The 60,948-nt window shown below is 39.7% G+C and overlaps 2 protein-coding genes across 4 annotated transcripts in view; one reads left to right on the top strand and one right to left on the bottom strand.

The window, feature by feature from the left end:
* Window positions 1-1,189: 1,189 nt before the first annotated feature.
* PSIP1 (PC4 and SRSF1 interacting protein 1) lies at window positions 1,190-34,132 on the bottom strand. 3 transcript variants are annotated; one of them, XM_070742541.1, is made up of 17 exons: window positions 34,032-34,132; window positions 33,200-33,391; window positions 27,821-27,897; window positions 24,693-24,831; window positions 22,464-22,586; window positions 17,823-17,924; window positions 17,319-17,381; window positions 15,175-15,277; window positions 14,232-14,307; window positions 11,766-11,994; window positions 10,322-10,437; window positions 8,749-8,804; window positions 7,956-8,026; window positions 5,866-5,967; window positions 5,441-5,660; window positions 4,713-4,821; window positions 1,190-1,771 (listed from the first exon to the last, which is right to left on the bottom strand). In XM_070742541.1, exons 2-17 carry the CDS (start codon window positions 33,269-33,271, stop codon window positions 1,711-1,713), a joined length of 1,719 nt encoding a protein of 572 aa, XP_070598642.1. In that variant the 5' UTR covers window positions 33,272-33,391; window positions 34,032-34,132; the 3' UTR covers window positions 1,190-1,710. The 3 variants fall into 3 exon arrangements, with proteins under 3 accessions (XP_070598642.1, XP_070598641.1, XP_070598643.1); XM_070742540.1 differs by lacking the exon at window positions 34,032-34,132 and adding an exon at window positions 33,804-33,910; XM_070742542.1 differs by lacking the exon at window positions 34,032-34,132 and adding an exon at window positions 33,804-33,894 and having other exon boundaries at window positions 10,322-10,434.
* An 8,399-nt stretch (window positions 34,133-42,531) lies between these two features.
* Window positions 42,532-60,948, top strand: part of CCDC171 (coiled-coil domain containing 171) — a 222,465-nt gene continuing 204,048 nt past the window's right edge. Inside the window, 5 exon segments of the mRNA XM_070736888.1 lie at window positions 42,532-42,730; window positions 44,752-44,910; window positions 48,142-48,268; window positions 54,011-54,185; window positions 58,216-58,406. Of these exon segments, the coding sequence (XP_070592989.1) occupies window positions 44,870-44,910; window positions 48,142-48,268; window positions 54,011-54,185; window positions 58,216-58,406 (534 nt within the window). The 5' untranslated portion in view covers window positions 42,532-42,730; window positions 44,752-44,869.

The following is a 60,948-nucleotide window of genomic DNA, read 5'->3' as shown; positions in this document are numbered from 1 at the left end:
GCATACAATAATCTTGTTGCACTTATTATTTCTGACTTCTCCTATTCTATTAATCTGGGCAAAGTTCTGCTTGTTGTTTATGTGGCTCATATTGTTATTTTATTCTAGACAAAAGTACATGGATTCTTAACAGTGTCTCCAAGGTTAAATTTAAAGCTTGAATGTGTTTATGCGAAGGCTAACCATATTCCCACTTCCGCATTGGATGTCCTTAAATACTGTAGCATCAAAAAGAGCTTTATGATATACATATATTACAATTATTTTAAATGCAATAGTGCCACCTGCTGTCCTTGTAACAACATTGTTAGAATTAGTCAGAAGAATGAAAAAGTGAAAAAAGAGAGGTTTGAAATAGAATGCAATTTTTGCCTCAAGAAATACAGATCTGTCCATGTGACTATCAAGCTCAAGTTCCCCAGGTCAACCTATATTGCAATAAACTCAATTAAAATAAAAGGAAAATATTGGATTATATCTATAAAATGAGCATATTCACTTTGGCATTATTTTTAGTGGGCAGGTTGTGTTTTTCTGGCATAGATGTATACACACAGCTGTGTTTTGCAGTACACATATGGTGGCCTTTGATTACATGTGCATCCCTCACACAGAAGAAGTCAAATACATTTTAGGTAAAGTACACTAAGTTTGTTAAATACCCTTAACTGTCAAGCACAATACAAATACTTCAGTGTTTTATTTACTTCATGAAAATGAACACTACAAGAGTACTTAAACACCTGTCCAGAGACATGTCCATATTTGCTGTGAAGCAAAATATATGATCTTAGTCACTATAATTTGGTCTTTTGTTACAACATACTAACTTGGTAAGGAACAACAAGAATCAAAATGGAGTGGAATGTGAGAGATAGTTGCCTAGTTTTGTTGACTCATTTGAGAAGTGTTCTGTGTTTACTTCAGATTGTACAGTTTTACTAGTCCTTAAATGTTACAGCGAGACCCAATTTGTTAAAATAAATTTTAAGATTTGATATAGCAAAAGTCAGGCTGGAATCAACTCAAAATGTATGTTTTTTTTCTCTATAACTTTAATTAAAAAATGATTTTAAGACAACATGTTGTGACCAATGTGCATCAATGCCAACTGAGATGAACATCTTTAGTATGGTATCAAGAGTACAGAAAGCAGGAAGTCAAAGCATATTAAATTGGCACAATTACCTCCAAAGAACAAAACTAGCTTCTTTTTTTAATAAACCGAATGAATATACTCATACATTACTTCTCCAACGCTACAAAATTTGCTCAGCTTCTTACAAAACACAGTAAACCAACACTTTGGCAAACAATAACTCTGAAAACTATACACAAAAAAAGATGGATAAAGTAGTTTATACAAGTAGAGCCTTTTGGCATTTCAAAAGAAAAGTTACTTTTCTTATCATTAATCAAAATGGAAAACATACAGTAGTCAGTAAAGTTACTATAGAACTAATCCTGAAACATATAAACACTTTTCAATCTCTAAAATAATATGTTTTTTTCGTCTGAACATTTTCAATTGTTAATACTGAGCCAAATGCTATCAGGATGTTTAAATACTTCAAAATACTCTCCATATCCCTCACAAATTGTACCCATTAAAATATTATGCCTATAAAATTATTCAAAAGTTATAGCATTCTCCAGCAACCAACCCTTAAGTCCTCTTTAATATGTACTTTATAAAAAATCATGTTTCGTTCATTCATTTTCAGTGGTGGGACACTTTGTCTTTTCTTGTTCTCTTCCATCACCACATATCCTATAGAAGAAACACAGCACCAATTATGAAAAACATCACTTTGAATAATTTGTGGACAGAAAATATTTTGTATCTTTCTAAAATATATAACCTGACTTGTTTATAAAAGTGTGTTTGATCTATAAAACATTTATGGTAAATATAGTATTTATAAGAAAATAATTGAGTTAAAAATACAGTGGTACCTCTACTTAAGAACACCACTACTTAAGAACTTTTCTACCGTGTTTCCCCGATAGTAAGGCAGTGTCTTACTATCTTTTTACCCCCAAAAGCCCCACTGTGTCTTACTTTGGGGGTATGTGTTATATTGTCCCGGGCACCGGGGCCGGCTCATCTTCGGGCTTCGGCCCGGGCGAGGCCTCTTCTCCTCGGGGCGGGCGGCGTTAGGCGGTGTTGCGCGAGAGGCGCGGCTGTCCGTCGGGCCCGGCCTCCATCCCTCCTGCGCCGCGGCGGGGCCGGTCCGCGATGCGCATCCTGGGGGCGCCCGGCTGGCCGGCTCCGGAGGCTGCGGCTCCTCCCACTGCTGCCCAACGCCGAGGATGCCCCGCGCCCAGCCCGGCTACAGCAGCAGGCAGGCAGGCAGCCCCAGGCGTGGCGGGGAGAGCAAAGGCGGCTTCGGCCCGGGCGAGGCCTCTTCTCCTCCGGGCGGGCGGCGTTAGGCAGCTGCCCGGAGGAGAAGAGGCCTCGCCCGGGCCGAAGCCGCCTTTGGTCTCCCCGCCGCGCCTGGGGCTGCCTGCTCTCCCCGCCGCGCCGGGCCGAAGCTGCCTTTGGTCTCCCCGCCGCGCCTGGGGCTGCCTGCTCTCCCCGCCGCGCCGGGCCGAAGCCGCCTTTGGTCTCCCTGCCGCGCCTGGGGCTGCCTGCCTGCCTGCTGCCCAACGCCGAGGATGCCCCGCGCCCAGCCCGGCTACGGCAGCAGGCAGGCAGGCAGCCCCAGGCGCGGCGGGGAGAGCAAAGGCGGCTTCGGCCCGGCGCGGCGGGGAGAGCAGGCAGCCCCAGGCGCGGCGGGGAGAGCAAAGGCGGCTTCGGCCCGGGCGAGGCCTCTTCTCCTCCGGGCAGCCGCGCCTGCCGCGCAACGCCGCCTAACGCCACCCGCCCGGAGGAGAAGAGGCCTCGCCCGGGCCGAAGCCGCCTTTGCTCTCCCCGCCACGCCTGGGGCTGCCTGCCTGCCTGCTGCCGTAGCCGGGCTGGGCGCGGGGCATCCTCGGCGTTGGGCAGCAGGCAGGCAGGCAGCCCCAGGCGCGGCGGGGAGAGCAAAGGCGGCTTCGGCCCGGGCGAGGCCTCTTCTCCTCCAGGCGGGCGGCGTTAGGCGGCGTTGCGCGGCAGGCGCGGCTGCCCGTCGGGCCCGGCCTCCATCCCTCCTGCGCCGCGGCGGGGCCGGTCTGCGATGCGCGTCCTGGGGGCGCCCGGCTGGCCGCCTCCGGAGGCTGCGGCTCCTCCCGCTGCTGCCCAACACCGAGGATGCCCCGCGCCCAGCCCGGCTACGGCAGCAGGCAGCCCCAGGCGCGGCGGGGAGAGCAAAGGCGGCGGCGGGAGTAGCGGACGCCTCCCTCGCTTTTAGTACCGTGTTTCCCCGAAAGTAAGACATATGTCTTACTTTCGGGGTATGGCTTATATTAGCCGACCCCCCTGAAACCCCCCATATGTCTTACAATCGGGGGGGGTCTTACTATCGGGGAAACACGGTAGATAAAGAACTGGGTTTTTTTGCCTCTTGTTAAGAACCATTTTCTACTTAAGAAGCTGATTCCGGAAAAATTTCCCAGGAAATTTGAGAGTGGCACAAAAGTCCGGCCAGTTTCCTGCCATTCCCCCTTTAATCCCAGCCATCTTGGGCTTTTCTGGGCTGCCAGAGGAGCCTTTCAGTGGCGCTTAAGGAGGCTTTGGCAGTCCAGAGCAAACAAAACATTTTCCTTTCTCTGGGCGCTTGGAGAGGGAATAAACCTCTGTCAGCGCCCAGAGGGAAAAAAAATGCTCCCTTCGCTCTGGGCAGCCAGACAACAAAGGAGTATTTTCCTTTTTCTGGGCACTTGGAGAAGGGGAATAAACCACTTCGCTGTGGCGACTCCCTCGTGCTGCCTCTCACACACCCGGTGCGAGGTTGCCTCCCAGAGCATCTGGGTGTGGAAAGGCAAAAGGGGGTGCTTCACCCCGGCCTAATCAACTTGGCTTCAGCCAAACCAAGGAGTCACCACAGTGAAGGAAAGATGCCGGCTACAAAGCGAGCGAGTGAGAGAGCTTTTACATTGATTCTTATGGGAAAAATTGCTTCTATTTACAAACGTTTCTACTTAAGAACCTGGTCACGGAATGAATTAAGTTCTTAAGTAGAGGTACCACTGTAAAACTTTATAAATAATATAAGCAAGCAAGAAGTTATATAAAACAGAAGAAATGGGCAGAGGTGTGCAAGGCCTGGTTGCAGCTATCAGAAGGTAAGTAGTAGGGAGGCACCACTTTTGTTTCATTTCTGAACTTCTGATTGGCCTATTGGGCCATTTTTCGTGATCCCCAGGTTTCAGGAGGCTTTCCTGAATCCTAGGGAGAATGAAAAACAGGAAGCCTGGAGGCTTCAGTGAGGCCTGTGTGTATGCGGAGGAGGGGGGGGGGAGAGAAGCACAGGGGAAGTTGTGTGCATGCTTGGTGGCAGCGAGTCTCTGTGCACGCATATGTTGGGGAGAGCATTGCATTATGGGTGCAGGCACACAACTGCACAATTATTGCATATTCATGCACCCTTTTGGTACCCAAGCTGAAAAAGCTCCGCCGTCAGTGCCTAGCATTTTCAAATCCAAAGTACTATCACAATCAGTAGCTTTCTAGGTTCTTAAAACACTTTCCTATTCATGAGTTGATCATGTATATTTAATAATTGCCTAAAGATTGCTGAAGTAACACATATTTTCATTATACCTTTTGAGATTAGAAACCTACTACTTACTTTTTCTTATTGCCAGAATCTTGCTTCTCTTTTTTTTCATCTGTGGTGTCCCCATTTTGTGGCTGGTTTGTATCTTGAACTTCAGAAGCACCGTTCAATACCTTTGTCCCTTTAATGTTTTTTTTAAAAAAAAAACGTTATCAGCGTTAAATTATACAAAAAATGAAAATAGGATTAATCTGAGCCTTGATTTATCATTGTTTCACTGAATGAAAGCAGAGAATCATTTTTATTCAATTTTAGATACATTTTATAAATTATATCTCTAAATGCTGTAAAGGCAGATGGAGGGTTATTCTTCCACAGGGAGTTCTTAATTTTTATTTTATAAAAATTTATTTATAAATTTTTAACAAAAAAATTATTTAACAAAAGTAGGAAGTTACAACAGCCTCAGAAAAAAACAACTTGCAACCCACCTAAAATATGATTTGCATAATACCATATATCTATGTGTATGTGTGTGTACATTTCACTATTAAGCCGCCCCGAGTCTGCGGAGAGGGGCGGCATATAAATCTAATAAATAAATAAATAAATAAATGTTTTTTTTAAACATTCAAATGCTTTACGTCTTCTCCAAAATGTAATATAAGAGTGTTTAAATTCTGATCTTTAAAATAAACATTTTTAATACTTAATTCAGAGCTCTGAAACTGACATATAAAAGATTGTATGCATCACAGTTGGGACAATGAACATATACATTTGTAGTGAATAGCACAGACCTGTTTGTTCTTTGTCTTTTTCAGATTTCTTGTTTGATCCTTTCTTCCACTGTTCTTTGGTTTTGTTTGCTTCTTCATGCTGTTTTTGCTCTGCTAATGACTTATTTAGTACTTGTGAAAGAACAGAATCACCTTCCCCAACAAGAAACATAGTCTTGAATTTGTTATAGAGCATAGTTGATTTTTCCATTATAACCTGGCTAACTTTAAACTTTCGTATCTGAAAAGATATTGGGGGTGGGGTGGGTGGAAGTATATATTTATAAATGAGAGTACATGTAAATTGTTCAATGCTGTATTTTGTGAAAATAGTCCATAATGGATAACCAATGGACCAATCATAGTACTAAATTCTAGTTTTATTCATGAAAAATATAATGAAAATTCCTAAAAAGTTATTATTTTTTATTAGCTACTGATCTTACTTTTTTGAGAGTCGAAATCATTTCTGCATGCTTTTGAGCTTGTTGCATTGTTACTTGAAGTGACGCAAGTTCATCCAAAGCCTCAATGCATCTGTTCACATCCTATTATAACAAGATCCGAAAGTTTCATTTCTTAGGAGAAAAAAAACTCACTACTGCTACAAATTTGTCAAGACATAATTAAATATATGCATGAGCTTCATCTAAGTTTACAGAAGAAACAATTACATGATTTCATTATTCACTGAAAATATAATTCCATTTTGCTGCTACTTTAGCATCTGAATCACAGGTCACCAATTGGTGGTCCACGAGAACATTTTGGTAGTCTGGGGGGGAAATCTTTGGAAATGGCATCCTGTCCGGGGAGCAGCTGTAGTTTGCTGTCCAAAGCGGATGCAATGGACACTTGCCTTCCAAGATTCATTTCATTTTATTGGATTTGTATGCCGCCCCTCTCCGTAGACTCGGGGCGGCTAACAACAGTGGTAAAAAACAACATACGACAATCCAATACTAAAGAAGCTAAAAACCCTTATTTTAAAACCAATCATACATACAAACATACCATACATAAATTGTAGAAGCCTAGGGGGAAAGAATATCTTAATTCCCCCATGCCTGTCGACAGAGGTGTTTTAAGAAGCTTACGAAAAGCAAGAAGGGTGGGGGCTATTCTAATCTCTGGGGAGAGTTGGTTCCAGAGGGCCGGGGCCTCCACAGAGAAGGCTCTTCCCCTGGGTCCCGCCAAACAACATTGTTTAGTTGACGGGACCCGGAGAAGGCCCACTCTGTGGGACCTAATTGGTCGCTGGGATTCATGCGGCAGAAGGCGGTCCCGGAGATAACCTGGCCCGGTGCCATGAAGGGCTTTATAGGTCATAACCAACACTGTGGCCCTTGGTGGAGACACAGCTATTGCTGGCTCTGGGGCTGAGAAGGGGGGCGGCAGCAGCGATGGCAGGGCTCCAGAGGTCAAGTGTATGTCCTGGAACTGCACATGCACTCTCAGATCCCCCTTGGAACCAGAGGAATAGCCGCAGCAGCTGCCGCCAGCTTCTCAGAGGCCTTGTGGTGGTGGGCTTAGTTGCAAGCCAGCGTCCCTGCCTGATTCGGCTGCAGGCTTCCCCCACTTCTCTCTCCTTTCTGACACCTTTGTGAGCCTTGCCTCCACCCTGCGCGGCTCCAAGTTCCTGCTGCCTGAGCCCTAAACTGCCTCTCTATGCTTTTCCCGCAGGCTCCTATTCACCTACTTTCCTCACACAGCTCAATTTTCAACCTCTCCTGTGTACTCATTTCCCTCATTTCTCTCTCTCCTTTCTGTCACCAATGTGAGCCTTGCCTCTTCCCCCCACACCTTACAGGTCCAAGGTCCTGCTGCCTGAGCCCTAAGGGGAGAAGGTGGGGAGGAGGGAAGGAACAGAAAGAAGAAGGAAAGGAAAAGAAAGGGAGAGGAAAGAAGGAAAGAAGAGGAAAGAAAAGGGGAGGAAGGGAGTAGAAGGAAGATAAAGGATTACAGTTCTGGAATATGGGACTGACTTTCCTAACAATATCAGCAAACCACCATCAAATAAGCTTCCATTAGTTTTTAATTATTACACTAAGTTTTATAATTTTGTTACAAATAAAACAACCTTTAATGATTTTGTTATGATTAAATAAGCATTTACAATTTTGTTATTAAATAATTAAATAAGCATTTACAATTTTGTTATATTAAATAGGTGCATTTCATATTTATTTATTTATTTTATTTTATTAGATTTGTATGCTGCCCCTCTCCGAAGACTTAATAAAGTGGAAGTTCTCTGATCATTATTTTACAAATGTATTTATTTTTTAAAAAAATATTAATGATCTCCAGCACTTAAAATTATGAATTAGGATCTGTGGGATTTAAAATTATGAATTTGGTGGTCCCTGAGGTTCTAAAGGTTGGGGACTCCTGATCTGAATAGTATCTCAAGTCTATCAGAGTTGTAGTAGTAATAGTTTGTATAAATAACCAAGTTGATCTACAATGGATCAAAAAACATATGAAAAAAGTGAAACAAATTATGTACAAACTGGAGTCAATATAACATACATACAAGATGGTCAATCTGGAGTGAATTCTTTATTTCTGCATGTATCCTTTGGAGCCGAGAATCCATTGACGTCTCTAAATGTTTTTAAAAAAAAGGCAATTAAGGGATAAGTATTTTGAATATTTTAAAAGTAAATGGCAGCATATATATATCAAAAGGGATGAACCAATAAAATTATTTGAATTATACTCAAAATAATTTAGTTAATTTTTTTACGCATATGGCTGAAACATAGAGAATGCTATTTGCTCTTTTACATGGAAAATAAAACTGTTTCAATAAAACCAATTGTTCAAAGCAACACTACTTATGTTGTCTACAGATAGAAGAAAGACAAATAAATAGATAACCAAGCTATATGAGAGGATGACCAAGAGTATAATAATCAAGATCCTGTAATGTTATTTTATAGCCAACATTTTCTTGGGATCTAATGAAGAATATTCTGCATCCTCTTCTTGCAATATTTTCCTACAGCAAGAACTTGGGAAGTAGGTTGTGCTGAAAAATATGGTTCCTAGCAATTTCAGAGCTCAATCTACCAAGCCAGCAGACCCTATACAATATATAAAGAGGAACAGCAAATCTTGACCACTATTGCAGCTTTCATGACAAAAAGCAAATTTTTCATACTAGTTAGGCAGAAATTAAGAAACGGAAATGGCATTTATACATGCATGATGAAAAACGTAGCAAAATGCTTGTATGATTTCATTCAGATTAGTTTGTTATCAGATTAATTAATTAATTACCAAGTACCACTTTAAGAATGGGAAAACAAGCTTTGACCACTGACCTCGTTTTTTCTCTATCTTCTTAATTTCTGGTTTCTTGCCTTCTTCTCTATTCTGCCTATCCAAAATATTCAATTTAAATTAGACTAGATTCAAAGAATAAAATGACTACAATGTCATGCTAATCATTATAGAGTAAATAATTACTTGAATAATGACTGATTTGTTTCAGAAAGAATGGAAGATACAATATTAATCAAATTGGGAGTTGCATATGATTTTTGTATAAAATCTGAAGTATTACATTGACTTGTAAATAGATACTGTACTTTTGCCTTTCTCTGTCCAAGCCAGCTCAGTTATTGTAGGTAAAAACAGGAAAGGGAGCATCACAGATATCGCCTTCAGCTCCTAAATGAAAAGGCACTGTACAAATCTAATAAAAAAGTTCTTTCTCTGGTGCCGCCACTATCTCAGTAAATGTTTCTAACATTGTTCTGATTCAGAATGAGATAATTAATTTAGCATAATAACTGATTTCATAAAGTATATCAGAACTACAGGATATGAAGCCCTTTGTTGCAAACAGCCTTTGAAAGCTTTGGGTTGTATCCAGAAATCTCCCAAAATTATTACTAATTTGCAATTTTTATATCTGAAGAGGGAATTATTAAATAATGAAAAATAGATCAAATAACTTTTAAAAAATTTAATTAAATCAAAATTTAACAATATTAAATCTTAAAAGTGGGACCAAGCTAGTGCTTCCTGACAATGATTTATGTTCCCCACCACTCTTATTACAGAACAAATTCTACATGATAAATTTTGTCACCTGAGTTCCAGTTTTTAACTGGAAATGAATATGAAGCAAAAACATTTTTAAGACCAATCTGAAAAGGCCCATGAACAAGAATTCACTAAAAGGGATGGGTTTTGTATTTCTTTTTAAATTAAAATATATATAGGCACATTGCAAAAATCATGTTCAATTGTTGTATCTATAGTTTGGTATGAATATTTTGAAAATTGATTAATAATAATAATTCTTTTGGAGATTTTGCATGTCCTTATGATAAAATAAAAGGGCTTATTTCATGTTCCTATTGTTTCCTATCATGGAATACCAAGAGGAAATGAAAAACCTTATTTACTTCAAAACAAAATGTTACAACATTTTGGATGCTGTTACAATTCTCTACTAACTAGTCTCATTCAGCTTTCTGGTTGGATTGCTATGTTGTTGTTTTTTTATCAGTTTCATGAGGAAAAAAATGAAATTTGCCCACTGGTGTTTTTCTGTTCATCATTTTCTTCTGATATGGCAGAATGATTATGATGGAGCTAGGCGAATCCTGTGCAAAGCCATCCTCAACTGGGTAGCTTTGGGTTAATCTTTCTCTTTCAGCCCAATAGCTTATAGAATTGTGGCCTGATTCTAATGAAGAGCGTGCTATATCATATTGCCTTGAGAAAGGCAGACAAATAAAAGAAAGAGTTATAAAGCTAGCTAATAAAACACTGAATTTATGCAGTACATGGTTCTTACTGAATTACTGAACTACTAGTGTAGCCTTGGAATGTGAAAAGGCCATTAATCATATGACCATTTAATGTCCATAAAACTATACTCACGATTCTCCTTCCATTTGTTCTTCCTGTTTACGTTTCCTTTCTGTTCCTTCACGTTCATGCTGGCCTTTTAGAATGTTTCTTCTATGAGACCCTTGAACATTTCTTCCTTTTTTCTTCTTTTTCATTTTAATTTGAACAGGAATGGAAAGTTTTAGTTGTTGAAACAACTGCCTATTCTAACATCAGGTGAACGATCCCGAGTAACATTTTTATCATTTTAAAGAAAATACGTAATCCAAATTCCATTGAATTGCTTCTCTGCTGCGTTTTAAAAAATTAATAACCCCTATGAAATCCTATTTTACCAAGGTATTTGAAACTGGGTTAAATTTTCAACAAAATGAAAAGAAACAACTGACAACTGCAGGAACATTTCATGATAATTTGGCTTTCAAAGTGCTACTAGGTGAAGACTCCTATTAACATGGGAACTCTAATACAGGGGTGTCAAAATCAAGGCCCAGGAGTGGGATCTGGTTTGCGTGGTGCTTAGATCTGGCCCACGGAGCTGCCCTGGAAACCGCATAGGATTGGCCCACGGTTCCTCTGCCAGCGAAAAGAAAGCTCATGAGAGCTCTGCATGGCCCTCCTGAGTGCAGTTTTCTTTGGCAGAGGGTTGCAGGAAGCCATCCCAGCTGAAAATAGAGCTCACAAAGGTTGCGTCCCCCGTCCCCCCCCATAAGCTCTGTTGTTGTTGACAGAGGGTTGCAGGAGGCCGTTGCAGCTGAAAATGGACCTCAGGAGACTGTTTTCATTAGCAGAGTGCTTGAGCTACCACAGGCACTCCCCCCCCCCCCCGACATGAGTGACATGCTGGTCACACTCACTCCAGCCATGCCCCTGCCCCCGCCGTCACACACAACCCTGATCAATGAAATCGAGTTTGACACCCTTGCTCTAATAGTAACATCTTACTTTGGAGATGACTACAAGAAATAAACTGGAATCACTCTATAATATGTAAACAGATATATTGCTCTTGGGTTAAGTGGATTATACAAGAAATACCCCCAATTTGGTGGTGGGGAATGTGTGTATGTCGGGGTGGTGGGCACAACTCACAATTCACTACGCACTGTTTTATGTTGTGTGATTTTAAATTGTTAAAAATCAATTTAAAAAATTTAAAAGAAAAAAGGAGATGACTAGGCTGAGCCTGAGTCAAACACATCATCAGTTTGGAATCCCTACCACCACCCTGAAAGAGACCTATGTCCGGCCCCCACTTGAAGTCCACTGATTATCTGCTGCCAATCTGCCTTCACTGTTAGTAGATCAGATTCTTGAAAGCGCTTCATGTAATAAATTCTCAGTGCTTTTGAACTCTAACCTGGCTCCTGGTTTCTTATGCCTGACAGCACTTAATAAACAAATAACTCAAGAAACAGTCCTATGTAATATATAAAGGAAATTTGTCTGTTTCTGAAATGAAAGAAATATATACTTTATTTCCTTCTTGCTCTTCTCCATCGTCCTCACTATCGGAGGCAGATGCTGATCCCACTTTAGCAGTATTTTTCCTTTTCAGGTCAGTGTCTTTTTTATTTTCCTTTTTATCTGGGTCTTTTCTAATTTTGTCTTCTTCTTTTTGACTCTCATCATCTCTTCTCTGCTGTTTTTTGGGTGGCTTCTCTTCAACATTCTTTCTCTTACCCCTATCTTCCTCATTAATACTAAAATATACCAAAACAAAATAAGTATTAGCTTTATTTTCAAATTTAAAAATTACATTAAAAAAACAAATTCACCTGCAGTTCCGAGTCTGCTAAAAAAACCTATTATCTCTTGATATGAAAACATTTACTTACAAGAAAGTTGATATCAAACATTGAAGACATAGTGAAATTTCAATTAATAAACAACTGAATGGAGAATCCAGGTGGTTGAAATAATGTTCTTCAAAATTTCAGAATGATATTTTCTGCATATACTTTACTTTAGGTATTTTAGGTTATCTAGTTTAAAGAAAACTACTGTACTTGTTTAAGAAAGTGAATCTGTTTATATGTAGAGTTAAAAGATATTCTCTTTGCAATTGCACTTATGTCTGGGTCTTCTGGAATGAATTTTCAGATTCTTTACTCTAAAGGTCTACTTGAGAGAGATGAAACCCCCTGAAGTCAGCCATTCACAAAGTAGAAGGAACAGATAATGTGTTTCCCTGAAAATAAGACAGGGCCTTATATTTTTTTGAACCCCGAAATATGGCCTTGGTCTTATTATTGGGGGGGGGGTATTTTGGGGGTGCAGTAGGTGGCAAGTGTGGGACTCGATGTCCCATCGCTGCCTCCCCTCCCTGTTCTTGGCACCGGCCGAGCAACTGCCCTGCTGTCGCCACCGCCTCGTGGAGGACTCTGCAAGGCTTGTTGTGCCACTTCATGGATGAACTGCAGGACTGCCAAGAGTGTCATCATGCAGCACAGCAGGGCTCCTGCTACTGTTTGTGCATGTAACAGCACTAGCCTTGCAGAGTCCTGCTCCACAAGGCAGCAGAGGTAGCATGACGAATCTCACAAAGACTCATTTCTGGCAGGTGGGCCGTGTTGGGCCGTGAGATGCTTGTCCTACCTGACACTTGTAGCTCTGTCACATTCCTCGGCATTGTGTCCAGAGAAGTCCATTGTAAAAGAAAACTTCTCGAGAGTTCAATCAAACTTCTTGAACTTGTGAGCAGCTTTCTTTTACAATGGGTTTCTCTGGACACAACACCAAGGAATGCAATAGAGCTGTATAATTGTCAGGTAGGAAGCACATCTCATGGTGGGGTGCAACTTGGGGGTGGCAGATGAGGTAGGGCGGGGTGGGCCGCGAGACGTGTGCTCTAGTTGGTTCTTGTAGCTCCGTCGTGTTCCTCGGAGAGATAAGGGAGCGAGAGGCAGGTGCGCACACACCCCACGGAACTGGCTCGGCTCCTGAGGTTCTGCCTACAGCAATTTGAAATGCTCTCCTGCCTGTGAGGAAAAGGAGGCAAGCATCGATCCCTGCCTCACCTCCTCCTCCTTGCAGGCAGGAGCTCATTTCAAGCCAGAGGCAGAGTGTCTTACTGGAGTCTGTTTAGTTCCAGTTCCAGACAGCACCATTAGAGTGGGACTAATAAAAAGTGATGGGTCCAGAACCTCAGTAAGAAAAATATTCATAAGGTTTTGACTCATTTCTTTTAGGACCACTACAGTGGCACTTACGGAAGTGTATACATTCAGATTTTTGTGATAAAATATAACATTTTTATTCTTATTTCACTATTCCATTTCGGATTTTATTTTACCATGATAATTTAAGAAATTATGCATTATTTTTAAGATGACTATTTAATTATGTGCTCTTTTTAAAAAATAAAAAGTACAAAAACTCATAATTCTAATGTGGGATTGCTGAAATACAAAGAACTTGCAAAATATACTGGACATAACTGAACTTAGTTAGAAATCTGTTTGCTGTATTAAGTGAGATGGGAATTCCTCAAAAGCAAACCCATGCAAGTATGGCAAAACTCTAATCTAGGTACAAATAAGAACATAGGTAACTAGGCAGATGACACATTGGTTTTAGATTTATCAAGGATCTGTAATACCAGCTTTTGGAAGCAGTCAATTATGAAAGCAGTGATTCAAATTCCTAACCAACAAAGTCTATCCACAATGCTTTTATGCTACTAAAATGTACTGGGAAGTCTAAAAGAATGCTTACAAACACAATCTAAATGAAAATTGCATGGGATTAATTCTCTCTGTGTGAGAAAGAAATAGTGGATAACAATGAATTATCCATCTCTTATAGCAATATGCGTTTCAACCTCATTCCAGCAGTTTAATCTAGATCCAACGCATAAAATTCTATATAATATCCACAATTAAATGTGGTATATTTCTATCTCTATAGAACAAACAGCAACATTTAAAAATAAGCTTACCTGTCACCCTCTGGAGGACAGTGTGGTTTTATCAATTTGGGTCTCCCTCTTGGTTTCGGAACTTTTATTTCAGAAGCTAGTGTAATTTAAAAATGGTTGTTACTATTCTTGTATCACATAAACATTATTATTATTATTATTATTATTATTATTATTATTATTAATTATTAATTAGATTTGTATGCCGCCCCTTTTCGTAGACTCGGGGCAGCATACAAACATAACTATTAATAAACATGAGCAGATAGATTTCATACTAGATATGGAAATAAATTTTGACTCTTCATAGATTTAGGAGTTTGCTTGCAAGAGAAGCTTTCCAAACATTAGTTACAGAAGATGCTTTACTGAAGAGAAAAAGTCATAAGCAAAATATCTGGTTCCTACAAAATCAAGCTTCAAGTTTTAAATTCTAGCCCTTTTCCTCCCATCTGAGTCACATTTTCAGCTTTTACTTCCTGTTCCTGAGAGTTCTCAGCTCAATATTTATGTAATAAACAGACTATATGTTCTTACCCGCACAGATTTAGGTCCAGTGGAATAAAAATACTGTAGAGTTTTTTGAACCAAGGCAGGGATGTGAAACCTGCAGCTCACAGGCCGCACATGGGCCTGGATAGCTAGCAATACAGTCCCATAAGACAACAACCCTCCCAAATAAGGGAAGTTTGTTATTTATATACATTAATTATATTATATATTTTATATGCAGCCCAAGACAATTCATCTTCATTCAATGCAGTCCATTTAATTTAATTCAATTTAATTTAAAAAACCCAGTATGAAAAAGCTTTGTTTGATTTTTTTCCCAATCACGAATATTATTTACTTTGCAAATAAATTCACAAATACTTATTATCAAGCAATACTAGTAAAATACATATATCAAAATTTCTGTTAATTTCTTTCTATTTTAAGAATGTTTTATGTGTTAATAACTCACCAGCTGGCCTTCCTCTTTTAGGGCTAGCTTTTGGAGCTGTAATTGTTGCTGTTGGTCCTGCCATCATCGCTGCTGCTTCTTCCACTTCTGCCTGTTTTTCAGCCTGTATTAAAACAAGTTATTTACGTAAACTTGACCAAATTATACTACTTGTTCCAAATGGGAAATTACTTAAAAGCTAATTACTGTTTTATGATTTTGTGGGGGGGGGGGGGGGAGGAGGGAAATTTTGGAAAGTGCTAGCAAAATTAAATTGCTAATGAAAGGCAAAATACAACAAGGAGGGCTTTTCCAAACGTATCAGTAGATATAAAATGATAATGGAGGAGGTGGGTTCATTGCTTACTTCAGAGCATAGATATTTCATAAATGACCAAGCAACAAACAAAGAATAAAAATTTATCTACATTTGCATCCAAGGGAAGGTACAGTTGTGAGCAACAGAGTTTGGGAATGAACACAATAGGGTACACTTAGATAAATAACGATTTTGTAATGGATTGTTTAGCTAATTCCTTCAAGATTCCAGATTCTAATGAAATACATTCAGGGGTAGATTCTAACTTATCTTGCTTTGCGCATGCATGTTCAGTACCAAAAAAAAATTCAACAACAATAGTAATAGGCAAAAACAAGATGGCAATGCATGCAGTGCCGGAAACTCAGCTTCTGCACTTGCACAGAACAGAAAAAAAGTTTGAAAAAATCCCAAAAAAATCCAAAAAAGGGAAGAAATCAACAGATCGGCGCTGATAGAACCAGTTCCATTACATCATCATGACATCACCAGCGGCTTGCTATCTGTTTGGATGAAACAGGAGGAACCCACCTCTGAATAAATTGTAGAAGAGCTGCCTACTCACTCATGGCGACTGAAGGCAGTTTACAGGAAACAAAAACACAATATAAAAGAAATAAAAATAATAACAAAATAACCCCCACCCTACTCTGGTAACAAGCTACACTCATATCAGCAATTTATTGGGCTCCATCCTGCTCTGGGTTCTCCAGGCCCATTGGCAGAACCACATCTTCAGGGCCTTCCAAAAGAGTGTCAGAGTGGGGGCTAGTCTAATTTGTGGAGGATAAGGTCCCAGGAAGAAGCCACCATGGAAAAGGCCCTTCTGGGTCCCTTCAGATGTATCTTTTTGGGGGAATGGGACCCACATTTCTTGCCTCCATGCTCTTATGAGTCAGATGGACGTGACCAGCAAGAAACAGTTGCTCAGATAACCTTGTCCCAAGCCATGAAGGGCTTTAAATGTGACAACCAGCACCTTGGATTGAACCTGGAAGCAAATTGATAACCAGTAGCTCCCGCAGGAAAGATGACACATAGGCCCACCAAGGTCTGCACAAAACCATGTGAGCCACTGCATTTTGCATCAACTAGAGCTTTCAAATGTTTTTCACGTGCAAACCCTTTCTTCAAGAAACGAAAACATAATTCCAATAATCCTTAGGAAAATGTTGGCACAAGTAATAAAATAAATCACTTGGAAACACACTGAAGACAATGTTATAATTTTAAGAGTCAAAATGATTTTGTCAAAAAATAATCATGTGAGCAACATTTTTTGTCCTTTCAGAAGTTAAATACTCTAATGGACAAAGGATATAATTGATTTAAAAAAAAATCTTTTGATACACTTCTTTGGTTTAAATGAGGTGGCAGCTGGACAGCAGAAAAGCAGAAATTTCTACCCACTAGGAGACCAATAGTGGTCACTTATAGATTTTTTTGAATATAAGTTGAAACAGAATGGAAGGCTTCCAGTGCTTGGGGTGGAGACTAGTTCCCCAAATTTTCTCTTTTGTTTCTGTAATCTGTTCATATGTTTTGAAGGAGGCGAAAAGAAAACTAAAGAGAAAAGAAAAGATTGACTCTCCCCTTATTAGCAGTTGTCTTTGCCAGTTTAAAGATCAGTGCATATTTAAAACCATGTTTGTGAACTGAGTAACTCTTATTTTTCAGGCAAACTATCTTCTCATGCTCCTTATGGAAAAAAAATATTTACTGGATCTGACAAGAGCAATCTTATAGTCTAGCAAAATATTCTGAAACAGTATTCTTTATTTAAACTATGTTTTGTTTGAAATAAAATTGACATTGTAATAAATGTGTATAAATTTTTAAGTATTACCTTTCTTTTTCTCCCCCTTCTAGCAACTTTAGGGACTGACATATCACTTGTTTTACTCATATCCTAAGGATAAGAACATTATTAAAATCATTCTGAATTACTGAATTTTTGAGTTCTTAATAGTCAAACCGCCATTTAATATAAAATAACTGAAATAAAATTTATCTAAAAATCTACACCAAAACAGGTTCATTAATTTAAACCCATTTGTAGTGCTACTATTTGCAGCATATAATATATACTGATTATTAATAGTGTCCAACTGACTCTAATATTCCTACCAAAATAACACTTAGAATTTAAAGAACTAGTGAAATACTTGAAGTACTTGAGGATATTTAAGCAAGTTTGACAACGAGAAGTTTCAGAAGCACTTTGTAGGTCACACTGTTCTATTTACAACTTTTAACCAATTTAGTATTAAGAAAATTTAAGCTATATCTGCTCTAAAATAATTTTAACTAAGCTTCAATGTATCATTTTCCAATAAAATATACAACATACTTCACTGCTCGGTTTTTCTGGAGAATCATCATCTTTTAAAGTTTCCAGCTCTTTTTCTTCAATTTCAGCTTCAGAAGTTTCATTGTCTGGTTTAATAGATCCCTGAGAGCAAGACATCAAAATAATTGTTTATGTTCTTTGTCAAAATAGCTCTTTTTTTTATATTCTATCAATCCATTTTAATTTTCTGAAGGGATAAATAAACATGGCCAAATATATAGGAGTACATGATTTTCATGTTTAAAAAAAACTTTATAAATATATTTTTATATTTATTTGGAACAGGTAAAGATAAAATATTTGTTCTTGAATATTCTCATTTGAACTCATTTGTTCTACAAATAGACTGTTGTTATCAGAGAATGCATCACAGATGTCTGATATGTGATAGATGGAACTAATTGCATTTTATTCCACTAAGTAAATTTATATATAGGCTACCTGCAATTTGTTCGATAAGTTATAGCAAAACTATAGTCTAGGACGAAGTACAAAGCCTTTTTTTCTATATGAAATTGAAATAAATCCATAGTCAGATGATATGTTTACTAATAATAATCAATGGATCATTGACCTTCGGCGAGATAGGAACTTGTCTATCCCGAGCATGTAAAGACAGATTCTGGTGGTCTGAGTGGATGAAACCTACTACAATAGGTGAACGGTTATGAAGGCGGTCTCTGCAAGCGATGTGGTACGCTAGAAGCACAGCAAGACACAAAAGATGCTCTGGTCAATCACTAGGAGAAGGGAAACTCTGACTGAAAATCTCTGCTGCCTTGTGGCTATATCTATCATTGGAAAAGACTTCAGGAGTAAACCTTGAGGCAAAATCTGGAGCCGAAGACCCGGAAGAAGTTTGTGACTATGTACAGCCATATTCTGATAACTCCTGCAACAAAGCTGGAACCAATCGTATTGGCCTTTGCCATTCCATTTGAATATTTCAGAGACATGAAGAGGGGGGATCTGTTGCTTGGGTAACAGTCTATCCTCCATACTAACCTACCCAGGCTTCATGCTCTGGGGAATACAGAGCATGATACCATGGTCTTTCGAGACTGAAGGATGCAAATACACAAAAATCTGCAGCCATATTTTTGAGATTTCAAGAGAAAATATTACCAGGGAAATTTGTACCAGACAGTATACATTTAAAAGTTGAGGTGGTATTAAAATCAAATCCACACATTCAAGTTTCAAGAGCTGGAAGCACAGACAAATTTTTACAAAGTATCAGCATTACTATCCTCTAAACCAGAGGTCCCCAACCTTTTTTGCACCAGGGACCGGCTTTAAGCTAGACCAGTTTTCCATGGCCCGGTGGGGGGGGGGGGGGGAGCTAGCTGTCAGCGGCGCCGTAAAAGGGGCGATCAAGAGAGGAATGGGTGAATGAATGGACGGAGGGTGGGAAGGAAGGAAAGAGGGAAGGGACAGGAACAAAAGAAGGGTGCAAAGGAAGCAAGGAAAGGTGTGAAAGGGGAGAGTAAGAGAGGAAGGAGTGAAAGAAGGGAATGAGGGAGGAAGGAAGGGAGGAAGGAAAAGGAAAGCAAGAAATGGAGGGAGGAAAGGAAGGAAAGAAAGAAAGAAAGAAAGAAAGAAAGGGGGAAGGGACAGGAACAGAGGAAGGAAGCAAGGAAACTTATGAAAGGGGAGAGTAAGGGAAGAAGGTAGGAAGGAGAAAGAAAAGAAGAAATAGAGGAAGGGAAGGTAAAAGAGAGAAAGAAAAAGAGCAAGAAAGAAAGCAAGAAAGAGAAAGAAAGAAAGGCAACTTCAAAGAAAGGCTCACTGAGCATCTCTCACTCTCTCTCTCTTTCTATCCCTCTTTCTTTCTTTCTCTTCCTTTCTCTCTCTCCTCTTCCTTTATCTCCTCTCTCTCTCCCTCTCTCTTTCTCTCCCCCTCTCTCCCCCTTTCCCTCTCTCCCTCTCTTGCTATCTCTCCCCCCCTCTCCCTCTCTCTTTCTCCCTCTCCCTCTCTTTCTCTCTCTCCCCCCTCTCTCTTTCTCTCTCTCTCCCCCTCTTTCTCTCTCTTCTTCTCACTTTCTCTCTCTTGTTTTCTTTCTGTCTCTTTTGCTTTCTCTCTCTCTCACTCTTTCTTGTTTTCTTTCTCACGCTCTTTCTCTCTCTTGTTCTCTCTCTTGCTATCTCTTTCTCTCCCCCCCCTTTCTCACTCTCTCTTTCTCACTTTCTCTCTATCTTGCTGTCTGTTGCTCTCACTCACTCTCGTTCTCTCTCCATTCTTCTCAGCGATGACGCGCGCACGCCCTGCCCGCCTCACCTTTGCGAGAGCACTTTCGCCCCGGGCTCTCAGCAAGGGGGTTTGGAGGAGAGGCGGGGCCGGCGAAGGTGATATTGAATGTCGGGGGAGAACGGGCGGCTGCAAGCGCTCCCTATCCCCCTGCTAGCCCACTCGGAATATTCAAAATAAGAAAAGCCTTCGCCGGCAAAGGTTTTTCTTATTTTGAATATTCCGAGTGGGCTAGCAGGGAGATAGGGAGCGCGTGCAAATACCCGTTCTCCCCCGACATTCAATATCACCTTCGCCGACCTCCGCTGAGGAAAGCCTTTGCCGGCATTTCCTCTCGTTGTCAAGGAGGCGCAGCGGCGGGCGGAGAGAGGGAAGGAGGGGGGGGGCAGCGGCGTCCCTCCTGGCCTTGGCGGGCCGCCCAACCCTCCCCACCTCCTGCAAACGCGGCGGGCGGCGGGGGGGAGAGCGAGGAGCCGGTTCCGGCGGGCGCGGGGCTTGGCTGGCTGGCGGGGGGAGCGCCGCTGGTGATGCGGAAAGGCCGAGGGGGCCCTGGCGCCGCGGACCGGCTGAAAAGCTCCAACGGCCCGGTCCCGGTCCGCGGACCGGCGGTTGGGGACCTCTGCTCTAAACTATACTTTCAAGTTACTCTAATTATTGCACATGTCAAGGGAAAGCTGATGCTTTTGTTGGAGCTTAATTATAGACTCCCTCCCTCAATGGACCACTAGGAAGAACATCATTAAGGATATATTCTGTTTTTTGGCATTTGCTACCTCTTTTGGTTCTTATATTGTTCATTATGGTTTGTATATAATGCTTGTTGTTATACACAAAGCATAATTTTATATAATATGTATTTCTCATCAGAACAAAGATAGTTTATCTGTTATCTCCATATAACAATGTTAGATTTTTTTTTTAAAAAAAATTACAGATTGCTCATACTGGAGTACTTTGAAAAAGGAGTGGAAAAGATAACAAAGGATTCTTACAACATAGTAAACATAAACGGTATTGGCTACTTTTGTACAAGAGAATGATATAAAATGTGTTTACTAGATTATTGTTCAGTGAATGGTTTGAACCGGGGTTGAAATGCTCCCAGTTTGCTTGTGTCTGTCGGTCATTGGAGAGCCGGTCAGGAAGGAAACATGAGGCTCTGCCCACCCGCCATTTGGGTTATTTTATCCTCTGTGCATGCGCAAAGGGAGTGAAAAAGATAACAAAGACTTTCCTGAAAGATACTGACCTGGCTTGTGTATAAATTAAATAACTATTTTGAAGAAGTTATAGTGAATTTGCGTAAGCTAAGGTAAAATGAAACAAGCAATATTGAAGTGTGGGTTTTTAGTATCTATTTTTTGGTTTTAACTACTGCTGTTTGTAAACAACAAGACATAATTTATCATATTGTACAAATCATATTGTACAATATTTATCATATTGTACAATAGTCACTACTTCAAACTGCAACATTCATCCCTAACTTTCCCATAGTTGCAGCACTGATGATGCAAGGTTACATTACAGAAAATATTGAGACAAATTGAAGTGAACCTCCTGCTACTGCCACAACAGATGCAGTAGCAGATGCAAAAGTTTCAGATTAAAAAGCTATGGGGGGAAAAGCAACAAACAAAACTTATAATTAAACTACGCACATAATCCCATTTTGTTACAGGATTATACAATCCTGTAACAAAACCGCACTCAGAAAACAGGTATTTTTCCCCCTAACATAATTTACAACTATCAATTTTTCTTTCTTCCCTTGCGTGGGCTTTCCCTATGATTTATACACTCAGGTGGCTATCTGTAGGCATGGAAAGTTGAGTGGTAGGAAAAAAGGAAAAAAAAATTGTAGTAAGACACACTTTTATCAATTCTTCTCAAATCTGTGCTAACAAGCTTCTAGAGCTCGAAAACTATTGTAAATATCATCCAATCTCTTTAAGATGTACATGTTTATTTTGATGTGCATATATTTATTTCTTGTAGTCTTTTTTTTTTGTTGCCTCATGTTGTATTATAAATTCCTTTCTTTATTGCATAGACTTGACTGTAAGCTGTAAAGCTATTAAGCTATAAAATGATCCATTCACACTTCTTAATTTAACCTTTTACTTAGAGCTATTGGTAGGAAGGTGCTGGCTGCAAGGACAAGACTGTGTCTATGGAGATTCTCAGTCATCCAGGTCATGGTTGTCCCAAAGGTGTTTTCCCCCCAAGAGGTAACTGGACTTTTTGAGGAAGCTTCTTAGATGAGAAGCGACTTCAAAGAAAAATCAGAAAGTCCAATTGCCTCTTGAAAAAACACCTTTGGGACAACCATGACCTGGATGATTGAGAATCTCTATAGACATTCATCTCCTTAAAACTTTAAAATCACTTACTTTAATAAGAACTGTTAATTTTCTTCGCTTGGGACCCATTTTTTGTTCATTTTCTTCTGTAGTGTCTATGCTTTCTTCTTGATCTGTTTCTTTGACAACTGTAGTGTTAACTGATGGCTGAGACTGAAAAAATGCCAATATGTAAACAACTGAGCAACAGATAAGTGCAACAATATTTTCCATTCTAGTCAGTTAAAGGAATTTTCATATAAATATTTTATATTGCCTACTATCTATCTCAGGGGTATCAAACTTGACTTCATTGATGGCTGCATCAGGGTTATGTTTGACATTAGGGGAGCTGGGGGAGGGGGTATGGCCAGCTCGATGTCACTCATATCGGGAGCACCCGTGGTGGCCCTAGTCCTCTACCAGTGAAAATGGGTTTCCGAGCTATGTTTTTGGCTACGACAGCCTCCTGTAATCCCCTGCCAGCGAAAATGTAGTTGCAAGCTCCATTTTCGCTGGCAGAGGCACCATAGGCCAGTTCTTCACTGTTTCCTGGGTGGCCCTGCGGGACAGATCTAAGCACCCTGTGGGCATGATCTGGCCCAAGGGCCTTGAGTTTGACATTCCTGATCTATCATATTTCAGGGCAATATATAAAATATTGTAAACAGAAACATCCAATTTCAGTTAATTTCAATTTGTTGCCTAAGATGTCAATGTGTACTAGTCATTTCATTGTTCACTATGTTAAAGTTTACCATTTTCATACTTTTTAATATCGTCATCTCTAAGTAGCATGCTGAGTACCGTCTCCATCATCTGATACTGTCAGTCATTTTATATATTCATACAGTTTTATTGGTAAAATTAAATGATTTTTCAATTACTTCTCCATACAGATGAAGGTTGCCTTAAAAACTGTCAGTAAAATGACCAATTGCCTCCAGCATCTTTCTATACCATTTTTACCAATTCATGTGTCTGCATACTTTAGCTGTCTAGGCAATATGATCATCAAGCCTTGGATGATTAGGCAATATGATCATCAAGCCTTGGATGATTAGGTAATCTGACCATCAAGCCTTGGATGACTCAGCTTGGAGCCTACATTTTTGATGGTGGTTAATGTGCTGGCCTAGAAACCAGGAGATTTTGAGTTCCAATCCTGCCTTAGGCACAAGAGTCAGCTGGGGCTTTTGGCCAGTCATTCTCTTCCAGCCCAAACAGGATTGTTGTGGGAAAAATAGGAGGAAGGAATATTATGAATGTTTACTGCTTTGAGTTACTTATAAAGTTACAAAGGCAAGATTTAAAAAATCTAATAAATAAACACACAATAAACTTCCTTCTTTTCAACTTGTCCCTCTTAGGAACACCTTCCATAATGAGGGTGGTATAAGAGCATCTCATACACTATTTAAATATAGCTATTTATATATTATATACTATATTTATATAGTAACAATGAACTAAGTTTAATTAGGTAATACTAAATGAATTAATTACCCCTGGGTGTCATTTTAACAATCGGTCCCTGAAAATAGTTAAATTGTTATTTTTTAAAACTGTTGCATCAGAAAAAACTCTAATATTTTCAGGCTTGCAGGATAAATGTTAAGTTCAATGAAATATATAATTCAATTAATTTTAATGACTATTGTACGTGGAAATGATTGACATGTCAATGATATGGCTTTATACTTTTAATGATAGAATACATGGAATCAAGCGTCTCCATTATTCTTTCTATGTGCTACTTTGGTTTCTAAATGATTTCCACAATGTAGAGTGTTTCTAGAATCTTTTGTATACTCCTGGAAATGAGAGATATACATATAATATTTATATCTCTAAATTATTTTGTCAGGGAATAAAGAAAAGAGGGCTTTCATTCTAAAACCTTCAGAAGAACTGCAAAGGGCAGAATATTCTTTCTCTCAAGAATAAGCAGAAACTGGGAACCAATATATATGACTGTGTGAGATGTTAATTATTGGAAATAGCATATAGGTGCTGGAAGTCCTTTCTAACTATTGCTTTCTATTGTTACTTGGAAAACAGTACTAATGGATTTTACAGGAGAATTGGCTTTTGACCATACAATAAGTATTGTAACTCTGGCAAGCTTGGTCTATTCAAATACAATGAGGACGTTTTGAGATTTACTTTTTCTATAATCTAGCCAGTAATTTGGATTATAGCACATTTAGAAACATAGATATTCAGGAAAAATCTTGAAATACAAATTATTAATAGAAATCAAATTATAAGATAACTTACCGGCTGATTAGAAAATTTAACTTTGGGATTGTTCTCAATTTCCCACAATCCTTCATTAAAGCCCTTCCTTTTATTTAGTTTGCCATATTTGTCTTTATTTTCAGCATAGGGAAATATATCTTTTGGTCCCAAAAATGCACTACAAAGGAAATAATTGGGGGGGGGGAATCTGCATAAGAGTATATTTACTCTTTACAAAAACTGTTTACAATATTTTTAAATGCTAGGATTTTATGTCACTTTGGACAGGAATAAGTATTCTTGATAAATATAGCATACTACATATAACTGCCCTGAGTCTTTGGAGAAGGGCAGCATATAAATCCAATCAATCAATCAATCAATCAATCAATCAATCCATACAATATGACTTCTTACTAAATAATGAGCCATGCAATGTTTACTCCCACACAATGTAAAAAGAACAAACAAGGTATTAAAGTTTATATTTGATACCAATTAATCCAATAACATTCTGCTAGCTCAGTAACATTGTTGCAGTGACAACAGAAAAGATCTGTACAATGCAAAATAGCTATGCTATAAAGCCTTTTGAAACTACTTTATTAGCCTCAGTGACTACAATTACTTTTAATTCTATAGGTTTCAACATTGCTGCTATATACAAATTCTGTCTCAAAAGACAAAGATTACAACAAAAACATTACCTTTTCTCTCATTATCTGCACAGGCAGTCAGTAGTCCTCATATTGCGGTGTTCAATCCTGACATTTATTGTATTTGTTTTTACAATTGTTTATAGAGTGCCCTAATCAGAAGATTCTCAGCAAGTCAAAACATATTGTGGGGGCAATATGCTGGCTCTGTTAAAAAGTGCTATTGCTAACATGTTATAAGCTGCCCTGAGTCTAAGGAGAAGGGCGGCATAAAAATTGAATAAATAAATAAAATAAATAAATAAATATTAAAACAGGGACATGTGTGAGTGTGTGTGGACATGGCCAGGGTCAGTGTGACCAACTCAGTGTCACGTAAGGCTTCGTTTTTAGCCACAACACCCTCCTGGGCTCTGTTTTGGGCTACAACGGCTCTTGCAGCCCTCTGCCAGTGAAAACTCAGTTTGGGGAGGCTGTGTGCAGCCCCACCGGGTTCTGTTTTGGGCCATGTGGTCTCCCCAAGCTCCATTTTCGCTAGCAGGGGGTTGTAGGAGGCCGCTGCAGCCCAAAACAGAGCCTGGGAGAGCTGCATGCAACCGTATGTGCTCTCTTTTGGCTGGCAGAGGCACCGTAGGTCAGTCCTTCACTATTTTCAGGGCACCTATGGGCTGGATCTGGCCCCCAGGCTTTGAGTTTGACACCTCTGTATTAAAATATTTAAAAGCAATAATAAATCACTCTTTCCAAACACCCCAATCCCTTATCGATATAAATGACAATGAATCCCAAATCCTCAGTAAAGAAAAGTTTTTTGTGATCTTTTAAATAAGATGAGGGAGCCTTACAAACTTCTGGTAGAAAAGTTTCAAAGTCTAGAAGCTATTTAGAGAAGGCCTACTGTGACATTCACGGACCCTAAAAGATATTTTCCACAGGTAGGCAGATTCAGTTGCGGTTCCAGTTGTAGGTAGTCCCCAAATTAAAACCAAAACAGAGACCAGAATCTAGTTTATTGAACAAAGCAGTTATTAGGAAAGATGGCATGTGACTGCTTGACTCAATGACCACAATCTAGGCACTGTTACTTAACAGTAACATTGAAAGAATACATTCCACAGAACGAGCTGTATCCATTTGGAAGTACATTAACAAAACATATCCTACTTCTTTTAGAATGATTCTCATAAATGCTACTAAAGTTTCTCTTCCTTTTTTTATGCATATTAAGTTAGCTCTTCTTTAACTCTTCTCTATTTGGCCTTACATTTTTACTTTTTGATAAAGAAGTATCCAGATAACCATTTGCTTTAGTAAAATACAGGTAATAGCATAGCATAGAATTTTATTGGCCAAGTGTGATTGGACACACAAGGAATTTGTCTTGGTGCATATGCTAATGTACTGTTTAATTACAACACTTAGTTTTACATATAATTCTGAGCAATTATGCCAATTCTGTCATAAAATTGAAGCACCTACATTATTGGATCCAAGTTTGTAATGGTTGGTAAGTGAATCATGATATTGTTAAGTCTGGACCTATTCTCCTGAATGGATGTTTTTTTCTGGAAACTGGCAAAAAGTCACAAATTGAGGTCATGTGACTGTAGGATGCTGTGACTAGTTATAAATATGAGCTAGTTATCAAGTGCCTGAAATGCGGTCATGTGATCATGACACCCAGAAGTGTTGGTAAATTGAGGACTATCTTCAGTACTTATGGCAGACATAAATGGGTGATAATGCTAAAGTTATATCTGTCTAATTCTAAGCACTTGGATGCATGGTAGAAAACAAGAATAAAATCAACTTCTAAGTGAAAACCAAAAGAAATCCAGCCTGTAGCAAAGAAGGACCAAATTCTCTTGTTAGATTAACATTAACAGAAGAAATACATTCTTGCATTTTAAAGCTGTACTATCTACACCAGTGATGGCAAACCTTTTTTTCCTCGGGTGCTGAAAGCAAGTGTCTGTGTGCTATTGCACATGCGTGAGTGGCCACACCCAAAATTCAATGCCTGAGGACAGTGAAAATGCCCCCTGGAGGCATGAAACAGCCCATTTCCCAAACTCCGGTGGGCTCAGTAGGCCCATTTTTTGCCTTCCCTAGGCTCCAGAGGCAAAAATGCCCCCCCCCCCCCCCCGGAGACTCTCCAGAAGCCAGAAATGCTCTCCCAGAGTGTCTGGGCGAGCTGAAAATCAACTGGCCAGCACACAGATGCCCATTCGAGCTGAGCTAGGGTAACAGCTCATGTGCCAGCAGATATGGCTTTGTGTGCCATCTGTGCCATCACTGGTCTACACATTATCCAACTATATAAACTGTAATAATCTGATATTGTAATTACAGATGTTATCTGCCTATTTAGCTTACTTCAGTTTTAGAAATGATTTTTAGAAGAAAAGGCTTGGGGGTAACATTTTCAGACATTATTAAAAGAAATAATAATGACATGTTAGGGATTATTTGCCCCATTATCTAATATAACTTTGTCCCAAAAAGACTTACGTTTCATGAGTGCCAAAAAAGAATATAGGCATTTTATTTGTCGGTGGTTTGACTGCTCCATCGGGAACTTCATCAACCTACAGCAACAAACAGCAACAACTAAATAAAAAAGACAAGTCTAATCCAAACATTTATAGGTAACAAAACATTAAAAGAAAGCACTGTGTTAAATGCAACCATAACATTTCATGAAAACTATACAGTGGTACCTCTACTTAAGAACGCCTCTACTTAAGAACTTTTCTAGATAAAAACCGGGTGTTCAAGATTTTTTTGCCTCTTCTTAAGAACCATTTTCTACTTAAGAACCCAAGCCCAGAAAATTTCCCCAGGAAATTAGAGAGCAGTATGAAGGCCTGGCCAGTTTCCTGCCATTCCCCCTTTAATCCCGGCCATCTCGGGCTTTTCTGGGCTGCCAAAGGAGCATTTCAGTGGTGCTTAAGGAGGTTTTGGCAGTCCAGAGCGAACAAAGCATTTTCCTTTCTCTGGGCGCTTGGGTGAGGGGAGAAAGGAAGAGAAAGAGAGAGAGGGTATGTGCAAAATTAATGGTTTCTTAGGGCAGGGCAGGCAACTATTTTTGTATTAAGGCTTGTCTCATCTGCAGGCTACTTTCCTAATAGACAGCGGCAGTGCTATTCCTTGGCTTTGAATGGACTACTTAGGAATGATTAAAACAACTTTTGGATAATCATGGACCCAATTGGGAAGGGGATTCTTGAAGATTCCCATTTCCTCTGGAAGTGATCAAAAAGTCACTGGGCATGTATATCTTCCTGTCACCAGTTTAATTTTCTTAAGCATGCCTGGGATATTAACTTGCACTTTTTGAATTTGTTTTGTTTTGCTTTTCCTAATAGACAGTGGTTTCTGTTTTTGTTTCTTATTTTTCTTAAACTGGGCTGTTACAATTCCGGAGCAAAAACTCCAGTGCTGAGATTCAGCCACAACTGTATCATTGTTGATATTTATTGATGCCATTGACTTTCAGCTGCATGTGTGCTTCCCTTCCTCTCTGAACTGCCCCCAAATGGCAGGCGCCTGTCCAAGGGCAAAATCCTCGGAGCGACTGATAAGCGCTTGGAAAAGGTCCAGTGGCAGTCGGGGAAGAACTGGGAAGCCTCCCGATGTTCATATGATAGGCGGGGAATCCCTGCCACCCACGGCCAAGCTCGTTGCAGCATCCCTGACTACAAGGAAGCAGGCAGGAAGCTCGGAGAGGCTCCGGACACTCATACATTCAGCGGGGAATCCCTGCCGCCCACCCGATGCCGCCACCCTGTAAGTGACTGCGGAGGGAGGGGGAGGTGAATTGCACACTCTCTCCCTGAAGGGAAACTACTGGCAGCTGTGCAAGCGGGCAGCCTGGGATCAAGGCCCGTTCTGGGAGGACTCTGGCACAGGAGACGCTGCAATGGGACGCTCCGCACCACACTGACTGCGAGGGACTACCATCCCTCCCCATTGCATTCAAAGGACTCTGTAAGGCTGGCTTCCAAAGACTTCGCTAGCCTTTCTTTATCCAGCCGCCACCCTGGAGCGGCTGCGGACACACCGTTTTCTAGCAGAAGGGATGGGGGGAGGGAGGAGACCCTGCACAGCAATGCCTGACTCCAGTTCCCTTAGGATCATCAGACCCTACAAACTTAAAATTGCTTGTTTTGGACGCTGCTCGCAGCAGTGACCGGGAGAGAAGCAAGGGTTTGTAAGACGAAAATGGTTCGTGAGAAGAAGCAAAAAAATCCTGAACGCCCAGTTCGTATCTCGAAAAGTTTGTATGAAGAAGTGTTCGTAAGAAGAGGTACCACTGTATTTTCAGATTCTGATTTAGGCTCTCCATCTTGCTCAGAGTCATCTGGATAACGAGATAAATTTAATAACTAAATCTAGTCGGTTTATACAGTTTGCTTGATTTGGGCTTAGTCTACATACTCAAGTTTACTGTTCTTTAGAAGTCTATTGGCAATTGATAATACAGGAAGCCAGATTCATTTTAATGAAGTATCTCTCAAGTTAAGTTCAACTCCTAGTTCCTGTCTGAGAATATACGTGTTTATTTTTCTTTATACAACAATGCATAATGGCTTGCTACTATCACTTTTGTAATTTTTTTTAAAAAATTGCCTTATTTCTTAGTAGTCTTCCACTCAATAGTACCCAAATCCAAGCCTGCTTAGCTTTTGGGGAACAACCAGGATTGGAGAGATACTACTTATTTTGACTTTTATTTCCAATAGTGCATTACTATAAGGGATTGTTCAGTATCAAGATAATAGAAGGCTACATGCTATAGTTGCCTATATAGCAACAAAAAAGTTTAAAGGGAATGTCCAATATATAATGTTCAATTACATTTTATCCAGAATGGTTATTCTATTTTTTATACATGAAAAAGAACAACTGCTAATATATTGTCAGCTAACATAGCAAACTGAGATCACTGCTTTTTCTGTATGTTCAAGCTTCTCACTGAATTTAATGCTCATTAGTTTTTCCACATTAGAACCATTTAATTCTCCTTTTATATTTTATCTAGATATATATACCTCATTAATCAACAACAGTCAGATATGAGCTTTTGAATGCTCATGGCACAATACAGGTGTGAATTTTTGAGTGCTAAAACTTTTTTGGTTGCTTGTATTTTAACAAAATTATGTAATTACTAAGGATGTGGTACATCAGAAACCTAATGAGTGCTTTGAAGTGGTATAGGCATGCATACCATAACTGTCAGTGTCTTCTTAAATAAGATGCATCATTGTAGAATTTCCTGAAAGCTGCCAATAACAAAAATTACACTATTTGAACTAAGAAAGGGCACATAAGATATTCTAAAGCAGGCATTGGTGCACTGTCTATTCCTTAAGACAAATGCATATTATTCCTGGGATCACGCAACTATGTAATCCCTGGATAATATAACTTCATTTGGTGAATAGAAGAATGCTATCTCCAAGCAACATTTTGGTTTCTAATTAAAAGTACAATACATCTATGGTAAGCAACCTTCTGGAATAAAGATTCACATAAAAAAGAAAAGCAATCCAAACACAAACCTCTTTGTCTCCATTTACCCATTAATATAATTGTGAAAAAAAGGGAAATCTGGAAAATATGGGTTCCAATTTCAAAGGACACATTTTGTTCTGTTGGAACACTACCAAGCTATTTGCTTTCTACTATATTTGCTAATCTGGGGAAAAGACAAAACAAAACCCACAACACGACAAAACAAAACAAGAGTTCAGCTACAAAGTTATGAAGACTTGGCCGTGAACTAGTTGGACCTGTGGTTTGTTGAAATCTTATAGTTACATGTAACAGCAAATATATAACTTTACTAAACACTTTTGGACATCCATACAATTTCTGCACTGCATTCAGTAACACTTGTAAATCATCCAATATTTTAAAGCTAACAGTGATAAAATTTTACATTGAAGAGTTCTTTAAAACTACCTTTTTATTTACAGTTGTACCTCTACTTAAGAACTTAATTCGTTCCATGACCAGGTTCTTAAGTAGAAACGTTCTTAAGTAGAAGAATTTTTTCCCATAGGAATCAATGTAAAAGCAAATAATACGTGCAAACCCATTAGGAAAGAAATAAAAGCTTGGGATTTGGGTGGGAGGAGGAGGAGGAGGAAGAAGAAGAGGAGGAGGAGAGTAGCTGCCAAAGGAAGAAGGTGAGATGAATCAAAAAAATTCGAAACTTTGCTTAAAAAGAAAAGAGGGACTCTGAAGCAGCGAGGAGGAGCATGCGCCTCCCATACACCCAGTGCGAGGCTTCCTCCCATACACTGCGCCAGAGAGAGAAACCTAGGGGGAATGGCAGGAAACTGGCTGGGCCTTTGTGCCGCTCTCAAATTTCCTGGGAAATTTTTCAGGGCTTGGGTTCTTAAGTAGAAAATGGTTCGTAAGTAGAGGTGTTCTTAAGTAGAGGTACCAGTGTAATTTGTAAAAGCTTTCTCTACATGCAGGTTCACAAGCTACAACAGATAAAGTCAAGGTTAGGTCCCTAGTGCTGAAATTATAATCACACAACATGCCAACTCATCAATATACAATTTCACAGGGGTCGCTTAAAACCACAGGAAATAAAAAATTCCCATGGTGTTAGGAACTAAAGCTTTATTCAGGCACCTGGAATATATTTTTACAATCTGACCAATCAGGCGTTTACAGTGGGGGGTCCCTCTGACCTTCCTGCCAATCAGCTTAAACCTCTGTTGGAAGAATGGGCACTATACTTATGGTTGGGGGTCACAGCAACATGAGGAACTGTATTAAGGGGTCGTGACATTAGAAAGGTTTCTAAGGTTGAGTGTTTTAAGCAATAAAACTCAATCTGCTAAAGGTGCTGAACTGAATCCAAAAGTAGCATGCCACTTTTAGGATACTGAATTGCTTCTATGGTCCCAGAAGGTGTATATCAGAATAACAAGAGTTCGAAGGAACCTTGTAGGTCATCTAGTCCAACCCCACCCCACACAAGCACCATTTTTGATAATCTCTTCTTGAAAGCTTCCAGTGATGAAAGACTCAACACTTCTGAAAGCGAGTTGTTCCCATTGGTTGGTTGTCCTCACTGTCAGAAAATTTCTCCCAATTTCTAGGGTGAATCTCTCCTTGATCAGTTTCCAACCATTTACTGATCCCTCGCATCCTGGACATAAACTGTTTCAACTCCTACCCTCAAAACATCGCTACAGAGCACTGCACACCAAGACAACTAGACACAAGAACAGATTTTCCCCCAAACGCCATCACTCTGCTAAACAAATAACTCCCTCAACACTGTCAAACTATTCACTAAGTCTGCATTATTACTACTATTTTTTCTCATCATTCCTATCACCCATTTCCTCACACTGTATCTTGTTGCTTGTATCCTTAAGATTTTTATTAATATTGTTTCTTCATTGTTATTTGACCCCTATGACAATCATCAAGTGTTGTTCCTCATTATTTTTGACCAATGTATATTTTATGTACACTGGGAGCATATGCACCAAAGACAAATTCCTTGTGTGTCCAATCACACTGGACCAATAAAGAATCCTGTTCTATACCTTGCCTGGCCTTTAGCTGCTTTGGAAAATAGGCTGTAGATCACACACACAATCATAACAAGGCTAAAAAAAAAACAATAACAACCCAGCATGTGGGGGTATCTGTAATGCGACTTCCGCCAAACAAACAAGCCCTACCCCCTCCGCATTGGGCTGCTTAAGGCCAAGGTGATGCATTAAGTTCAATGGCAGATTCAAGGACCCTCAGAGCAAAGGGTCGATCGGCCAGATTCAGAGAATCCCCCCCCCCCTTTTTTTAAACGGAGGGAAGGCGAAAGCAAGGGACTGAGTCCAAAAGAGGGCTTACCCGGGCTGGCCAATGGGGATAGCCTTTCATTTTGGCGAAGATCAGGTCTCCCGGTTTGAAATCGCGGCTCATGCTGCTCCTTTCTGGCTACGCCGGCGGCGGGAATGTGGGGGAGAAGCGAGTCAAGGCTGCGGAGGGCACCTAGCTGGGGCTGCTGCTGCAGGCGAGCGCCGTCCTCACGAACACAAGCCGCTGTTCCGCGGGCGGAGCGAGGGAAGGAAAAGGAAAGGCGGTAGGGGAACAGGCTTGAGGGGAGGGCAACGGCTGTTTAAGCCCACCTTCACCCGTTATTTCCCTCCCCTGAGGGGGCTCGGGTTGCGCCGTAGCAACCGCCCGACCCGCCCTTCTCCCGGCAGCGGTTCCCGCCAACCCGAGCCTTCACCCTTCCCGTTTTGGCGGGAAGAAAACGCCCCCATCATCATCGTCGTCAGGAGAAAGAAAAGGCAGCCACCCTCTTTTCTCCCTTTGCCGCCGCCGGAGCTCGACCATCCCCGAACCACCGTATCCCCCCCTCTGCTTACCTGGCCCCCGCGCACGCGCGCCGAACCCTCCCCCACCCACCCCCTCCGTCTTCTACCCCGCCGCGGCTATCCCGTTGATCTACCTTCCTCCTCTCCCTCCCTCCACGCCCCGCGATAGCCAAACCGCGGGCGCCGCGAGCTCGAGGGCGCGCGCTCGTCGCTCCTCGCGCCAACTGCCTCGGAGGGTTTCGCTCTGGCTTACGGCGCGCACCAAAAAGAAAACGGGGGGTGGGTGGGTGACGAGGAAAGGTTGAAAGCCAGGCGGGAGAAAGTGCGAACACGGTTCTCTTGGTCCGTCTTAGTTGTCTTACTGGGCGAGGGGGATGAGCGGTGTATTGCAGTCGAGAGAGTGGGGGAAAGGTTCGAGGGCCGGCCAGTGAGCCTCATTGATTGGGATCCTCCTCCTTCGAGCACAATGGTTCGCTCCGCCTTCTCCTCCTGCTGTTGGAGCCTTTCTTGCAAAGGCCGTCAGGCAAACAAGAGGGAGTTCGTTATCAGCGCGGGGGGCGGGGTGTTCTTCAACTATGAATGGGCTTAATGTTATCGCCAAGGGGTCAGCTGTGGTTTCTCTTAACATCCTGTGTTGAGGCAGGTTTTGTTGGTGTGGCGTACTTGACCCTGCTGGGACAAAAAAAAACACCACATCCCAAAACAGGTCATGTTTATTGGCCTTCCTATAATGCTCTGTGGATAGAACATTATAGATTTGCATTTAGACGAATGCAGAATGTTTTCTTCGGGAATAAGCTAGCCTTGCTCCAGATGAAAGTTTAACGAATACAATTTGAGTAGGTTTGTAATAGGGTGGTATTTTGTTTTTTTAAAAACAATTCTACCATTCTCTCCCGAGTTTTCGAGTGAAAACAAGGCAGTGAAATATAAAAATCGTGCCTGAGCTCTCAAGGAAATTTAGTTTAATTTAATTTATTAAACTTATAGGTTGCGCAACTCTTGAGGGGCTCTGGGCGGCGTACAACAATAAAACAATACACAACAATTTAAAACTCCAGTGCTAAAAATATTATGTCAATGTTCTTGAAATTTTGAAATGCTGTCAATCCAGGCAGATCTTTAAATAATTATAGTTAAGGACATTGAGATTTTAAAAAGTGACTACATAAATAATGTGCGTTTTAAATTGTACTGTACAATATGACATGATTAAAGTTCTGTACTGTATTAGGAAACTAAATTCAGGTTTCTTTTTAATACTGTGTTACCAAGCAGAGTTTTGATGTAGCTTTTAATAACGGTAACTGTGTAGCTATTAATAAAATACTGTTTTTAAATGCTTTCTGACTAATAGTTAAATTTATAGTTAACTTGGTTTCATAGTATATCACTGAGTCACAGTGGCTGGGCTTTCATAACTGAGCCAGATATTCTACCTTGCTTATTTATCAAATTGATATCTCTCAAATATGACTATTACATGTTTATTTTTGGCAATATGGTTACTAGTGAACTGGTGTAACCAAAGATATTTAAATCACTGTGCTCCTTTCAAACTGATTATGAAATTGAGTTCTGTGCCAAAATTCAGCGGACACATATCTTCATTTTTGTATAGAAAGTACACTAGAATGTAGATTTTTCAATGTTTATTATTTTATATGTGACTATACTTTACCTTTCCTTCAGGCATTTATAATCCTGGCCCCATTTTTGCCCTACAAAAGGATGTGTGAGCCCAGACCAAAAGTGTCAGGAACAGAATCACAATGGGCTTTCACAGATGTGGTGGACCTTAACCAGCCTAGTACTTTAATCCCCATATCATTCTATCTTTTTACAAAATAACTGTAATTAAATCTTTTCCGCTAGGTTTGCATAATACTCTAGGATAAAATGTGGTTGTTTTGTGGCTCAATGTGTTGTAAAATGCAGCCAGTGAGGCTAGTTTTCTGTTTCATGAAGTAATGATTGGATTGGAGTCTTTGGAGAGGGGCGGCATACAAATCTAATAAAATAAATAAATAAATAAATAATTTGGTATACAGAATTTATTACCTTTGGGATAAACAGCTACATAAAGCAACATTGTGCTTCAGATAACACATGACTCTCCACATGGGTAGAAGGAGATGATGGCATGTGGCGTGACTGAAAATGACCCAACTCTCCTGATTTTCCAGAAGTCTTTGCTAGATTGCTAGAAGAATAGAATTATGGATCATCGGAATGTTGATTTAATCTTATCTAATATGTATGTACCTGCCATCAATTCAAATCCATATTCAACTAGAAAAAAAGGAACCTATTTTTCCATTCAGTTGAATTGGTCATAGCCTTGTAATGACTTAAAATGCTGTGAGCTTCAAAAAGGAATAATGAATACCTAATGCAATAAATTTATTTATTTATTTATTTATTTATTACTTGGATTTGTATGCCGCCCCTCTCCGAAGACTCGGGGCGGCTCACAACATGTAAAAAGACAAATCATAAGTAATCAACAATTTAAAATTTTAAAGATTTAAAAAACCCCACAAACTAACAGACTCACACACAAGCATACCATATATAAATTCAACGTGCCCAGGGGGGGGTATGTTTCAATTCCCCCATGCCTGACGGCAAAGGTGGGTTTTAAGAAGTTTACGGAAGGCAGGAAGAGTAGGGGCAGTTCTAATCTCCGTGGGGAGTTGGTTCCAGAGGGCCGGTGCCGCCACAGAGAAGGTTCTTCCCCTGGGACCCGCCAACCGACATTGCTTAGTTGACGGGACCCGGAGAAGGCCCACTCTGTGGGACCTAATTGGTCGCTGGGATTCGTGCGGCAGGAGGCGGTCTCGGAGATATTCTGGTCCAGTGCCATGAAGGGCTTTAAAGGTCATAACCAACACTTTGAATTGTGACCGGAAACTGATCGGCAACCAATGCAGACTGCGGAGTGATGGAGAAACATGGGCATACCTAGGTAAGCCCATGACTGCTCTCGCAGCTGCATTTTGCACGATCTGAAGTTTCCGAACACTTTTCAAAGGTAGCCCCATGTAGAGAGCATTACAGTAGTCGAACCTCGAGGTGATGAGGGCATGAGTGACTGTGCCCACATCTTCTAAATAACATGAAATACTGCCATTTCTTTATGAGTAGCTTTTTGCAGACGGATTTATACAATGCACTAATATTAAGCACAGATGGCTAATTCAAAGTGTATACAATTGTATACACTTTGTACTACTATAGTACAAAGAAAAAAAATGCTGTGAAGTTCAGAGTGCCATTTCATAGCCTCATATAGCATATAAAAGACAGTGACTGTAGTTGCGTCGAATTCTAACTAATATACATTTAATATGTTGCTTTAGAAAACTAGTCTTGTGCAATATAAAATTGTATTGATTGGATTTGCACAAGACACACTAAGGGATCAACTAGTTAGCCACATTTTATGCCAATATATACCACAAATTCAGCCATTGAAGATTTGGGTAAAAGAAGAAAACTTGCATTCCTTAATGAAATTGGATGTGCTTTCTTCTTCTTCTTGACTCCTGGTAACTGCCTGGATGAGTCCCTGTAATTTCCTTGGCAGGTTTTTCAGAAGCGCTTGCTTTTTGCGTTTGTCCTAGGGCTAAGAAGGAATAACTAGCTGAGAATTATCTAATTGGCTTCATAGCTGAGGCAGGACTACATTTAGTCTCCTGATTTCTTTTTCAGTGTTTAAAATGACCACATCTTATAGACTCTCTTAATGAATTCATTATTTTTTTATAGCTACCAATCTTGCTAATATGACACTGGGTGGCTTATGAAGTTAAAAATTCAGAAAACAATACAACCAACTCCCCCCCAATAAATAAATTTAATAAAAATTACAAACTGTTAAAAACTTCAAAACATAATCAGCAGAGAGCACCATTACGTTATACCTAAAAGTACAACCTTTTAGCCTTTTAGCAGGCTTTCTAGCAACATCACTGGACTTCTAAACCAATTGACAAAAGCCATGTTTTCAGGCTCTTTGGAAGACCAATAAAGTAGGGACCACTCTCACATCAGGGCAAATGATATTTCAAAGGGTGGGCTCTGTCAGAAAAAGGCCTCTTCTTGGGTGCCATCAACTGACATTCCCTTGTAGACTGGATCTGCAAGTCCCCTGTCTGCCGGGTCTCATGGGACTAGTAGATACTATTTATCCCATTCCTATGAGATCTCTAAGGGGCGTGCATAAGCGCACCATCATGCCTACTGTCCCTGTGTTACTGTTCTATTTGTCCTCATTTATCTGTACTTATGTTTATACTTATACCTCCTATCTTTACTGTATATATCTGACAAACAAACAAAAATAATTGGGATGAGGTGGTTCCACAAATATCCCAGCCTCATGTCAAGTAGGGCTTTATAGATCAGCAGCAGCTTGAAGTAAACTGATATCCAATATACCAGTACTTGCAGAGCAGAGGTGTAATATGTGCTGATCTAAGCACACATAATTATCCATGATGGTGCATTTTGCACTAGCTGAACCTTCTAGATTTTCTTCAAAAACAGGTCCATGTTGAGTGCATTACAGTAATCCATCCATAAATCACTGCATTAAATAACAAATATGCATTTCAAAAACCAAAATTAGTGAGTAGATTTCCAAATGCTGGAGCAATTGTTAATTTATATTTTTCAGGAATGGTTTTAGGAATATAAACAAATTAGAGTTGTCTCATATTACTGGCTGGCATCACTGCTCTGTACTATTATGAATATAGGGAAAAAACTGGAACAGCTTAGTCTCTTGTGTGCTTAATTTTAAATAATAAAAGCAAACTATCTTCCTCTTAGGCTAGTTCAAATGCAGATTTAAAAGAAAACAGGTATAATAATATCCACAAGCTGTTTTACTGTTTTGCTAATGTTTTCATTCCATATAGAAAACTTTGATTTGAGCTAAATTGCTCTGGGTACAAAAAAGCCCTTCTGAAACTATTGATGCTACTTTTAAAAAAAAAGGATAAATGTTCCTGCTGTAAGGGACTTAGCACCTAGGATTAAACTGCATTGTAAAACATGCTTACAGGCATAATTATATATCAACGTTGACAATTAAAAATGGTTCTCCTTTCATTTTCTACAACCTTGTGTCCTTTCTCCATCCTCAAAATAGGAAAAAAGAAGAATAGAAGAATATACTACACAGTGCTTATCAGAACAACCCTTCACTAACAGCTATCTATTGTATTTGTGCTTATATGTTATATCTTGTGCTTGTATATCTACATCCTACTCATCAGTAGATCATTGCGTTCATATGAATGAGAAAACTGAGTAAATTTAATAATTCCATTATATATCACAGATTACACTTTGAGAATATTGTTTCAGAAAGCTTTATTTCATTGTGTTAACTTTTGATGGGAAATTATAGCCTGGATTAAATGAATTTGTATCTATTCATCTTGCTGCTGGAATAAAAGATATTTCAGCAGCAATGATTTCTATCTTAGTACAAGAATGCACTGAAAACCTATATTGTAATGACTATTGTGTTTGCTTAAAAACTAACAGTAAGGTATATCTCAGTGATGTCGAACCTTTTTTCCCTCAGGTGCTGAAAAAGTATGGGCATGTATTATCATGCATGCATGAGTGTCCACACCGATAATTCAATGCCTGAGGAGGGCAAAAATAGCTTCCTCTGCCCCCTCCAGGCCCTCTGGAGGCTGGAAACAGCTTGTTTTCCAACTTCTGGTGGGCCCAATAGGCCTGTATTTCTCCCTCCCCTCCAAGGCTTCCCTGGATCTGGGGGAGGGTGAAAACACCCTTCCCCATCTCCCAAAGGCTCTCTGGAAGCCTAAAACGCCCTCTCAGAGCTTCTGTGTGAGCCAAAAATCATCTGGGGGGCACACGCATGCACGTTGGAACTGAGCTAGGGCAACGACTTGCATGCTAGCAGATATGGCTCCGCGTGCCACCTATAGCACCCATGCCATAGGTTCGCCATCACTGGTATAGCTGAACCAAATATTCATTTGACAAATAGCATAGATAAATTGTATCTCCCAAAGAGATCAATTTCCACTCAATGATATTTCACTTTGCCCAAAGTTGATCTTCATCTTATGCTTTCTTAATTCAAACTGATATGTAATTCCACAAAATGTTAAATTGTTCAGGTTGAGTAGAGTATCATGCTCTACAGGTAGAATTGCCTTGAACAATTAATAGAAATATATTCCAGGGCATATAAAATAGTTGTTCTGAATGCATGAAAAGTAAGTTACATAATTTAGAGATGTCTGGCTGGCTGTTTAAAAATAAAAATTCTAAAATAGCCTAAAAATTATAACCTGCAAATATTCAAATTAGATTGTAATCACTATGCAGAAGTACTATAGCAGAAGGCTTGCTATATTTTCACAATTTCCATTTTATATCTAATTCCTCCAGGAATAATGGATACACTTCAGTCCTTAACTTTGGAGTTGTTCCTTGTTCTGTGACACCCTTAAGAGACTAGCGTTATTTTAAAAATAGGTTGTCATTTAAAGTCAGACATTAAGATGAAATAATTTAGCCACTATTTTAATTTAAGATTTGTTGTTTAATAGCTCACCTAAACACTAACTTTCCATACTGTTTGGTCCTGTGCAGAAGAAATACATTGAAATTAATCCTTCCGATGTAGACACAGGTTCTACAGGATGCTATAGTGAGCCGAAAATATATTGCTTCATTTGTGGTTATTTTTTCCTTTTAAAAAAATACCTCTTTCTTTCCAATATAGATTCATAAAATGAGTATACAAAATACCACTTCTGTGATGGTTCCTAATTTTACTGGGCCACTGTCCAATTTTTTCAATTTTGATGTGACTAGGTCAAGATGCTGTTTTCTAGGAAACTTGGGCTGCTTTCAGTCATTTTTATTTTTGAATATTTTATTAATCAGATTTATATTGCTTCCCATTTCATACAAAGTGATTTTGGGCAGTGTGAAATAATAGAGGGAAAAAGACAGATTTTTTAAAAATTAGAAAACATATTTTAAAATAAACCCAAGAGTGCAAGAATATTTATTTATTTATTTTGTCCAATACCAATTGAAAGTTAAAGAGAATAAAAACATGTAGTACTAAATATCAGGGAAGGGATAGAAGAAGAGATATGAGAATAGAATACATCAATGAAGAGTAGAGGAAAGGATATATGAATGGGAGAAAAGATATATAAAATATAGGAGAGACAATTGGACAGGGGACGGAAGGCACACTAGTGCACTTATGCTCGCCCCTTACTGACCTCTACGGAATCTGGAGAAGTCAACCGTGGAAAGTCTAAGGGAAAAATGTTGGGGGTTGGGGGTTGACACCACGGAGTCTGGTAATGAGTTCCACACTTCAACAACTCGATTGCTAAAGTCATATTTTTTACAGTCAAGTTTGGAGCGGTTGATATTCAGTTTGAACCTGTTGCGTGCTCTTGTGTTATTGCGGTTGAAGCTGAAGTAGTTGACAGGCATATCAACCACAGTGGACCCATTTAAGATTGTCTGTTTTCCAGGGACCTATGAGGCCTGATGATATAACTAGTTCTTGAAGACTTTCTAAAAGATTGCAGGGCTGAAGGTTGCCTAACTTTGTGGGGAATGGGGAGAATGTTGTGTAGGGTGGGTACCATGGCAGAGAAGGCTGGCCTGAGCCCAAATACAAGTTCCTGGCCTATGGAATTTGTAATCTGCCTTCACTACCAATGGGCTGATGTAGTTGGGGAAATGCAGGAACTGAAATTGGGCCTGAGACAGATTAGAACCAACATAGCTTATGAAGCTGAAGAGTTATATGTGTTCTTCAAGGAGCCTGTGACTCTGCATTCTGCACCAGTTGAAGCTTCTGGATACTCTTCAAGGGCAGCCCCATGTAAAGCACATTACAGTAGTCCAATCTGGAAGTGACTAGGGCCTGTTGGACTTGAGTGGAGCCTCCTGATAAAAGAAGGAGTACAACTGATCAAAGAAGTAGTACAATTGCATAACATGAAGCTATGCAATGCTCCCCCCAGCCACAACCTCCACCAGTTCTTTGAGGATTAGTGAATCCAGGTGCCCAAGATTATGCACCAGATTTGTCTGGGGCAGTATGACCAGATCAGCATCAAAAATCATACACAGCAGTAGATTAAGCTAGACAGCGCTGTCAAACTTCTGGCCTGTAGGCTGGATGTGGCACGTACTGCCCATGTTAGCCAAGGGGGGGAAAAGTCCCATATATCACGTGGTGCTGTGATGCCATGAGTTTGGCACCCCTGAGCTAGCAGTATTTTGTGGAGACTAAGATCAGAAGTGGGGTCTTTGCAATACACTCTTGAAAAGTAATGATTTATTAGATTCACTGAACAAAATTAACTTTATATACAATTCTAATCAAATGACACTCAGCAAAACTGCAGTATATTTTCTATTTTAAAAAAGTAAATCAAAGATTTATTTTTTATTTTGAATATTACAATTGCAATTTAATAAAAAAAATACGTAAAACAATTTGGAAATAAATTCCACTGAATCCAGGAAGTTAAATTTTTAGTACCCGTGCATAGTGCCTAGGACTGCAGACAACTCGCGTATCTACTTTTCTCCTCATCCATTATTACCGCCAACCTGTTAACAGCGCCTATATTATAATTTGTTAAAGCGGCAAACAGAGCGGGAGCAAACTCTTTAACAACACGCTCCTTTAGCGCATGCTCTGTTTAGCTAATTGAAGCCAACAGAGCGCGGGCGAATAATCCTCCCGTTTAGAATTCGTTACGTCACAATTCCACATTCTTCCAATGGGTAGTCTGAGACCGGAAGACGACGCGAAAGCCTCTGAGAGAACCGCTAGCAATGGCTCTCTAACCGGAAAAAGCCGTTGTAAAGACAGTCAGGATGGATGTCCGGGCTTTTGTGTTACTCTCTGGGTCCTAAAGCCCGCCTATTAAGAAAAAAACCCGGTGCCTTGCAGATTTGTTCATATCCGACAGCTTGGCGATCTCATGATTCCTGCTTTCAAATACAGGCGCGGCAAAAACAGGTACGAAGATGGGAGGGCGGCAGATTTCGACCGTGGTGTTATGGTAGATTAGTAAGAGGGAAGAGTTGGAAACCAAGAGGAGGAGGAGGAATGTTTTGCTTGGGCTGAAGACAGATACGCCAAAGATGTGTTGCAAATCTCCGTCGGTTAATCCGGATTGATCAAGGAGGTGTGAAACGGATTACAAGCAGCGGTAAATCCGGCAAATCCCCCAACGATTGTTGCCCTTATAAGGAGGAATACCCGTATATAGGAAGCAGGATGAAAATAATATAAATTCACTTGTGGAGTATTCCGTAGCCCCGAGACCGGTATAATGAGGAAACTGCCACTTGTTGAACCCTTTGCAGTTTTTCGAAAACTATGAGTTAGATCAATAGTGTGTGAAAAGTTATCCCGACGTGAACTTTCTCTATATCAGGGGTAGGCAAAGTTGGCTCTTCTATGACATGTGGACTTCAACTCCCAGAATTCCTGAGCTAGCATGATTGGCTCAGGAATTCTGGGAGTTGAAGTCTACAAGTTATAGAAGAGCCAACTTTGCTTATCCCTGCTCTATATAAACGACAGAAATTTGACAACGTACAAATGACACCTTCAGCCTCTCTTTCAAAGAAGCTTTCCTGGTAGATGGTATAAGATCTTAACTCTATACCAATTGATTTAACGATGGTTCCGAAATAAGACCTGTTGCTAAGCAACTTGACTTGAGCACAGGAATGAAGCTGAGAGTAGCTTGATGGTGATTCTTTAACTGGGTATGATTTTGGCATCTGTCTATTTAGCAAACATTAGAGTGATGGGTTGTATCCAGAGTTCCACCCTATCAGCCCTTTGAGGTTGGCTGGGTTGGGAAACAGACCCTCCCAAAGATTCCAGAAATGCCACTTTATTGTTGCACTCTGTAATAACTGAGTCTTGAAAAATTGACATATTGTCCCTCTATCAAAAAGGATCAAGGTGGAGCAATCTTGGGTTTCTTATTCTCTTTCCCTTTCAAGGGTAAGCTGATATTTACACAGCAGCTGTTGATAATACTCTCTCCAAGTCCATTTTGTACTCACACACTCTGTACTTACACACTTTATACCAGGGTTCCCAAACTATGAGAGTTAGTTATCACTGGATCCCAGTTTACTGCAAAATATTTTTGTTTTGAACAATTGCGGCTAAGATAGTCCAAAATGGAATCCTTTGGACGTAATGACCTTCTCAAAATCTCCATTCAGAAGACAGATAGGGATAATGGGAAGCTGTACAGCTAGATGACATGATAGCTCCATCACTAGATTTTTGAAAGAAATGATTAGAGAGCCATTGGTCCAGAATGGTATAAGGTCTCCTGCTTGAACAGGGGGGTTGACTAGAAAACCTCCAATGTCCTTTCCAACTCTGTTGTACTATTACCGAAAAGTTGGGAAAGGCTGTATGAGGCATTCATTTTTAACCAGTGAATTGGGAGCCACTTGTTGAATTGTGTTGCCACTAACAATTTCTTATGTTGCTTTTTCAAACTGAACAATGAGACTAGCATATTTATTTTATTTCCTAAATTTATATCCCATGTTTTCTTTAGGACTCAAAAGTAGCTTGCACCGGAATTTGCATTTTATCCTTATAATAATAACCTTGTGGTAGGTAGGTCTGAGAGAGAGCAAGTTCCTGTGTTTAAGGATGGTCTATCCAGTCTTGGTCTAACATTTTAATTTATAAAGCCACATTGGCTAATTTATTGGTTGTAGTGGCAAAATGAGAAAATTAAAAATGCAACCTACTATTCAAAAAGGTACTTCTGAGTGCATCCTAAATGTCTATTATTTTTAAAGATCCGACAAGATTTGTATTTTTTCTTGCAGTAATCCCTTAAAGGTCATATTATGACTTTGGATTATCATTGCTGGCTTCAGTAAACTATTGGGCATATACGTTAATAATAAAAAATTCTACAATTTGTGATGAAATCGAAATACATTGCAAAAAATGGCATGACTGAGATATTTATTTAAATCTCTGTGTTGTAGGTTTTATGTGACTTCAAGAAGTCGGAAAACGAGTAATGTTTGAAAACTTGTGTAGACAATATTACCTATGAAAATAGCATTGTATGTTCATAGAACGTAAAGCAGAAAATTAGTTGTAATGGATTCTCAAGTGAATTACTCAGTCTGTGAAATGAAACGGTGAGTTTGATTCCTATAATTAACAAAAAATACAGTTATGAAAATTTCTATTATGTGAGTAGTACTCTTGACCATGCAAATTTCTGCCATTTTCTGGTTCGATGATATGAAATTACTAATAGAATGTTAACTGCAGGAAATACAAATTTGGGAAAAAAACATTTAGTATAGATGGCAATTGAGAATGTACAAAGCATGCTGTTAATGCTTCATAATTTCAGATTTCACAGTTTGCTGTAGTACAGGGTGCATTCCAAAAGTAATGCAAATTTTTAAAAGTAATTCATTGAACGGATTTGCACAAACACTTAAAATTCTTCAAAGTACTGTCCTTGGGCCTCTATACATTTTTTCCAGCGACTCTGCCATGACCGGGATGCACCATGGAAGGCGTCTTCGGGGACCTCTCGCAAGGTCTTCGTCACGGCTGATTGGATCTCTTCTATGGACAAAAAATGCACCTTGCCACAACGCGCTATGAGTCTGTGAGTTCCTGGCCAAACACCAGGTGCCAATGCTGCCCCACCCACTATAGTCCTGACGTCGCCCCAGCAGACTTCTTTTTTGTTCCCAGCCCTGAAAGGAAACCATTTTTCGTCTATAGAAGAAATCCAACCAGCCGTGACGAAGACCTTGTGAGAGGTCCCCGAAGACGTCTTCCATGGCATGTACCAGTCATGGCAGAGTCGCTGAAAAAATGTGTAGACAGCACTTTGAAGAATTTTAAGTGTTTGTGCAAATCTGTTCATTAAATTACTTTGAAAAAATGTATTATTACTTTTGGAATGCACCCTGTATTACTGTAGTAGCTGCCAGATAATTAAGCCATCCATAGTGCTGGTATCTTAGTGAAAATTCAACTTTCTGTAAGCTTGTGTTACCTTACTGTAGTTGCTTTTAGAAGTAACTCCACACACCTGCATCACAAAATCATTAGCAAATTTTGGTTGGAAATAACACACAAATATAGGATTGTGCTATAAATGTATCTAAGACTACATTCCTTGATAAAGCATTTCTGCAATTCCTTTAAGAATACCGGTAGCAAAATACTGATATACATAAATACTGTACATATAAACATATACTATAACTCCTCCCCCATGTATACCTACACTTTTGATGGTTTTCAACCCAGTTTTGCTAATTAACAAAAGAACACTTAAAGTAAAAAGATAACTTATTTTCAGAATTTTGTATTTTACTTATCAAATACAATGGCAACTATTAGGGTAACAAAATGGATAAAATTGCAGCTTCTGGTCTAATGAACAGGACCATTTCAACTGTGAGATTGAAGTTATTCAGACAAATGTACTTAGTCCCCTTTAGAAGTTTGTTTCCATTTTCTCTTCAAGATGTGATATTTCATTAAATCTTTTAACAAATTTGCATATTGCTTACTGATAATTTAGCAGGTTTCTTTGTAAAATGGGGCAGTTTGGCTTTTCCTCGTTTCATGTTTACATTTTTATTTTCCTGCTTACTATCATGTTATGTCATGTGTGTTTCATCATTTTTATCCCTGAATCGTTCTGCCAGTCACTTTGTTATATGAAAAGTGGATGCTGTAGTTTAAAATGTTGCTTAATTTTCCATGTATGGTATACTATTTAAAATAAAATGGGTATTTTAGCACACTTCCTCAACTGCCAATGCAAAGGGGAAAAAAACCTTTTGTTATTCTATTGGAGTGGTTGCCATAGTTACCTCGGTAACTTAGATATAAGATTTCGTTTTGTTTTGTTTTTTATTTGAGAAGCTGAATGTGAATTAAAAATTATATGCAACTTTTATATATTTTATTTATTTTTATGTATTGTTTGTTTGTCAAGTACATATTGGTGGTATACAAAGATGTAAAATGTTTTTATACATGATACTAGTAAAATAGAAACATTAGGTCAGGGGAGGGATGCATGTCCCTTACTGACCTCTTAGGAATCGGGAGAGGTCAACAGTGGATGTCTAAGGGTAAAGTTTGGGGGATTAGGTGATGGGGTTTGATTATATTTTGGTGCCTAAAAAGATAACATTAAGAGAGTTATGTGTGTGCATCTTCCAGTAATTATGAGTTAATAGTAATTAGAGTTGAGGTTGGATTCATTAGGGTAAACTTGTTTTCCTTTGACATCAAGGAAGCCAGTCAACATCTCCCTCTGTTTCTTATTAAATGAATGTATAGGGGCTGGCAAAATGCAAAACATCTACAGTGTTCCCTCGATTTTCGTGGGGGATGCGTTCCGAGACCGCCCGCGAAAGTTGAATTTCCGCGAAGTAGAGATGCGGAAGTAAATACACCATTTTTGGCTATGAACAATATCCCAAGCCTTCCCTTAACACTTTAAACCCCTAAAGTGCAATTTCCCATTCCCTTAGCAACCATTTAGATCATTACTCACCATGTTTATTTATTAAAGTTTATTTAAAAAAATATTTATTAAAGGCAGATGAAAGTTTGGCGATGACATACGACGTCATCGGGCAGGAAAAACCGTCGTACAGGGGAAAAACCCGCAAAGTATTTTTTAATTAATATTTTTTAAAAACCGTGGTATAGACTTTTCGCGAAGTTCGAACCCGCGAAAATCGAGGGAACACTATATACTTTAAAAGCTATCCACACCAAATATTTTATTCTGTTGCAGTTATCCTGATAAGCCATTCCTCCTGGACTTTCCCCTTCTACAAAATTATTAGAACTGCATTATTAATGATCAATGCTGCCATATTTTTCTAAGTAGAGTAGAACAAAATAAGCATTATTTTTAATTCTATTTCTTCAAGAGAGAGAAAGTAACAGATGTAAGGTTTGAAAGAGGTCAACTTTTATCATGAGCCGCATAATTTGTGTTTATTTTTACCCCGCATTTCTCAGGGTGACTCACAACCATAGATATATGTGTTGTTGTTATATTATATGCAGCCGAATTTTTAAATGAGTACAGTCAGTTAGAATTAAATACAAAAAGCTGATAATCTTTAAAACGTCCTTCAGTGAACTGCAGACGCAGATCTAGGTAGCTTCAGATACATTCCTGAATGCAGTGGTTGTGAACAGTTCCATTAATAGCCACCTCCGGAGTATATTACCTTGGAAACAAATCTTATAAATTGAATGGGATTTAGGTCTGAGTAAGAAATTCAACCTTGCTGCATCGATTATTTGAAAATTCAGAACTGGTATGACTGAGACCATTCGTGGTGAAAAGCCCTTGTATTTTTAAACAGGAACTTTGGAAAGACATATCTCCACAAGCACCGTGAAGCTGAGGTGGAGACAAAGGAAGATCTGAGAAGAAAGCTCCATGAAGCTAAGAAAGATAAACTCGACATCACTGCTAAGCATAATGCAGAGGTAACCATTTCATTGTTGTCGGGCTGGGTGTGCAACATTGTCATACAAACTACTCATCCTGTTGATGTCGAAGGATGGGCTACTCCAACTTGCCACATTTCTGATGTATCTAAAGGACTACATCGGCCTTCTACAATAATGCTAATGAAGGGATTTGTATTAGACTTGTGCATTCTTGGACTCTGATTTAAAAGAACTTCTCTCAATCTCGTCTCAGTCAAGTCTTTGTGGTATTAATGTTACTACATCTCTTAGAGCAGTTATAGTATTTTTTCATTTTGCAGGCTCACACAAAAGCTTAAAAGAGGAAGCTGCTTTAATGAGTACCAGAGGTACTGTGCTTCATGTGATCGAAAGCACTTTTAAGTTCTAATCAGAACATGGAAAATCATATTTCCATGAGATTTCCATAAGATACTTCGAATGTTTCTTCACCCCACTTGGATTTTTTCCACCTTTTTTTTATATTAGGAAAGTGAACACAAGAACAAGGGGACACAATCTGAAGTTAGTTGGGGGAAAGATCAAAAGTAACATGAGAAAATATTATTTTACTGAAAGAGTAGTAGATCCTTGGAACAAACTTCCAGCAGACGTGGTAGATAAATCCACAGTAACTGAATTTAAAAATGCCTGGGATAAAGATATATCCATCCTAAGATAAAATACAGAAAATAGTATAAGGGCAGATTAGATGGACCATGCGGTCTTTTTCTGCCGTCAGACTTCTATGTTTCTATGTTTCTATATGAGAAACCAGAATATGGGTATAATTCTCATGGGAATAAAACTTCATTTATCTTTAAAAAAATAAATGATGGTTGCATGAGACTAAAATAACTCAATAATCTACCTTAGTGGGGCCTTGTAAGTTAGGGCCTTCTAGCATTTAAAAAAATTGTTGTATATAATTTGCTTTTCACGGTTGGGTCCTCATCAAGAATTAGTTTCTAATGTAACATTTTTGATTGTTTTTTATTTATAGAATGGTATTAATAAAATATGTTTTATTATACAGTATTATACAATGCATTATGTTATTTTGGTACAGCTGTATTTATACAGTATTGACTAGGTATTAATAACACTCTAAGATATAGATGATTTAGACCAGTGTTTCTCAACCTTGGCAACTTGAAGATATCTGGACTTCAACTCCCAGAATTCCACAGCCAGCATTTGCTGGCTGGGGAATTCTGGGAGTTGAAGTCCAAATGTCTTCAAGTTGCCAAGGTTGGGAAACATGGATTTAGACTATTAAAAAGAAAAAGGAACGTCATGTATATACTTGTGTAGGCTTTCGTGAGCTGTATCTGTTGGACAGCATTATGCTTCAGGTTTTAGTGATAGTGGTGTAGAAAACAGATTTCCTGATCTTTCACTGGGAACTCTACAGCTGCCATCCACAATTGCCAGGAAATGTCAGTCAATCTATTTTCCAGACCATCATCACTAAACTCTGAAGCCCATCACTGCCTAAAAGGTATTAACTGTTTAAGATGTTGATCTTAATAAACATAGGATTATTTAGCTTTTACAACCAAAGCTGAATGTAAGGGGATTGTTGTTTAAGAAATACAAGTCAAAAATTCCCTAGGGTTCGTGGAGTTAATTATGTACTCAATGAGATTCCTGCTGTTATTTCCATGTTGCTTGTAATTTAATTCCTGTTGGACTTGGAAGGAGGCTGGGGATAATGCATTTCTTCTCAATGGATGAATAGCCTGAAGGCTGCATGCAGCTTCCCACTCATTGAGATTGCTCTGCAGAAATTCAGCAGCGAAATTAGGACAATTTGATTTCTTGATTTTTGCATGTTTTCTAGGCTTTGCAGTGGCTTTAAATATAGGAATAGAAACTGTTTGCCTCTCTGTGACCTCCTGTTCCTACTTTTATTCTCCTCCGTGTAAAAAAACAACTCAGAAAAAAATAGCTTCATAAAGCTACCTACCTTCTTCTCACTTCACAAGTATGAATTGATAATCTCCCGCCAACTTTATAAAGTTGGGGTGCTAAGATAAGCTCCCCAGTTTTCAAAAGTGGAATATTTTAAAAGAAAGCAATCTCCAATGTTATTTCACGCTGAACTGCATTGCAGTGATGACTGGAAGGTGATTGTGTAATAACACTTTCCAGTCATGTAATAGGATCAAAAGTGATCATGTAATAACAAGGATATAGGATATCTCAACATTAAAACTGATTGGGACCAGCAACTCCATTGCTAAACAATTCAATTTAATTCAATTCAATGTATTAGATTTGTATGCCGCGCCTCTCTGAAGACTCGGGGTGGCTCACAACAACGATAAAAACAATATTATAATGGCACAAATCTAATATTAAGAATAACTAAAAACTCTATCATAATTAAAAACCAAACAGCACATACATACCAAACATAAATTATAATGAGCCTGGGGAAAAGATGTCTCAAATCCCCCATGCCTGGTGGTATAGGTGGGTCTTAAGTAGTTTACGGAAGACAAGGTGGGTGGGAGCAGTTCTAATCTCCGGGGGGAGTTGATTCCAGAGGGCCGGGGCCGCCACAGAGAAGGCTCTTCCCCTGGGGCCCACCAGACGACATTGTTTAGTCGACGGGACCCGGAGAAGGCCAACTCTGTGGGATCTTATCGGCCGCTGGGATTCGTGCAGTAGCAGGCGGTTCCGGAGGTACTCTGGTCCAATGCCATGAAGGGCTTTAAAGGTCATGACCAACACTTTGAATTGTGACCGGAAACTGATCGGCAGCCAGTGCAGGCAGTTGTTAAGTGAAATATCACATGACCATGTCTGACTTATGATACCAGCTCCACCATGGTTGCTAAGAAAATTACTTGCAGTTGTTCAATGCAGCATTACATTTACTATCACTTGAAAGTTACTGCTGGCTTCCTGATTCATTTTACTTGGCTGTTAAGATTGCAAATGGAGATCATGTAAGCCTGGAACTATTGTAAGTTCAAGGACTGGTTGTAAATCTACTTTTTCAACACTGTGGTAAGTTTGAACAATAGCTAAATAGGCTAGTCGCCAAGGACTACCTGTATAAAATGATTTAGAGCACAAAGTGAAAATAAGAAAGAGTGTTGACGTGCAAAGCCTATCTTTCATTGCATATGAAGTCTTGTTAATTCAACAGTGAAGAAAACACTTCAACAACAAGTGGAAATTTTAAACTTAAAATCAGCTAGCTAAGCAGCATTCAAATGATATGAACACTTGAAGTGAAAAGGTTACAGACATTATGAACGGAAGTATGATGAATTTCATGCAAATCTTCGTAGTAATTTAATAGATTTAAACTTTCATGTTCTAATTTTCACAACGCGAAAGTGAATTGTGAAGTTGCTGGTGATAGTAGTAATGCAGCAAAGACCTGCATCCTGATGTTAAAAGAAGCTATCAATGATACTGATGAAACATCACAGTAGATCCTTAGCTTTGATGGCACAGAATTATTCTGGAAGAGAGCTTCAGAAAAGATATACCCTTCCAAAGAGGAAAAGATAATGCAAGCTTTTAAGGCTGTGAAATACCAATACCAATTTCCGGTCACAATTCAAAGTGTTGGTTATGACCTATAAAGCCCTTCATGGCATCGGACCAGAATATCTCCGGGACCGCCTTCTGCCGCACGAATCCCAGCGACCGGTTAGGTCCCACAGAGTTGGCCTTCTCTGGGTCCCGTCGACTAAGCAATGTCGTTGGCGGGATCCAGGAGAAGAGCCTTCTCTGTGGCGGCCCTGACCCTCTGGAACCAGCTCCCCCCAGATATCAGAGTTGCCCCCACCCTCCTTGCCTTTCGCAAGCTCCATAAAACCCACCTTTGTCGTCAGGCATGGGGGAATTGAAATTTCCCTTCCCCCTAGGCTTATAGAATGTATACATGGTATGCTTGTATGTATGAGTGGTTCTTTAAATTGGGTTTTTAAAGATTATTTTTAATATTAGATTTGTTTACATTGTCTTTTTATATAGTCTTCGGAGAGGGGCGGCATACAAATCTAATAAATACAAATACAAAATACAAATACATTCTTTTGACAGGAGCTATTACAGCAGGGGATGACAAACTAAAACTGTTTATCATTGAAAAACCTCCATTTAAAGGCATCAAGAAGACTGTCCTTTCAATCTATTCTATGCATTATTGTTCAAATCTAAAAGCTTGGACCTCAACAGCTAGAATTTCTAGACTGGTGATTCATCAGTTGTTTTATTCCTGAGGGGGAAAACACACTGCAGAGAGTGGGGACATACCATTCAAGATTTCGTTTTGAATTTTATGGATTTGTAATATTTTAGAATAAATATATTAATTTTCAAGTAGGTAATTTAACAATCATGTAAAGCAATGGTCAGATTCAAATAATTTAATACCCAGTTCTCTGTCCTAATGACCTGCTGGGGGGGCGTGGCCATGGTGGATGTGGCCGGTGAGTGTGTGATATAGGCAGCACTTGCCCTCCTGCACACCCCTGGAAGCAAAAATGGGCTGTAGGTTGGACACACCGCCCCCGCCCCATTTTTGGCCTAGGAGGCCTCCTTGAACTTACCTGGAAGCCAAAATGGGGAGTGTGGGGACTCCTGCAAGAGGCAGGGAGGGGTGGAGCCAGCCAGCAATTTAACTACTGGTTTGCCCGAACCAGCTGAATCCCACCACTAATGTAAAGGCATTTTGGCATCTTAACAATAGGTGAAGGAAGGGGGCAAAAAGGAAAATCAAAATGATTTTCATAAACTCTTCAATGCAATTTGTTTCAAAGCATCTAAGTGTAAAGAGTTACCATATTTTTTGTAGTATAAGATGCACTGGAGTATAAGACGCACCTAGATTTTAGAGGTGGAAAACAAGGAAAAAAGTATTCTGAACCAAATGGTGTAGTAACATATTATTTAATAAAATAGCAGTGTAGCAGAATACTTTTTACAAATATGTATACCTTTATATAAACGTACACTTTTTACAAACTTCAAAATTGACAGCTCTAGGACTACTGGACTTCACCTCCCAGAATTCCTCCTCCAGTCATGCTAGCTCAGGACTGGGAGTTAAAGTCTACAAGTCTTAAACTTGCCAAGTTTGAAGATCTTTGCATCCCTAACGCAGGAGTCTTTAAACTTGACAGCTTTAACACTAGTGGACTTCAACTCCCAGAATTCCTCCTCCAGTCATACTTGAAGGGTAATTAGAAGGCAAAAACATGGGGGTTTTGCCCATTTTGTTCGCAAAAATGGGGTGGACAAAGGGTCTGGGAAGCCTGCAGAAAACTCTTGAATGCTAGGAGATGGCAAAAGTTCCCCCATTTTTGTAAAAAAACCGGGCTCTTTTTCATCCATTTTTTCATATTTGGGGCATTTTTGCCTTCCCCCAGTCCCCAGGAGCTCTCTGCAGGCCTCCCAGACTGTTTTCCCACCCCATTTTTGTGAAAAAATGGGCAAAGACAAGGCCATGCTGGAGGGTGGCAAAAACAAGGCCATTTTTGCTATCCCCCAGCATCCAAGAACTCTCTGCAAGCTTATGAGACCCTCTGTCCAAAAATGGGATGCAGGGACGGGGCTTTGGGACAGCACAAACGGCTGTATTCTGTGTATAAGATGCACTGACATTTCCACCCTCTTTTAGGAGGGAAAAAGGTGCATCTTATACTCTGAAAAATACGCTACATAATATGAGTATTCAAAAAAATAATTTATGAGTAAAGTTACATGCAATAAAAAAAATTATTTCATTTATAGCTATCAAACTATGAAAGCCAGATTGCAAAACTACGAGCAGATGTTGAGAAGAGTGAAGCTGTCCGACAAAGTCTGGAGTATGAATTAGCTGTAGCAAGAAAAGAAGTTGGTATAGAACGGTATTCATCGGAAGAAAAATTAGGCGGAGCAAATAAACAAATAGAACAGCTACAAGGTAAAATTGAGAATATTTTCAATAAATCACGAACGTATTTGTAAACATTTTCCCTATGAACGTAATTCAGTAACAGTGTTTTTCTGGCATAAATAGGGAGTCATTATTTTAGGAACACCTTATAATTTTCAGGTGTAAATCTCCTCAGTCTTTCACATTTTGTTACAATTTTTAAACTGTGACACATTTTCATAGACAGTTTCATTGATTCTGAACTTAAAGCCTATTTTTTTAATAAAATGTAATGTTTTAATTTGTAACTTCTATATTATTTGCTTGGGCTCTTTGTATGTGTGATGCAATCATTTTTAATTTTATTTTGTTTTCAACAGCATGTGCTAACGGTTTAGAAAAATGATTAACAAAATGACATTTGTAATATCTATATTTTCTAAACCTTATATTTTAGTAATATTTTATTATCCATCACTAATATAGTACCTGTTATACTTTAATGCAGTAAATACATCAGAATTATTATTTTTATTGTGTCCTGATTCTAACATTCCATTCCATTCCATTCCTTTTTTCTTGCTTATGTTTAATCGAATAATATTTATATGTAGCTTCATAGCATCCTATATTATACATTTCAATTTCTACCTGCTTATTAATTTAGAAATATTTCTGGATTTCTTAAAAAAATTATCATTAACCTCATTTGGTTTTAATAACAAGAAAGTCAGTACTGTATATAAATTAAAAATGGGAAAATATTTGGTCTCCAAGTCAATTTTGAAATTATTGTGATTCTGTTGGGTACTCATTACTACCTAATTAAAAAGATATTAACATGTTGATTATGTTGTATACTTGGCTGAAAAGCAACTTTAAACCATAGCTAGTTGATTATTTGCTTTCCAAGTATAATGACTGATGCCAAGTTAAGCAAATTCATAATTTACATATAACTAGTAGCATTTCCCCCGCTTTAAATTTACTTTTTTCTATAAATCCATTAAATTTTAGATTCTTTTTCCTGACCAGCATTAATTGTCTGTTCCTGCATTCCTGCAGTTGTTTATAAAATGTTTATGTAAAAAAAGGTACATGCTCCTTGTTGGGGCTGTAGATTGCCTCCAATATATCTGTCTCTATCTGTCTTACTGTGGTCTTAACAAGACACTGCAGGACAGTATCTTGTCTAACACATCTTACTGTCAGCCTTGGCTACTTAGGGATAAACCTATGACATCTTCAAGATTTATACATTGTCATTTTAATTTCATTGTTTTAAAGGACCTGGCTTACTGTATTTTTCAGAGTACAAGACACATCAGAATATAAGACACACTATAGTTTTGGGGGAGGAAAATAGGGAAAGAAATCTACCTACCAGGTATTCATCTGGCTAGTGTCCTTAGTCTGGTCAGCTTCTGTACATTATTTTATTATTATTATTATTATTATTATTATTATTATTATTATTATTATTATTATTAATTGGATTTGTATGCCGCCCCTCTCCGCAGACTCGGGGCGGCTAACAACAACGATAAAAACAGCATGTACAATCCAATTAATAAAACAACTAAAAACCCTTATTATAAAAGCAAAACATACACACAAACATTCATACCACGATGAGTATGTCTTTCCCATACCTAGTCATTATAATGAAAATTTAGCATGCATAGAAGGAAACTGAGAAAATATGCTACTCCAGCATGATTGTTCCATCCCAAGTCTCTTCATAATTTGGGGAGAATGAGGTATTTCACGAGCACTTATTCTTTGTTTATCTTGAATCTTCCTTCAAAGTTAGACTGAGATTGCGCCAGGCACTACCTTACGGATGTATGTATATGATTTCCTCAGGGTGACACTCCCATGATGCGAGACCCCACGAGGGAGGATGCACTCCTCTGTCAATTTCTGGGTCTCAGCATCCCAACACAGCACTGTGGCGATGACATCATGCTTCTCATCCCGTCCTCCAGTAATAAACAGTTTGTCGTTGCAAGGAGCAATCCCACAACTAGCACATTCATGGTTTAACTGAGTCACAAGGCATCACATATCTTTGAGTGGGCTGTAAGAATAAACTGCTTTCATTGCCCCACCCACAACATAAATGTGGTCATGCAAGGTTGCAGCATTTATCCTCTGGTTAGGGCTGAAAAAAACTTTTTGGGAGGGAGTACCAATGAAAACAAGCCTGCAAGCAAGGAAGGTCGTTAGCACCTTGTTAGGGCTGGGGAAAAAAGGCTTCGAAAAAAGCTATACAGTGTTCCCTCGATTTTCGCGGGTTCGAACGTCGCGAATAGCCTATACCACGGTTTTTCAAAAAATATTAATTAAAAAATACTTCGCTGTTTTTTTCCTATACCACGGTTTTTCCCACCTGATGACGTCATATGTCATCGTCAAACTAATAATTTTTGCAAATAAATAACAAAAAAAATAATTATTGTTAATAAATAATTATGTTTATAAATATCAGGATCACTAAGTGTCTTATTCAATGGTGAGTACCAGTAATAATGGTGAGTAAATGGTTGTTAGGGGAATGGGAAATGGTAATTTAGGGGTTTAAAGTGTTAGGGAATGGCTTGTGATACTGTCCATAGCCAAAAATGGTGTATATACTTCCGCATCTCTACTTTGCGGAAATTCGACTTTCGCGGGTGGTCTCGGAACGCATCCCCCAAGGAAATCGAGGGAACACTGTATTGCGAGTATAGGACCCACCGAAATTTTCAGCCTCTTTTAGGGGGGCAAAAGGTGCATCTTATACTGCAAAAAATATGGTAACTAATTTAAGGGGGACATTATTAAAATAAATAGGCAACAGTTTGCTGGTGTTTAAGGCTAGATTTGTAGCCTCAAATATAGATTTATGTTTGTTTGTTTGTTTGTTTGTTTATTCATTCGTTCGTTCATTCATTCATTCAATTTTTTATGCCGCCCTTCTCCTTAGACTCAGGGCAGCTTACAACATGTTAGCAATAGCACTTTTAAACAGAGCGTATTGCCCCTCCAATCCGGGTCCTCATTTTACCCACCTTGGAAGGATGGAAGGCTGAGTCAACCTTGAGCCCATGATGAGATTTGAACCACTAACCTTCAGATCTACAGTCAGCTTTAGTGGCCTGCAGTACTGCACTCTACCCACTGTGCCATCTCGGCTCTATGTTAATAGGCTATTTACAAAATTATTATTTGGAATAGCATATTGTCCTGAGTATTTTATTTATTTATATTGTGCCATTGTTATTTTTAAAAAAAACAGTGGTAAATATATCTAATATTCCTTCTTCCTACAACAACCCTGTGAGGTGGGTTGGGCTGAGAGAGTGACTGGCCCCAAGATCACCCAGCTAGCTTTCATGGCTAAGGCAGAATTTGAATTCTTGGTTCTCCCAGTTTCTAGCCTGATGCCTTAACTAGTAGACCAAACGTTGGTTCTTCGGTGTAACAAATATGTATAACAAAGCATCTATCATTGATAGAAATGGCTTTTAAACTGTTTTTTTGTACTGTTAATATAAAATGACTTAATTTGAAAGGATTGTTGTTTTTAATAGAATAGTTGTTGCAATGTTCATTGTAAAATTTTTGGTTTGTTGCTTTTTGCATATTGTAGGTGAAGAACCTTAGTCTGGAGGACAGAAGGAAAAGGGGGGACATGATCGAAACATTTAAATATGTTAAAGGGTTAAATAAGGTCCAGGAGGGAAGTGTTTTTAATAGGAAAGTGAACACAAGAACAAGGGGACACAATCTGAAGTTAGTTGGGGGAAAGATCAAAGGCAACATGAGAAAATATTATTTTACTGAAAGAGTAGTAGATCCTTGGAACAAACTTCCAGCAGACATGGTTGGTAAATCCACAGTAACTGAATTTAAACATGCCTGGGATAAACATATATCCATCCTAAGATAAAATACAGGAAATAGTATAAGGGCAGACTAGATGGACCATGAGGTCTTTTTCTGCCGTCAGTCTTCTATGTTTCTATGTTAACCTATGCTACTTCAGTTCACATTTTAATTGTATTTGAGAAATCACTTTGCATCTCTTCAACAGAAACCATCAGAGCTCTTCAGCAGAAATTGAATCAGGCAGACAAAACACTTCACATCAATAAATGTCAGTGGGATGAAAAACAACGAAGATTTATCAATGAGTTATCAGAAAAGGAGTTGCTCATTAGCACCTGTAATGCTGAATACGAAACCCTTTTGAAGGAAAGGATGCGATTGGATGAGATTTTGAAGGTAAGCCTTTATTTAGTGGTGTCTTTAGGGAATTCTTGATTAATGAGGATCGTTATCATTTGAACTCTATACTCAATGACACAGTGGTAAAATCCAGGGTTTTTTTACTATCGGTTCTGTGGGCATGCCTTGGTGGGCATGGTGTGGCTTGGTGGATGTGGTTTGGTGGGCGTGATGGGGGAAAGATAATGCAAAATCCCCATTCCCTCCCCACTCCTGGGGAAAGGATATTGCAAAATCTCAATTCCCACCCAACTCTGGGGCCATCTGGAGGTGGTATTTGCTGTTTGTCCAAACTACTCAAAATGTCCACTACCAGTTCTCAGAACTACTCAAAACCATAGTTCCCTCTAAGCTGCTCAGTGGGCTGGAGCGCACTAAAAAATGATGCCTGGCGCACGCTTTTCTATGGCTGCTCAGAGAGGAGGATGGTGGAGGCCCCTCCTTGCCCCCGCCCACCCCAGCTGCCACCACCAGGTCTTTGCCTGGACCGGCAAAGCGGCGTTTCACTCTTCCTCCTCCGCCTCCTCCTCAGCAGCAGCTCTGCAGGGCTTTGAAATGACATCAGGCCTGCGCCAAGGGAAATGCCGCGTTTTTCAAATGCGCTGCTTCCCCGGGCAGCCGGCTTCGCCTCCTCCCCTGCCGCCACGCTGGGGGCTGCCCCCTGCCGCCGGGTCCACTCGCTGCCAAAATCGATGTTGCTGCCGGGGGTGTGTGTGACAGGCAATGTTACCTCTAAGCCGTGCAGGCAATCAGGAACCCCACACGCTGGCTTTGCCTCCTCCTACCCCGCTGCCGCACTGGGGCTGCCCCTTGGAGCCAGGGCGACGGGCCCGACCTCGGCCTACCCGGCCCCAATTTGGCCGAAGCACGAGCTTCGCCTCCTCTCCTGCCACCACCTCCTGCAGTTGCTCCTGACCCCTCCGGCGCCTCCAGCCCCCTCGAGCCCCTAGCCTCCGCTCGCCCGATCCGCCCCTCTCCGTTTTTCTCCTCCTCCGCCTGCTGTCTGCCCAGCCTACAAGCCAGCATCCCTCTCGAACGTGGCATGCTCTGAGCAATCAGCGCCGGGCTGCCCAGCCAGGCAGAAAGGTGATTGCTCAGTCGCAGCAGGGGGATGGGAGGGAGAAGAGATGCAGGCAGGGGGTCGTTCCAGAAGCGCTCTGAGAAAACGCTCTCGCAGCCGCTTCACTGACAGACAGAGAAAGAGAGAGAGCAGCAGACAGAGCGAGATAGAAAGGAAGAGAGAGGGAGAGAGAAAGAGAGAGAGAACAAGAGAGGGAAAGAAAGCAAGAGAGAGAGAGAAGGAAAACAAGAGAGAGAAAGAAAGTGTGAGAGAGAAAGCTAGAGAGAGAGAGGAGGAAGGGAGAGAGAGAGAAAGCAAGAAGGGGAGAGAAAGAGAGAGAGAGAAGAGAGGAAGGGAGAGAGAGAGGAAGAAAGCAAGAGAGAGAGAGAAAAATGATAGAAAAAAGGGGAGAAAAAAGAGAAATGTTTAGTTTTAATAGTAATAGATTTTGGTTTTGTTTTATTATTAATTTCTTTTAATAAAAAGAAGGGATTTCCCCCCATAGATATATATGGGACTGCCGCTCAGACACTATACTTTTCCGCCCACACCAAAGAAAAATTAGTGGGGACATTGCTCAAAACATCTGCTACCGGTTCTCCAGAACTTGTCAGAGCCTGCTGGATTTTACCTGTGCTATGGCAGTATTTCTCAGCTTCAACACTTGAAGACAGGTGGACTTCTGCTCCCAGAATTACCCAACCAGCCAGTTTGGTGTAGTTGTTAAGGCAAACACTGCCATAGAGTATAGAGCTTCAATGATAACTGTCATCATCAAGCGTAGCTGGCTGGGGAATTTGGGGAGCTGAAGCCAACCCACCTTCAAGTGATCAAAGTCGAGAAACACTGCTCTGTGGTAGGTGTCATCATAGCATGTATGTAAAAAGGGGCAGGGCTTAGACCGCACAGAATTCTGGGAGCTGAAGTTCACCCATCTTCAAGATTGAGAAACATTGCTCTATGGCAGTGATGGCGAGCCAGTAGCACACATGCTTCAGGTGGCACGTGGAGCCATATCTGAGGGGGTATACAAAGCATTGCCCTATGTCAGCTCCAGCATGCATGCCCTCACTGATATTTTCAGCCTTTTCAGCTGGTTTTGCTCTCCCCAGGCTTCAGGAAAGAAGTTCACTTATGTGCATCACCCCCAGCCGCCTTTTCACAGTAGAATCCATTCCCGCTGATTCACTGAGTTCACAGGAAACACCGTAAAATGGTTTCCTCCTCTCCCTGGTAAAATTAGGAAATAGTAACATGGATATACAACACAACATTTAATCAATTCCTGTGTGTATATATTTATAGCTATATATAAAGCCTGTAGTATTTATTTATTTATTTACTTATTTATTTATTTTATTAAATTTGTATGCCGCCTCTCTCCATAGACTTGGGGCGGCTCACAACACACAATAGAACAATTCACAACAAATCTAATAAATTTAAAAAACATTAAAAAAACCCATTATTAAACCAGAC

This window comes from Erythrolamprus reginae, chromosome 2 (genome assembly GCF_031021105.1).
Source record: "Erythrolamprus reginae isolate rEryReg1 chromosome 2, rEryReg1.hap1, whole genome shotgun sequence".
Classification (NCBI taxonomy): Eukaryota; Metazoa; Chordata; class Lepidosauria; order Squamata; family Dipsadidae; genus Erythrolamprus; species Erythrolamprus reginae.
This window is presented reverse-complemented; position numbering and strand designations above follow the sequence as displayed.

Bases quoted from the DNA above. Each gene is read 5' to 3' on its own strand.
- PSIP1 (XM_070742541.1), bottom strand. From the start codon at position 33,271: ATGAGCCGCGATTTCAAACCGGGAGACCTGATCTTCGCCAAAATGAAA. The intron at 22,587-24,692 runs GTAAGTTATCTT...GCATTTTTTCAG, and splicing joins TTAAATTTTCTAATCAGCCG to TCTCAGCCATCAGTTAACAC. The intron at 1,772-4,712 runs GTAAGTAGTAGG...TTTCTTCTATAG, and splicing joins GATTCTGGCAATAAGAAAAA to GATATGTGGTGATGGAAGAG.